Source organism: Amyelois transitella, chromosome 20 (genome assembly GCF_032362555.1).
Source record: "Amyelois transitella isolate CPQ chromosome 20, ilAmyTran1.1, whole genome shotgun sequence".
Classification (NCBI taxonomy): domain Eukaryota; kingdom Metazoa; phylum Arthropoda; class Insecta; order Lepidoptera; family Pyralidae; genus Amyelois; species Amyelois transitella.
The window spans coordinates 4,757,089-4,829,177 of record NC_083523.1 but is presented as its reverse complement, the minus strand read 5'-3'; the positions used below and the strand labels follow the sequence as shown (position 1 = coordinate 4,829,177).

Below are 72,089 nucleotides of genomic sequence, written 5' to 3'. Positions count from 1 at the left end.
TCCGTATTTGTTCTACAGATGATGAATTCTTTTGTTATGGAAATTTCAGTGTATTCCAATAAAATGCAAATGTTTCGATGTTTTGATTGCTTTACGATCGGCTGGTTTTATGAGTAACCCTAGATATCAATCTGTTTAAAAGAAGGATTATTGAAACAATATTAACTGGGATCACTTTGATTAAAAAAAACAAAGAATTTAAAAATCTTTCATAATTTATTGACTATCGGCATAGTTATAAATTACTTTTGGTTTGGTATTTTTTTATTTGAACAAGTTAATTGTATTTTTGAGAGAAAAACTTCTTAAAATAAACAAGATAACAGGTATCTTTATTGTTTTCGATAATTGGCAACTTTATTTAAGAAAATAAACCTTGTGGTAGGTATTTACCACAAAAAATTATCACCTTGTAATTTTTCTACCATTTTGATAAATAAAGATACTTTTCTAAATAAAAAGTGACTACAGATTGTGTAATCCGGTTTGTTAAATTAAGTCGTAATAAATTGATGTCAGCTGTAATTAAATTTGATATTGTGTTGACAACGAATTGGATCTGAAAATAATTTAAGTCCTGTTTTGGACAGTATTACTTACTAATTTTGTTATAATATAAATTAGGGAAGTGTACTTCAATGTGTCGTAAACATCAAGTGTATGTTAATCGGATTATTGATATCGGAATTGCAAAATTTAAATATTTGTCTTGTTTCAACACACAAAATGTATCTACTTCAAACGTTTGTATTTAAATGATACTTAAATTCACCGAAAATAAAAATGTGATGAATAAAATAAGCTGGCCCTCGTGCTGCACCCTTATTATTGTACATATACTTACCAGTTATTAAGTTGGAGTAAGCCAAACGTATCTGTAAAATCGTATTCAAATCGAAGCAATAGTTTAAAAGTAAAGATTATATATAAATATATGATCAACAGAAACCTATAATCTTTATATTCATATCGTGTTTTTGTCAATAATTTTTAATTACAGATATCAATCAGTTACAATATATTATTACGGATTTTGGTATGTGTGAGTAAAATGCAAAGTAAAGATATACTTACCTGCTACATAACTCCGTGAAGATAAATGCTTTGTTGTAACCCAAAACTAGTAAGTACTCGTATTAACTTCATCGTATCGTGCATTGATATATCTTCCTATTTTCGAAGTTGGTAAACTTATCAATGTAGGTACATTTAATTAGAACTTTGACGTTTACTGTTAGAGTTACTCTGTAATAAATTTGCTGTAGTTGTAACAATAAGCCATGATATCCAAAACAGAGAGTTGCCAAGATGAACGTAATTTGATGAAATTGGTGCGAAAGATTATATTAAGAGTACCTCAAAGGTTTCAAGAAACGCCAGATGAATATAGATACAGATAAATAGGAAGGCCAAATGCGTAACAAGTGAAATGATTCTTTCCTCCTTCATTTGGAAAGAGTAGTTATAGGAAACTAATTGAAATGTAAATAAAGTTAGAACAAATGAACCTTTCACTCTAAATGCGGTAATCCTTCGCACATTATTTCCATCTCAAAAAGACAAATCACGAAATTTTATAAAGGCAAGTATTAACGTTGACTATATACCTATGGACCTATAAGTTACCCATCATTTTATAAGAAAAGCCATTAGGTAATACAAAGCTTAAGTGCTAAGTCCAAGGTGTCCATTATGGGGAACCATTTTCCGGACAGGCCGGAAAATTTTTCGCGTAAAAAACCGTCTAATGTTGCAAAACACCAATAAAATTGTTTATTGACGGCGACTGACGAATAAAAGGGAAATTCCTATGCCATCGGAGGTCCTTCCACCTTTTCTTGAGGAAATAAGACAGTCATAAAGCAAATTTATAGTTCGCAGTAAATAAAGCGTAACATATTGCGCTTTTAGGCAGTAAAAATGTCGATATACTCGTTATTGTTAACGTTCTAAGCGAAAATATTTTTTCGTCAGTTGAAACCTTTAATACCAATTTCTGAAATGAGATTCAAAACTTTCCTACTTACAAAATATAACACAATATAAAAATATAAGTTATCTTTTAAAAATAGGAATAGTTAACTATGACGTAAATTAATATGCACAAATATTCCTTACTAGGTAAATATAACCGATAATCACATAACATTGGAACAGAGATGAAGTTGTTATATTCTAAAGTGCCGGGAACCTCACGGAATTAAATAATTCTTTCACATTTTAAAAATAGCTGCAAATGAATGCACATGATATTTAAATGTGAACAGGTTAGATGTCGGGTCATATGCGACCACAAAGTGCTCGGAAGCTCGGCAACTTTAGCGATTTAGTGGCGAACTTCAGCGCACGCGTCCCGCATTCCTTTCATTTAATTAACCGTTGCCTGTTTGATGTGGGGGTTGTGTCAGGAAAGAGCCAGTGCTGTCCGATGTTTTTATATATTTTTATAATCCCATCGTCAGTGGTCGAACCAGTAAGGTGCCCGGTTAGAATGCGTCATAAGCTGAAAGGCATAGGTTCGAATCTATTTATCTATACTATTTTAGAAGTTATGTAAATTAGAATACTAACTGATGCTCTTACGGTTAGAGAAAACATCGTGGTTTCCAAACGTTGTTAAGAAACAACAGGTTTCCACCGGCACATTTAGGAAAGGTTGCGGAGGTTAGATGTGTGTCGTTTCATGTAAAACCTGACTCACCCAATCCACGATCCATGGTCAAAGGCATACCCGGTTGCATCCTCACCACTCCGGGAGAGGACTCCCGGAGTGGTGAGGATGCAACCGGGACTAAAGCCAGGAGAAAGGAAGGTATACTAAAAAGATGAACTAATATTATGTACTTGTACCGAAGGAAAAACATAAAGTATGCCAACTTCTCTACCCGTGCAGATTGGAAAAGTCAAGGGCCAAATTTATCAGCGATTGCTCATAAATTTGGGATTACTCTTTTAGGCGATGAGCTAGTTGCCTGTCACAATTTAAAATTCATCATTAAACCATTTAACTGAATATAGATTTTCAGACTTCTCTCTACTGTTGGCAAACGTTTCTGTGATAATATGTTAAGTTTTTAACCTGCTCAAAAACATAGGAAAACATTGAAAAAATATATTAACATGGTATCAAGATAGTCTGTTCCGATTCCCACTGATGTATTTGCCTGCCGATTGATGCACCAATCGCATTTGCGATTACACGTAATTTGCAGCTCAGTGTAATTAAACAGAGAGTTTCATTGTCAATAGATTGAACAGCGGTGAATGGACAATACCATTTATTCGGTTGTTCTCATCAATACTCCATTCTTTCATTATAAAGAGAAACGAATTGTAGTAGTTAAAATGAGATTTGAGGTGCCAGTTTAAATGATCGGATTTAATAATACCGATATAAGATACATGTGTTGTGTAAAAGAAGAGTGACCAACATTGACCAAGTGTCAGTTGTGATTATTTGGACATGTCGAAAAAATTAATGAGAACAGACCGACGAAAGATATTTAATAAGGCAGAAATAAGTGAAAGCTTTGTAAAGATGTTACGAGTAATCGTTGGACGAATCTGGTTAATTTTTATATTTCAAATCAAGTAAAAAATTCGTAGTCTCTGCCTACTTTTGGCACGGAGAAAGACAAAACTGTGAGAAGTTTATATAAATTACTTTTCTCTTTAGAAATGCCCACGGAAGTAAGGTATCGGACCGTAGTCTAGTCTTTAATATTTAAGATTACAATGTAAAATCAATAATATAAATTTACAGAGTACGTGGTCATGTACATTTGATATAGCGAAAATTGCAACCGTGTGGACTGAACACCGCTCCGGCATCGCTATGCTTTGTTTGAAATGTCAATACTTCAATCGTTCAAATTACACTGAATAAAGGCATTGTACTGAATGAACGATGCATCGTCGGATGTACTTAAATTATATGTTGCCAGCTGCTACCTGCAGCTTCAACTATGAATAATGTGTAAATAAGCGAATTTTTGGAGGTAAATATTTAAAATAATTACATAGCGCCATCTATTAAAATAAAAGTTTCCAGTAACGGCGTAAGTTGGATTATTTTAGTAAGTTTTCATAAAAACAAGAAATCCTGTTCTGGTCCATTTAAACTGTAAAGTTTCACAGCAATCTGTGTAAATTTTCTCAAAACGGATCGACACCTTTTGAGATTTTTTATTATAAACATACTTACATTATATTTGTTTTTGTTACATTGGTATGAAATGTACCACCCATATTTAAATTCCAAATTACTATTCATTATTATGGGACATTTCAACATCAGTTAATAATTGTCATATCTTGTAATTTTAGAACGTTGGTTGACATGATATAAAAGCGTCAGCGGTAACAAACTGCTTTACAGCTTTTTTTTCTATAACTTCACCGTCACAAATTATCCAAACTTAGAAATGTGGACGAGGGAATACATTCTTAAGATTAATAGATTTATACGATTTTAAATAAATATAGAATATGAAGTATAAATAATCCATCGCGGGCAAAACAAAATATCCTGAGAACATAAACAGACATAAATGAGCAGACGCAATAAAGGCCACGTAAGCGCGATCAATTCAGTTCCGAAAACAGTATCTGATAGGACCAGGCGGGCTCATCTTAATGTGCCCGTTTAATTCCTATGTCTAAACAAGGCCTGAAATGTGCAGTAATAAAATACTCCCCGAGGAAATTAACCGCCTATGTTCAGGGAAAAAACGGGTCAAGTGATACCGATTCAAGTTACCAGTGGACCCGTATTTTATTGCATACGTATTTCAGACTTACGTAATTGGCCACTAATAGATATTGGCGTTAAGAGATTAGATTGGAGATATCACTATTGGCTAAACTATAATATTTTTGAATGCTTCTGTGGCCTAGTACGAGATGTAAGTTGCCTCTAAATCAGAAGGTCCCTGGTTCAATCCCTGTTTAGGTCATATTACCAATCGTCGTGATAGACGATTTTTTTTTTTGCTAATGAGTTAATGTTTTTCGGTGAGTTAAACTAACTAACGTCATCTATAATTTTGAGATAAATATATAAAGGTATATTTTTCCATGGATTTCTTTCCCATGGATGTCGGAACAGGCAACTAAGGGATAGGCTTATATATTTGGGATTCCTCTTTTAGGCGATGGGCTAGCAATCTGTCACTATTTGAATCTCAATTCTTTCATTAAGCCAAACAGCTGAACGTGGCCTTTCAGTCTTTTGATGACTGTTAGGTCTGATGCTTTGTCTGTTATTGAGAATGATACAATTATCAAGAGTCAAGGAAAAATCACTCTTGGCCTATCATAAGACTGTTATCCCTGCGCAGTAGTTTCTACTAAAATCCTCTTTTAAATATCAATAAAAAAGACATAAACTTATTCAAATAAAAGTCATCGTAAAAAGGGCCATTTTCTCAGATCAATGCCATCTGTTTAAATTTATATCCTAAGCGAAGGCCCGGCCTCTGCTTCCGACGAAAATAATTTATGCAGGCACCTAAACCTTCCTCAATAGTCTTACAGTTGAAGACCGTACTAAAATCCCTGGCACAATATAAATCAAATGCAAAATATACAACTTTACTTTTCATACAAATCGGTTCTGTGAAATGCTTCTTTTGAATATAATGACGATTTTTCGTTTCCCCTTTTTATTACTTTCTACTAATATTAGTATACTAATATATATAAATAGGAAAGTCTGTATAGATGTGTAAATGTGTGTGTGTTTGTTACTCCTTCACCCAAAAACTGCTGAACGGATTTTCATGCATATCAATATTGTGAAGACATTGGAATAGCATAAGTTAAAATTTATAGAGCTTTATGACACAGCCATTATAAGAACTGATAACGGATATAAGGACTGCCTTTTTGCTAATGCTGAGCGTTCCTGTTTCTAAATCTGGGATCACAAGAGTCAAAGCCCGGTCAGATCAAGATATTTTTTCTTTAATTAGCTTTAGTACCTGGTTTATATACCGTATAGGTACAACACAAGTTTCGAACTAACTTTAGATTGATCAAAATCTTTGTTATTTTATACATAATAACCGCCCAAGTAACAATTAGGCGCTAAAGTAAGATTTATAATAAGTCTATAAAAGCGCTAACTAGATTCTAAAGTGGTTTATGGGTGTAACAAATTAGTGTTAGAGCGCGCTCTAACCCTACTTTACCCCCGAATTGGGCACAATTATTATATTACTTAAGGTTGTATAATGACGGTATACAAGAGTTATGGTAATTGGCTAAGAGGTACAATTAGTGCTATAAGAAAGTTATTATAGCGGTAACAGGATCTCTTAGCGATACAAGAGGGGTAAATAAGCGTCAACTGACTCCTTAAGCGGTACAGTAGAGATACAAAGGCGTTAATTATATTTTCAAGCGCTAAAAGGGAGGTAAATAGGTGTTTTGTAACGGTCTGAACGCTATTCAAGATAATTAAACTAATTTTGTGATCTAATACAATAATTTTATTTTCAATGGCTATAAGTTTACGACTAATGATTTTTATATTAAACAAAAAAAAGTGATATTGTATGGTGAGAAAGGAAGCATATTTTTGCTGCGAAGGGAAGTACACTGTGAATATGTTACATATTTATTGGCAAATAATTCGAGCGCCCGATGTATGTTGTCTATTTACTGAAAACTTTTCCACGTATTTACAACAATTTTTGTTTATTTTGGTTGCGACGCCATTGTCAAAAACAAGTAGTCAATATAAGAAATACAGTAGTGACCTTAAGCGCTATTACTTTACCTTTAGTCACAAAAAAGTAACAATAGACGCTATAGGATCTGTTATAGCGAAAAATTATACTCCTATTTGACTTAAGGTAATGCAAGAGAGTTTTGTATAACTTCAAGCATTTGGTTCTATATAAGATTAAATAAACACTATTGTAAGGCTGGTAGCGCTTATTAACGCTATTGTGCAACTTTAGGTTCTTGTAAAGAGTTTATTATCACCTGCATAGCACTTTTGGAGGTAGTAGCTAATTCTTATTCTTATTTAGATCTTAGAGTTCTAAGATTCACTTAAAGCTATAACACAAAATGCTGTGCATGTACAACAGTGTTAAGATTTGCCATAATACATCCATAACCTTTAAGCTCGCCTAATTGTCGCGCTTGTAACTCTGTATTATAAGTAGAAGTGATATACGTTACTTGGTACGCCACTTTATCGCCAATAGTCATAAGTGTTGCTACTGTAATGCCTTTGTACCCCACTAAGTAACAAAATAAGCTCTAATCGTCGCCTAAATGTTTGTTGGGCGCGATAACACCTACAGTTATTTCATTCCTATATTAATGGTTTTATGTGCAAAACCTGAGTATTAACCGACCGAAAGAAAATGGCATTTCAATAACGGCAGTGATTAGTATAGCACGATGAAATTAATGTGCGCCATAGTTGCAGAGTCACCATTTCCTATCGATCTTGGCCACCGGTTTCCACGAATTCTGATTATAAATAGAAGGTATTTTTGCACAACTATGTACTTAAGAATTTTTTTTTGCATAGCTAAGTAATTATAGGAAGTTTAAGGCTTATACGAGTATATTTTAGTTACAATGATATTTATTTTAAAAACTGTTACAAATATTGAAACTCTCTTTCAGATCCGTTATGACGTCTTTATTAAGTTTATGATGGGAAAAGTGTCAGGTAGGTAACTACATAAATATCATTTAATTAATATAATGTAGATGACTAAAGAAAAGGTGACGAAATATCTCATCATCATATCTCAATCTCTTTTCTTTATGTGCACAAAATTTTAAAGATATCCATTATAACATAACTTACATTAATTCATTTACACTTTGTATCAAACTATCACGATACAAAACAAGAACGACCTATTATTTTCTATTGACTGTTAAAATGAGTAATTCAATGCGTTGATGTATACGTTAGTCGCACTATCGGAGATGTGTCACTGATTATGACAAAACGATTTGTCGAGTATATAGAATAATTCTAAACATCGACTCTCTAGCTACTATATATATGCTTCAGATACAAACGACTTTCAGTGGTAAATCAAGCAGCATGATGGTTGATATATTTTTTGTAAAACAAGTTTCTTTTTTTAATTCACATTATATTTCGAAATCTATTTAAGCGAAATACACTCACCCAATTACGCAATTGGTGTGTTTCAATACCGATTTTAATGATATTTGATGTTGTGCCAAAAAGTTCCAAGAAAGAGCGACGTAAACCATTCGCAGCTGTTACTCGACCACGAGGAAGACCCTAAAGAGTTTGATATTCTATGGCAAATACTGACCAATACTCGACACTGGCAAAAGAATGCTCCCAAACAAGTTTGAAGACACAAAGAAGAAAAAAGAAAAAGAATATACATCTAAATTTATCTCAGCCACTTTTATTTTCCGCGTTTTCGCGTGAAACTTTTGTGAACTTATTTACAATAAAAACATCGAAACGAATAAATAACAGCGTGAAAACTTTTCGACTCGTCGGAATCTGATGAAATGCTCGTACTTTCAGTCACATTAAAAAAGTTACGGAATAGTAGGTTACTCGTACTCGTACTTATTAACAATGCGTGTGTTTTTGTCGGAGAATTAAGACTTTCTAAAAAAAGTAACAAACGTGACATTTTTAAATGATTTTCTTTTAATATCTTTTGGTTATTTTTATTTAAACTATATTTTATGTTTTGTGTTGAAAATAAAATTCTTTAGTAAGTATTTATTTAAGGTGTAAAATTCAGTTTTAAACGTTTGATGTTGCAAATACGGATATTGGCAGGTTTATACTCGGCTGAATGGATCTACTATCAATAGTTTAGATTTGTGGTAATGTGATTTAGCCTTAATTTACAATGTCAACTTAATAATTTTAGTTCTTTAAAATAAAAAAATATAGGTATATCCCGATACATTTTCGCGCCAAAGAAAGAATTAAAATAAACTTCGTTGAAAATTCTATTTTCAATCGTTCCACATGAGTATGAACCACAAAAGCGCTGGATAACAAACTAAATTGAGTTAAATATCAACGAGATTTTGTCCAGCCCAGCAAAATCCGATAAAACACATTCGCATGGTCATACTATTAATTTATGATCTCATCTATAGTACAAACCGCAACAATGTTAAAAGTTTTGACATGAATGTTTGTTGGCGTAAGGAGTTTTACTGTGCTCTTGCTTCTGTTTAATATATTAATTTTATCATTTTAAGCAGGCTATTTTCGTTCGTATGAAGTTCAAAGTCAGAAAACTATCAGTTTGTCAGAGAGAAACATCAAAAGTGTTCAACAAAAAGAATTATTCCTTATAACTGATGGCTAACCTGATTTGCTGGTGAGCAAATCACAACTCACAAGTAATTTTGGGGACATGTAGTACTTTTTAGTTGATCCCCACAATTTAACATCTATGTTATTCACAGATGCCTATCGCAAATAAATCATATTCGTATTTGATAGTTTTATTGGCGAAAGTAAAAAGAGGACATAACATGAAAAACAACCGAATATTTTGCTCGAAACCCAGTTGCCAAATAAAAGGAATCCGATTGAGTTACCGCTGTAGCTCGTGCATAAATATGACAGTAACCGCACTTTACTATTTGCGGATTGCGAACAAAAGGTCACGCTACTCTACTTTTCATGTTTTCGTGTTTAGGGTTCCGAAGACAAATGACAAAAGTGACCCCATTGCTGGTGTTTTACGTCAATGTCTCACTGCCGGTGACAGGAGAAAACTTGCTTGAAATTACTTCAATATGTAAACTTCAAACAGACTCTGAATGATAATACTCGTAATATAAAAAGTATATTTACTTCAAGTCAAAAGAATTTTACCTAAAATCTCTGATTTACTCAGCGTGCTTGTTATTTACTTCACCTTTTTACTATAGCATGGGTTATCAATATGATGCAATCTACTAGTACCTCTAAATATAAAAATAGGTTGCTTGGGAAGTAATAAGACATTATATAATCCCATCCCTTCAGGTACAAAAAGAACGTAAATTTTATGTTTACTCATGCGGGATCAAAGGCAAAGGAAAGGTTGTTAGTTGCTTATATATAAAAGTGCTAAAGGCATTGACCACTACTTACCAGTAGAATCGGAAGTGATCTATCAACACGTGAACCGTGTTACAACTGAAATTGTACGTGTGAAAATCATCATCCATCATATAGGAAATATTCAGTAAGTATTGGGTGAAGCTACATTTCTGTGAACTGAATCATATCTATTAGATACCTATTTATTTGTCTTTGGTTCTCGTTTATGGTCGAACTGTAATCGAATTATCTCCCTCCTGGCTTTTTGTTCCGGTTGCATTCTCACCGCTCTGGAGAAGCCTAAGGTGCCTTTGACCATGGACCCTGAATTGGGTGGGTCAGGTTTTTACACGAAGAGACTACCATCCGACCTCTGCTACCTTTGCAGGTAACCCAACTTATTCCTCGGTCAGTGGTCGAATGGGTAAGGAACCTTACCCATTGGACCATAGACGCCCGCTGTAATCAAATTATCCGGTGTTGCAAATGGTTGGGTTATCAAACCAACCATTTGTAACATCAGATAATTCATCATCACCAGATTATTATTTGGTAAAGTTAGACTTTTTAGGTCTTACTCCACTATCTTGCCTTGCCGTGTGGTTCCCAGCACCAAAAAAGAATAGGACCACTCCATCTTTTTCCCATGGATGTCGTAAAAGGCGACTAAGGGATAGGCTTACAAACTTGGTATTCTGTTTTAGGCGATGGGTTAGCAACCTGTCACTATTTGAATCTCAATTCTATAATTAAGCCAAATAGCTGAACGTGGCCATTCAGTCTTTTCAAGACTGTTGGCTCTATCTACCCCGCAAGGGAAATAGAGGTGACCATATGTATGTATGTATGTATGCACTTTTACCCGCAGCTTCTTCCGCGCAAATTTAGCGCCACCTACAGAAGATTACAAATTTTTACAAATTCCGCGGGAACTATAGTTTTTTTCCGGTATACATTTTTTTCTGCTATATCCTTCTCTGTACTTCACACGATATGTGTTAAAAATTTCATGCATATCGGTTCAGTAGTATAACTAATAAACCCACTTTTGTATTTGTGTTTCTTGAAATGAATTATGTTTTAACTTAGAAAAATGAATATCATTATAGGCAAATTTAGGTTAACGAGCATCTGATTATTATGCACATAATAATGTCATTAAATAGTTACATGACACCAAGCCACTGTAAAATTTGAATATTATGCTGCTTTAGACGTTGTCGTCATTTTGGTTTAATTTAATCTGTGATGTATAAATTTTATGGGTCGTTGGGTTGGTACTAGAGTAACTATTGCATATAAAGAACGAAATATAACGCTGTTACAAAGTCTATGATTTTTTTCGGCATGAGCGCTTTCATACAAATTAGGTCAAGTTGCTTTTGAGTTTATTCAAAAATTAAGAAATTTTGCACATTGATGACCGTCTTTAGAAGTAACATAGGCTTCTTTCCCTTTTTGGAAACAGCGGGCAAAAGGATAGTCCCCAAATTAGTCTTTTGAAGAACTGATATAAATACGTAAAGTTGTAAATTTATTTACAGGTCTAAAGCAAGATCTTATTCTTATTTTTCGGTGTTACCATTTCCCTTAGTAACTTTAAAACCGCTGGATCGGTTCCAATTAAAATAGCTAAGAAGCATCTCCATAAACAAGGCAATTTAGAAACCGCATTAATATTGGCCCATTTGTCTTCTACAATGCTACAAAATCTCTCTCTTTTATCTGTTTCCAAAAGTGTACTCTCGCGGTCAAAAGTGAGCTAAAAATAATGATAAAAGAAATTTTTGGACGTAAGTACGAGTATATAACACTTCCAGGCAAGTCTGGTACCAAAGCAAAAATATAGTGTGTACCAGATGCTTTTTCTCCCGTGGAGAAAGTACAAGTCAATCAATGAAAAGGCTAATGAACGATTTAGGCAATGGACTAAACCATTCACTATTTGCATCTCAATCCTATCATAACAGAATGCAAGTTCCCCCGTAGCATGGAACGCGCGACGCCGTTTTTATCGCTCGCAAAACTATCGTTGTCCCATTTCACGTCATAATAAAAAACGAAACAGCAATACGGCGAACGTGGTATTTTTTTAAGACTGTTGGCTCCATCTGTAAGGGTTGAAGATGAGATTATACGAGTATGTTTGTATAATATATTATACCAAGAGAGAATACATGACATACTCGAAAGACGAAATACACGGAAGTGTATTAAATATAATGTTTTTGTATTCTTAGCTAGTTAATTATGTTCCTAGTTGTTACAAACTTATGATGGATGACAATGGCCTACATTGACCTGTCACAATTCATTTTATAAATGACTTGCTTCCGACCCTACTATCCAACTTCTTATTACACAACTTTAGATAGCTATTACTTATTCCCATTTTTTAACTATATATCTCTTTTACTGGGTATAAGTACTCGTATAAAATGAGATGAAACTACAGCACAATATTCTGTATGGTTGTTGTCTTTTATATTTTTCACTCATAAACATGTAATTTTAGCAGTTATTGAAAAAAAAAATTGGTATTTTAGGAATAAAAGATTATAAAAATTGTACCAAATACCTACGAAAAACGAATTACCTTGCTTCAATCAATTTATCAAAAACACCTAAATCCATTAAACCAACTGTCTGGAAAAATTCGCTGTAAAACCGAACATGCCATTCCAGCGTTTGTCAAATAGTGACATTTAATTAAATCAAATCTGCCCCATCCACATCAATCATAGGCTGACCATTAACTGAAAGGCGAAATGTATCAATAACAAGCTTTCGGCTGCGGTTTCACTCCGGGTTGTATATATATGCAACAAATTAAACCACGTTTAAAGCTTCGGGAAAACTGACCATCACAAAACTGACCATCACCATCAAAAGTTTATTAAATTGACTACACAAATAGCCAGAGTGCAACTGTAAAGCACCCGGCCCTCTTTCATGTGATGAACAACTGCTCGTTTGCATGCATGCATGAACGATGAACGATGAACGAAGATGAAGATGAATTTGAAATATGTAGCATCCTTTTCATTTTGAACTACGTCCATGATTCTCAGTTATTGGACACTATTTCGTTGGTTTCAACATGTGAAAATTAAGATGTATAAAAACTTCGTCACTCATTTTATTAATAAACATTTTTATTTTTTGGTAGAATTACTGGATTTGTGTGATTTGTAATTTATTTATTTGTATCATATTTACTTTAATATTAAATAAATAAATGAATTCAATTCAATCATAAATGAATTTTTATTCTACAAAATGTTTCTTTTAACACTGTTCTACGAGTATATTTGTATTCCACGGCATTTCTCCCAAAATTTACATCTTAATTACTCTCCTTTCGTGGATAATTTTTATTTCCATCAAAACCGTGATAGTCCTACTTTAGCGGTCCGCGAAGCGTGAACCTTATTTAAATTACTTTTTCGTTGACTTTAAATTATTTAAAAACTTCTTGTTTATTAGATATAAATTAGAATTTATAATAAACACAAAGCAAACTTTGGCCATGTTACAAAACAATTTTATTTCCATTTCGAAGATAGAGATAATGTAAAGTTGTAGAAATAAAATTGCTATTTAAGTGGTTGTTTAAACTTTTTTGAAACATTAAAAAATAATTTTAAGAGGAGGAGGATATCGCTGGGATAGGCGTGTAACATTTTCGTCTTTGTCGTCACTTACCATCAGGTGAGATGAAAGACAAATGCCTAATCCAATATCGAATAATAAAAAAGACACTAAATAGATTATTATGAGAACACATATAATTTGTCTATATCCTTGCGGGGTAGGCAGTGCTAACCGTCTTGAAAAGACTGAAAGGCCACGTTCAGCTGTTCGACTCAATATGGAATTGAGATTCAAATAGTTACAGGTTGCTAGCCCATGGACACAACACGAATACAAGAAGAATATAATATTTATTAGCCTTTCCCTTAGCCGTCTTTTACGACATTCATGGGAACGACATGGAGTAACCCTTTTATATATAAGTGCTGGAACCTCCCGGCACTTTGTTATTAATTTAAATGTAAATAAAACACATTGAGTCACATCTTATTGATTTACTTGTGTGTAAGGAAGAATGAACTTTTTAACTGCTAAATCAATTAAATACGTATATAGTTAAGTTCCTCGCTGTATCATAAATTGCAAACTTTCAATTTTTAAATTCTCCCACGTGATTGGTTGCCGTCGATTTCCTATCGCCAATTATATTGAAGTCGTATTTCAGACCACGTATTGCTCCCGACGTTTGCTTTATAAAAGTGCTTCAGTGACAATTTTCCGGGAAGTTATAGAACTCGTTTAACTTATGGATTTATTTATCGAGCGTCCCCAACCGACCGTTTCCTACTCCGAGAACCGATTATGTGAACCGTCAAATGTAACTGCGATTTTTCGTTAAAAATGTAAACTGGCACGACTTGTATGCCTAGTGGTATGTGCCTATTCTCTTTCGTTCACATTATAGTGAATTGTAAATTGCATTCCCAGATGTAGATTTCAATGAGCTAAAGCTAGCTAAGGACACCATGAAAATTATAAAACAATGTAAGAATTGCATTCAAGACGGCACAAATTTATTAGTTAACGAAAAATTTCACGTTTTTTAGCCACTTCTATTTTTCGGTTTGATCTTCATTACAAAGAGACAGTTTTTTTTAAACTTAGACTATTTTGATGAAAACAAAAGACACATAATGTATTTATTTATCTCACAACTATCTAGTTCATAACAAAACTAACTCGGAGTCGATTCCGCTGTCTCTTGGGTGCTGTGTGTAACTTCAGTTTGTTTGGCAGCGTGTTGTCCAAACACTGTATTGTGATTCTGGATTACTACAACTAAGATTAGATATACTGATGAAACATAAATGCCCTTTTGCTCAAGTTTACATAAAAACATCACATCAAATAGATAGATCCAATATTCTCGAGAAGACTAAATAGTAACTAAAATATTTATTCAGATGTTATCAGAAATGCTATTTATGGACCTTTGTAGGTTTTTCATTAGATGTCTTTTTATATTCAAATTCCCCGTGGGAATGGCAAAATCCTTCCTTAGCTGACGCCTACGTAATTATAATATTGAATGTCAAATTTCAGTAGGTATATTCAATTGTACTTTTGATATTTTAGGACTAACTAGCTTTTCCACGAGCTTCTACTTCCGTGGGAGGTCGCATTTTAATTTTTTTTAATACTGCCGACTACTAATTCTTCGTTACCGAATACCTTCCCCTTATATATTTCTTCCAAAAAAAAAAAGTTTTCTTCCTGCATGGAATGCTCTGTTAACGTAACTGTAACGAAGAAACACCTGTGTGCCAACTGCTTCTCTTTCCGTGTAGCAGTAAAAGTCAATCAAGAAAAATACTTATCATCATCTCTGAATCTCAATTTTTTCAATAAGTAATTAAGCATATGTGGCCTTCGAGTCTTGTTTCTGTTCACCCCAATAGGGATAAATACATGATACTACATGATAGTATGTAAGTAATAATATGTGTGTTAGAATTTTCGTAAGTAAATTACTAAAAGTAACTGGGGATTCTGTTGTTGATCTATGGTTATGTAACTCCGTTATACCACAGAAGATAAATATGCATGCGATAAATCAGCATTCCCCCCTAGCCAAACGTCCTACAGGCCATCTTTTGTCCATTCAGCTTATTGTTATCCTTTATTCCCAACGCAACAAAATGATTTGTTGTGTACGCAAAATGATAAAGGGACAGGAAAATTTGATTTTTCTCGTAACCTCGTACTATTTAGGAGTCGAGATTTCAGTACGCTAGAATGGAATAAGGAATGAATCTCCTGTTATAAGTAAAAACGTTGTATCAACTTTAACAGTTTTAAAAAAATATCTAATTATATAAATTAGATATTTTTTATGTAAATTTTAGATAAAAGTTTTTGTAAATTTTATAAGATAAAAACGGTTCTTGCCATATGGTAATGTAAATATGAAAACTCAATATAACGAGTACAATCCACATTGGATAAAAATGTTTGAATTATCATTGAATTTAAGTGCTTTTAAAAATTATTCAAAGCTATCCATTTAAGGTTTAAATGGCTATTTTAATTTTGTTGAATTACAGTCACCTTTACCAGAACATTACAAATTCGCGTAATAATCGGTAAGGTACTTTACAACTTAAGGCAGAAAAAGCTGTTAAGCTGATTCGCTGTAGACCATTTTATGGCATAACTTTTTAATGCTTGGCACTGGTAGAAATTGTAATAAGAATATGAATATTGAAATTGCATTTATGTACATACATACATAGAATCACGTCTATATCTCTTAGGGGGTAGACAGAGCAAACAGACTTGAAGTGACTGAAATATTTAATTTATTTAATTGCATTAAACAATTTTAACACTTTATTAGAAAAAACAGACTAGTTGACATTTGTAAGTGTAGTAAATTTAAACTTCCCAACAAAGAAAGTTCGGTAGTTGGTTTTAGTTTATCTATTGGTTAACTCTTTATGCATTCAAAATCGATGCCCCCTAAATTTTTAAATACAAACACATGATCCAAAAATACTGAAACGCAAGCAAAGCCGCTATCTAATAGTAGTATAATATATTATTGTAATAAAACAAAATGTTATTTGCCTAAAAATAAATATTAGCATAGAAATACAAAAAATGCAAACAAATGTCAAAACAACACAAATAGTGAGATTGTCGACTTTCTTTCAGAAAAATTGTTCTGAGAAAATCATTGTATCGAGGTTCAAGGGGAGAATCCACTTTCAGGTTATAAACAAGTCTATTACGCATCGGCACAAAGAGATAAAATATGGAAACATAGAAGTCTATTGCACCTAAATTTATTAGTTATTCACTAACTTCCGCACTAAATATAATTATGATAATATAATGATAATAAAGACCTCTCTTAAAAGTCTATTCGGGCCTACATGTCCTCGACAATACCTAAAGCTTATTTATTAAAACTAAGTCTTTAAATTTAATTAAATTAATTTGAAAAATAAAATATGTATGTTCGGCCCTTCATAGTTTCATGAAAGTTACATGAATAAGGTATTTCAGAAAAAAAAAAAAAAAAAAAAAAAAAAAAAAAAAAAAAAAAAAAAAATTCAACACACGTTATATATCAAAATTTAGTTATTATTAGTTTAATTATCTTTGGAGTGCAGATAGGCGACATTTAAATTCCAATATCGCGTCTTTATTTATAAATCATGTACTAGAAAACCATCTATTTATCAATCAGATTATGTATTTATTCAAAGAGCTGTTAAAATTAATTAACAATTTACTTTGTCATATTCTTAAAAAAATTGCTTTATGTATGAAGTGTCCTATCCGTGTCTCTTTAATTTATGTCATCGGGTCTCAAGCGGAAGGCGTCAGTAGATGTGGTAAATGGGATTTTGTACTTTGCATAATGTTTTCGCCTATATGTCGACGATATTGTAAACTTTATTGGGGTTTCGCTCTCCAGGTATGAGGCCAATTCGTTAGTCAATTACAGCACGGCTACATAGAGGCGTATCAGTGACACAATTTATAAAAGTAAATAAAAAATCTATGAAAAGTGATTATATATTTTTTGGTACTTTTTCCTGTTGCACGTCACCGTATTATTATTAAGATTCGAAAACAAAGATATGATATATTTACTAGTAAATAGTTTCCTCTGCATAGTATTCATGTTCATACAATAAAAGCTTGTTTCTTATCGACCATTCTTGGTTAGAAAAATATGATATACGATGGTCAAAACTCTTGCTGGAAGACTCAAGAGGTCGTTGTAAATCATCCTTCTGACAATACAACGAGTATTTAAAAACTTAACAAAAAAAACTGCATATGAACTCTGTTGAATAATAAATGTAACATATCTGTTGCTGGTCCAATCACAGGCATAATCTCCAAGTAACTTTACACGAAGTTTCCGATTGAATTCACATCTGATATGTTCAATTGCATGAATATTCTTAAACCTTTGAGTGCTGTAAATAAAACAAGTTTAATATTATACACGAGTAGGCTTTAGTGTTAATCTACATATATCACCCACTCTGAATAGTGGTGGTACAGTAAATGGCAGCGGTATGATTTGAACAATGGAATGTATCTCTCTCATCTTGGCGTGGTCTCAGTTGCACCCTCTGCCATTAGGGGCCTGGAGTCAGCTTTCCTACTTTTCTCTTTCCACTTCTTCCGGTCTACCGCGCAGTTCTAAGACCATTGGCACGTATATCATCTTTCGCGACTACAAGCCAGGGTCTTTATAATTATTGTAGATCCAAGGAAGAACCTATTAAATAGAAAATAACATAAAAACTTATATTCCACTCCGTTTTCCGGCATTTAAGGAATTGTTGAAAATAATTTCAATTGTGCCATGCGGTATGCAGCATTCCACATGGCGCCACGTACTCGCGTTGAATAGCAGATTATAGATGACTTTATCCGGACTGATTTTGCTTCAGTGAGAATAAAGAAAGGTATTGTTACATAAATGCTTTGTTTGTTTTTTTTTAATCTAAAATACTATAAATATTATTTTGTCAAGTAAAACTGGCCCGCCACGGCTTCGCTTTGCACGTGATTAATTCATAGCTTTATAACACTCGAAGATTACGTTTTCACACTGTGAAGGGAATTAAGATAAATTTAGTTTTAATTAGCCCTTATAAAGAAAGTATCTTTGTTAAAAACTTTACCTCTTTAGAGATTTACTTATTAGTGGGTTAATAGGTTCTACTCTATACCTATTAACCCAAATTAATAGTGTCAAATAGTGCTAAGCATTATGCTATCCCAAATGATATAGTGACCTACTTTTCTATTGATCGATCTTTTTGTCACTGAAGAAGAATAAAGTTACCTCATAATTTAGAAGAAAAAATATTAATTCACGCGTAGGAAGGTTCGGAAAAAAGGTATTAAAATTGTTTGAAGTCAGCAACCGCGTTCCATTTTCGATGGACACCCTAAATAAATCAAGCGCTCTCTTCAGGTGATTAATGGTTGGGAATTCCCCTCAGAATGAGGATGGGCTACTTACAACCTCAGCTTAGGGAACCCACCACGTGATTAATAAATGCCACCCTAATTAGATCCATGGACCCTTTAGTATGTCGATTTTTCTTGGAGTTGTCGCGAATGCTCATAGCTATATTAATACGCTATTAACCTAAAGAACATTTTTAACAGGATTTTTTTTTATATTTTCACGAAATATTTAATGAAAAGTAATGAAAATTTGAAAAATCGCTGTCTGGCTTATGATGGCTTAAATCTACAACTTGATACCATAGTATGAAGTCGTTATGTACTTACTAGGCGTACCAGTAGCTTAAAATGCAAACGAACGCGAAAACAAGAAAAAGAAAGAGCGTTATTGAGTGTTCATACTACACTGTTTTCAGTTATACAATCAGATCGTTTGTCTAAAGCCTTTTGGGTCTTGGCAAGTAGTCAACCGCTTTGTTTTGTACAAAAAAGAGATTTCTAAATCCTTTGTCCTTTGAAGTAAGAATTGACGTGAAATTACAATGCAGAGATTTAAAATTAGGCGTTTTGTTTTATTTACTCTTGCCTAAGTAACTTGTTTAACGTTTAACGAAATAAAAAAAAGTACCTAACTGCAGTTTATCATGAGTTATTAGAACCGTTTTCGTATTTCCGTCCTTATCTCTTTTCATTTACTTTTAGAGACAGTGACAAATTTGTCAGTTGGGGCTATTTGGCCAAGATTTATAAGATTCGCTCCTTGACTTGACTATAAAGTAGGCACGTCAGAAACACTATTAAATAAAAACTTGATAATGTTGTTTTTCGATTAAACCACAAATCAATTTGTTTTTCTTTTATAGGTTTTTTTTTTTATTTTGTTCTTGTCTTATAATTTCTCTATCTTTTTGATTAATTTATAAATTATTTTGTATGGTTTCTGGGTTTCATTGCGATCCTCTAGAAAAATAAATTGACTCTGTATCAATGTTGGTTACATACACTTCATATTTGCATTTCATTTAATTCTAATTACATAAAACAGAAACTAGAAAAAATAGAATATCTGCGATATCACAGTTGCTATCAATAGGATTTTGACCCCAACATTTCAAACAACCTTTTCCCTGGTTTCACAAGACAAATTAGTCACCGTATAGCTGAATGACGTCATCATTGAACCTCTATTGTGACGTTAACTCCACCCACAAGTTTCTAGGAAACATTCACAATTATTTATGTACATTAACTGTATCGATTTAAATCGTTTTCCGCTTTATTAGATACTTCGCTTGCTTGATTAGTTGGCCTATTATTACATCGTATCCACTTTTCCAGGATAAGCTAGTTGCCCATAAGTTCTCTATAATTTGAAAACTTATTTTATTAAATTAAATTAATTGAAAAATAATTTTATGTTACCTTCATAAACTTTTTCATTTTGTGGGCCTGGGTTCTGCTCCATTCACGTTGATTCGATTATATTATGACTGAAAATATCATGTATTGTAAAAAACCTCACACATTATATTTTCAGAATCTGTGTCTTTATTTTTGCAGTTATTTAAACAGCCACTTACACATGTATTAGTAAATCTATTGAAAAACGAGAGAAAGCTATCGACGTGAGCTGTGAGAATCCATCTGCTTGATTGATAGCGACCACCGGTGGCTTCATGAGAAAATTGTTTTTGTGCAAGTGCAGGCAGCTGCCGCTTCCCAGAAATGTCGGGCTAAAGTGAATTTTGATGTCAGAGGTGCTTTAGGAAAACAACTTGGAATTCTCGCCGCAAAAAAAAAATTATATTTCCACTTTGAACCTTAGACAAATTTGAATAATGGCATATTTTAAGGTTCGATTTAATTTTGTACTTACAGGCGGTGATTTAGAATATAAAATTTTATGGCGATCAGGATCCGATCCACGGGAGCATATAATCCTTATTTTCAGTTACGTTTTGAGAATTTCACTCTTCAATTTGTAATTAAAAAGAAATTATGTACTCACAACTAACTTAACAATACATTGTTTTACACTTTTAATACTTTACTGTATCATCTTAACTTTTATTGGTATGAGAAACCCGCTTATTAAAGTGTCGTTTGAATAGCTTCTTTCTTTTAAACAAGTCTTTAGAGCGTCAGAGGCCGAATTTGTGTAGAAACGGCCAGGAATATTGAGTTGGGTATAACGACGCCGCGAAGCATTATAACTCGCAAATTGTCAATTACAAGTTTCGACATTCGCCTTATTTTTCCTCGAGTGCGGACAGCGATCAACTTATTTAATCAAGTTTGCGTTGACGACGTTGCTCCCGGTCTATTCCCTAATCACTTTTGCGATGCGGAGGAAAAATTGGGTTTCCGAATTATCCGTCTGCTTTTACTTTATACTAAGTAGTAGTAGTTCTAAGTGCTGCAAATATTAAGTACTTCGGCGTTACCTTATTTACGGTCTTGTATATATGTGATCTCACTATCTTAAAAATGTTTTGATAAAGTTTTATGGAAAACTATGTATTTAAAGTCATAATTTTAATACATACTGTTTTAAGCTTATTCATTCATAACAGTTTATATACATAATCACGACCTTATCCGTTATGGGGTAGACAGACTCAACTAACTAAGCTTATTTAACTGGTAAAAACATTTATTTTAGTACTTCGCTCGCATATAATTCTAGCTCAAGAATAACAATCATATCTCCATCAGGAGGCTTCCAATGAATACCTGGAAAACTAGAGCACGAATAAATCGTACTGAAACATAATTAAGCACCCGATTACGCGCCATTCCGGGGGAAACACGTCAGCAATCAATCCATCCATGTCAGTCTGTTTATTTCTACTCAATCTTGCCAAACGTGTACCCTTTACGCAACCACCTGTTATTTATATATTGGAACTGAAGCTACGATCAACATTGTAAAGTTTGGATGTGCAGGTTGAGTGATGGAAGGGCGGATCGGTTCGGATGTAAATTAAAGTAGGCAAGAGAGGATTTTCTCGCCTGAGATTTTTGGTTATGTTGGTTTCATGTCTTTATCTCTGTAAATCATTTACGATTTTGTTTTCTTAGCTTCGCTTCTCTTAGGTTGGCAAAAGATTTTCACTTAGAATTATCAAACCCGACTAATGAATGTCTGGCTTATCAAAATTTTTGTGTAAACGTGGATTTTGTGTTTTCTGTCGTAAGGCCTTGAGATGTGAATCTCGTGCGTGTACTGCGTGTTAAATTTGTAACACACAGATACGCGGTCACCATTGCAGTAACTTCTAAAAGTTATAATAATACGAACCCTTTGCTACGATTCTCGTTAGTATTTCGAGTATTCTTAAAAGATATACATTTCTACACTCTCAGCAATTTAGCGCTCAGGTTCAGGCGCTGTCATGTGGACGGGCTGCTCACGGCCCATGGAGCACAATTCGTTTGATCTCGCCGCCGCTCGCTCAGCTATTTATGTGCCGACAAGGACGCCCGTGACGACCGTGCGGTGGGCCCGTGGCATTGACACATAGGCAAGATCACTAATCTATAAATGACTAGCAGCCAGCTACAACTTTTCCCGTGGTACATAAGTCGTACATAGTCCTGCTGTTGAATTTATAATTTGAAATTGTTGTTTGTGTCTATGTTTTTGTCTAGCTTGTCAATTCCTAAAAATAAATCTGCTGGTGTCATTTTTGTTACAATAAAACTCCTGGTTATTTATTCAAATCTCGTTTATTTCTAACAGGTTATGGTTCCCAGCACCTTAATCTGATTTTATTTATAATTATTCAGTAAAATAAATAAAGTGAAATTCGGTCGCCGGTCTCTAAAGAGATACGACATATTACAGCCGCCGTTGTCAAATTTTTTTTGTGGATGTTGATTCACAAAATGGCTTCAAATGCTATGACTCTTATTGAAAAATTAGTTGGACGAGACAACTATAATACATGGAGATTTGCCGTGCAAACATATTTGCAACATGAAGATCTTTGGTGTTGTATCGAGAATGAAAATGTAGATCCGAAGCTCGACCTGAAAGCAAAAGCAAAAATTATATTATTAGTTGACTCGGTAAATTACATACACATTCAAGAGGCAAAAACGGCAAAAGAGGTGTGGACAAACTTACAAAAAGCGTTTGACGATAATGGGTTGACACGGCGTGTAGGGCTGCTGAAAGATTTGATAACCACGAGTTTGGATAATTGTCAGAATATAGAAGACTATATTAACAAAATAATGACGACGGCACATAAACTACGAAATATTTCGTTTGAGGTCAATGATGAGTGGTTGGGCACATTACTTCTAGCTGGTTTGCCCGAGCAATATAAACCCATGATCATGGCTCTCGAAAGTTCCGGTGTGCCCATTACAGCAGATTCCGTAAAGACTAAGCTCTTGCAGGAGATAAAGAGCTCCGAGTCTATAGCATTATATGCTGGCAAGAATAATAAAAACAAGCCAAAAATATCGGGAAATACATGGAAAGTTGGCAAAGGTCCACGTTGTTTTAAATGCAATAAATATGGACATATAAGTAAGAATTGCAGAACTAAAACGAAGGATTTTGGTAAGGAGACAGAAAAAGAAACTGGATATGTCGCAGTATTCTCAGCTACAACAAAGAAAAACGACGGTAATAGTTGGTTTGTCGATTCCGGAGCATCCATGCATCTTACCATGAGGCAGGACTGGCTGTATGCTGAATCGTCACCCCCGATTACAAGCATCCGTATCGCTAATGATAAATTGCTCACCGTGAAAAGTTGTGGAAATATTAATCTGTCTGTTACAAATAGCAAAGGGAAGAGGCAAACTATACAAGTAACAAATGTGTTATACGTACCAGAGTTAGCAAGTAATCTTCTCTCCGTAAGCCAACTTATAAAGAAGGGGTGTTCCGTACAGTTTGATAACAATGGCTGTAAAATACTCAATAATTGCAAAGAAGAAGTAGTAACTTGTGAGTTAATTAATAACATGTATCAGTTTAATGTGAATAGCCCATCAGCTTATAAATGTATTGGTCATGATGACAGTTACTTATGGCATCAAAGGATGGCACATCTTAATTTTTCTGATTTGAATAAACTCACCGAGTGTGCAGAAGGCATCACAATGAGTAAGAATAATTTGAATAAGGTGTGTGAATACTGTCAAGAAGGAAAACAGTCCAGGCTGCCGTTTCCTAAAGTAGGCTCCCGAGCAACAAAGCCGCTGGAGCTAATACATTCCGATCTATGTGGGCCTATAGAAGTGAAGTCAGTTGGCGGAGCTCAATACTTTGTTACCTTCGTGGACGACTTTACCAGGAAAGTATTTGTTTATTTTCTTAATAGCAAGTCTGAAGTCTTTAGTAAGTTCAAGAATTACAAAGTATTGGTAGAAAATCAGCTTGATCTTAAAATAAAAAGAATGAGAACAGATAATGGGAGAGAGTATCTAAGTAATGAATTCCAAGATTACATTCAAAATTCAGGCATAATACATGAAACTTCTAATCCATATACCCCTCAGCAAAATGGGTTAGCGGAACGTATGAACCGTACTTTAATAGAGAGAGCTCGTTGCATGTTACTTAATGCCAATTTACAGAAATACTATTGGGCAGAAGCAGTAGCAGCAGCAGCATACATTACCAATCGATGTCCAACAAGATCTATTTCATACGTTACCCCTGAAGAAAAATGGTCCGGGAAGAAGCCTAATTTGAAACACATGAGAATTTTTGGATGTGAAGTAATGGTACATGTACCTGACTCTAAACGTAAGAAACTGGATAGCAAGGCAAGTAAAATGATTTTTGTTGGTTATTCAGATACTACTAAAGGATATAGATTATTAGATACTAAAGCAAGAAAGATACTTATAAGTAGAGATGTTGTATTTATGGAAAACTCGATACAAAGAAAATTCATTACGGTTCCGCTGTCTGAAAGTGAAAATAGTACTACAGTTAAAGAAAATAATGATAGTATACCGACAGAAACTTTAGAAAGTAATGAAATAAGTAAGTTATCAGAAACTTCATCTGATGATAATGATGAGTCGTTCTTTTCAAATGATGATTCCATGTATGTACCTGAAAGAGAAATAAATACAACTGAGATTAGTAATATAACAACTAGATCTAAAAGTAAAAACATTAAACAACATGAATCTAATACTTACATTTGTCAAGGTGATGACCAACAAGATGATACACCAAGAACATACCGAGAAGCAGTGTCATCTTCAGAAAAAGAAAAATGGGAAAATTCTATTAAAGAAGAACTGAAAGCACACGAAGTAAATGAAACATGGGAGTTGGTGAAGAAACCTGATGGTGCAAAAATTATTGGATGTAAGTGGGTTTTTAGAATAAAAGATAATACTTCTCCACCAATCTACAAATCAAGATTATGCGCTATGGGATGTTCACAAAGATATGACATAGATTACAAGGAAACGTTTTCACCAACTGTCAGATATGATTCCGTTAGAGTGTTGCTTTCTAAAGTATGTCAAGATAATCTAAAAATGATACAGTTTGACATCAAAACAGCTTTTCTCTATGGTGATATAACTGAAAATATATATATGTCCCCACCTGAAGGTTTAGACGTACCTGAAGGAGTTGTATGTAAACTTAAAAGGTCCTTATATGGCCTAAAACAAGCACCTAGGTGCTGGAATCATAAATTTGATTCAGTATTAAAGAAGTTCGGTTTCACTAATAGTCATTCTGATAAATGTGTTTACACTGGCAACTTTGATGGGACTGAAGTATATTTATTATTATATGTAGATGACGGATTAATAATTTGTAAAGAGGAAATAATATTAGAAAAAGTTATCCATGATTTAAAGGAGAACTTTATAGTAAAAGTATGTGAAGTTAAGAATTTTGTTGGACTTCAGATAGACAGAGGAGAAGACTACATATTCTTACATCAATCCAAATATGTTGAAAAATTACTTAGCAAGTTTAATATGAGTGAAGCCAATGGAAACAGTATACCAGTAGACCCAAACACGAAGTTAGAAAAAAATACATCAGATGTAGATAAGAAAATACCATATAGAGAAGCAGTTGGGTCTTTGATGCATTTGGCTATAGTTAGTCGACCTGATATCATGTTTGGTGTGAGTTTATTAAGTCGATTTCTTGATTGTTATGACCATAGTCACTGGAATGCTGTGAAAAAGATATTTAAATATTTAAAAGAGACTAAGACATATGGTCTATGTTTTAAACCAAGTAAACAAAATGTAGTAGAATGTTACAGCGATGCTGATTTTGCAAATGATACAGAAACAAGAAGGTCTATGACGGGATATGTTTTCATCAAAAATGGTGCTGCTGTAACATGGGCGAGTCAGCGTCAACAAAGCGTAGCACTGTCAACGACAGAAGCGGAATTTATGGCTGCGTGTTGTGCAACGAAAGAAATTATTTGGTTAAAGAGGCTTTTGTTAGATATAAATGAGTATAGGCAGGATTGTTTTGTTCTTAACATAGATAATCAAAGTGCAATTTCTGTCATTAAAAATGAGAATTATCATAAACGTTGCAAACACATAGATATAAAATATAAATTTGTTAAAGAAAAATATGAAGCAAAAATTATTGATTTGAATTATATATGTAGTTCTGAACAAAGTGCTGATATATTTACGAAAGCGTTAACAAAAGTTAGATATCAGTATCTTAGAAATAAATTAGGAATTGGTCAGATGTTGTAAAAATTGTTTTAAGTCTATTGTTTTAACATATGTGTGTACTATTATTGTATTACATATTTATGAAGGTTAAGGACCGCAACAATTTGGAGAGAGTGTTGAATTTATAATTTGAAATTGTTGTTTGTGTCTATGTTTTTGTCTAGCTTGTCAATTCCTAAAAATAAATCTGCTGGTGTCATTTTTGTTACAATAAAACTCCTGGTTATTTATTCAAATCTCGTTTATTTCTAACACCTGCAGATAAAGTACCTATCTTTTAAACGGTGGAGGATTTTCATGATTAGCTCAGTATTTCCGAAAATTTTGCCCTTACAAACCTCTTTATAACGTTATAGTATAGATGATTTTCAACTTACTCAAACTTGGGGAGGTATTTATTTAAAATGTAGTTTTAAGGTAAAATAAATGAACTTTATGCTATTGGCATTTGCTATCAGTCAACCGTTGGTAAATAGCAAACCTATCTATTACCGAATTATTTGTCAAACTGACCACTAAGGAGGTGGTGAACTTGATATACAAATTTTAAGAAGAATTCTTTTTATGGTCTTTAATAATTGCTGTGGCTGCTTCTGGGGGGTTTTTTGCAAGCTTTTATAATATTTAACAGGTAGTAAATTGATCTTGCATGCCTTGGCCTGCCCTTATGGCCTCAAATATGGTTTATAAAATGTGAAGACCACGGAAAGTACGACATAAGAGTTAGAGTTTTCTCAGAAACAAAAAAAAAAATCTTTCGCCATTTGCAATCTTAATCAAGCATACAATTACACGACTTTCTTGTTATTGTTTCAGAATGTGGTGGGACGCGTCTGCCGTCGAGTGAAATATGCCGAGGAGACATGAGCCAGAAATTGGAATACCAGTACACAATGCCTGCCAAGAACGTAATCTCAAAATGGCTGCGGGCGAAACAGGGGAAACATAAACACTCACCATGGCGCTAGTGAATAAATAACCAAAGGAAAAATATGAATGCGACGGCTCCTGATATATTGGTGGCAAAGGGCCAACTGGACATATCGTACCGAGGACCACAGTATGCTTTGGATCCCCCTAGCGCCGCCTACAATACCGTACTGGAATTTAACATCACATTCGATAACACCTCCGCATATAACGTGACGAACGAGTCCCTCAACCTCTGGAACGAGTACATCAAACTTCTGCAAGACCGCGCTTTGCTGGTTACTTTTTTACTCCTTTTCTCCCTAACGACAGTATTCGGAAACATGCTCGTCATACTAGCTGTAGTTCGCGAGCGATATTTGCATACATCAACTAATTATTTTGTTACATCTCTCGCTGTGGCTGATTGTCTCGTCGGATTAGTGGTGATGCCTTTCTCGGCTTTATATGAAGTGTTAGAACATACTTGGTTCTTCGGAGTAGACTGGTGCGATGTGTGGAGATCACTAGATGTTCTATTCAGTACCGCCTCAATACTAAATCTGTGTGTGATTTCACTGGACCGGTACTGGGCCATTACGGACCCTATTACATATCCGATGCGAATGAGCGGACGGAAAGCAGCCTTCCTTATTGCGGCGGTATGGGTGTGTTCCGGTGCTATATCCTTTCCCGCGATCGCGTGGTGGCGCGCCGTACGATTAGAAGAAGTGCCAGATTTTAAGTGTCCATTTACGGAAAACTTAGAGTACATAATATTCTCATCGACAATATCTTTTTATTTACCGTTATTTGTGATGGTGTTCACTTATTATCGTATCTATCGTGCAGCGACAATACAGACGCGATCTTTAAAGATTGGTACTAAACAAGTGATGAGGCCGAGTGGTGAATTAGAGTTAACTTTGCGTATTCATAGAGGTGGAACAGTACGGCAACGCAGTGATGCGTGTCACGGTGTGTGTACGCCAGAAGAGGCGGATCAGGAGCCGCTGACAGCCCTCCAGAACAATGGACTGTCGCGGTCGTCAACACGGTTGACGAATGTAACTCATGGCAAACATTTGCCTAAAAACTTTTCATTGTCAAGGAAATTAGCGAAGTTTGCGAAAGAGAAGAAAGCAGCAAAAACGTTGGGCATAGTGATGGGTGTGTTTATAGTATGTTGGTTGCCGTTTTTTGTGGTGAATTTGCTCTCAGGCATATGTTCAGCCTGTATTGCGCACGAGGAGATTGTTAACGTGGTGGTGACCTGGCTGGGCTGGGTCAACTCTTCTATGAATCCTGTCATCTACGCTTGCTGGAGTAGAGATTTTAGAAGGTAATTCATATGTAATCACAGAAATGTTTCTTTAAAACCAAATGCATTACCAATAAGTAGTTGGATTGACGCGCGCAAAATTTATTAACGTAATGTGCCGTGACGTCAAAAATTAACCAACAAAAAAAAACTCTTTTTATAAAAACAAAATGCCATACACGTATACATAATTTTATCTTCATAGAATTGCCTACATTCATCAGATTGACACAATTACCCACGGGTAAAAGCTTCCGTTGCAGTCAATTTACACAGGAATCGAGTTTCATAATTCCAATATGAGTTCGCAATGCCAATGTTTGGCATACAGTAATGTAGATACAGCGATAACGGTTGATACAAAGGCTCTTAAACATAAAAAGACATAAGTTTTATTTTAATGACAGAGGACAGGTTTAATACTACATGAGTGTTAAAAATTATCCTCTTGAAGTTCCGATTGTGTCCACAGTCCTGTAGAGAGGATCGCGAGTCCTGCATGTGTGTCTCTAACTGCCTATTACACTTAAAAACAACATATTTTTTTTATCTCTGGCAGCTTTAACCACCCATCTAAAATCTATCCGTGTATGCATCTGCGCACTCACGAGCGCTCTGACAAGAGCGTCCGTTAAAAAATCAGAAGTATTTATACTACTTAGTTGTGCACCGCAAACTTAGAACTCGCGAACTATTTTATATTTTAGAAAATTGTAAATATCTCAAAACGCTTTCCACAAGAACTTGAATATTCTATTAACAGATACTACATACATTTTAAATTTTATTAAAATCAGACATAAGGTGCGAAAGTTATCGCGTTACAGACACACAAAGATATGTTTTTTCGCCTCAAGTTGATTGGCAGGCCTCTCTCGCTTCCCATATAAAGGTCAATATATCAAGTTAGATTATATCAACATCTGTAAACGCGATGTTTGTTGGTGCGGTGTCCACAATCAGAGCCGATGGCAACGAAACGTGAATTAAACTGCTCTGCTCGTAACTTTGTTATAGAATTCGTCAAATAAGTGCTTAATTATAGCCGCTGAAATAACACTTTCTACATACATACGTACAATAACATCTATATGCCTTGCGGTGTGGACAGACCCAAAGGTTTGAAAGACTGATAGAATTTAATGATAGAATTGAGTTTGAGTTATTTAAGAGATTCAAATATCGACAAAACTGAGCTGAACTAACTTTTCTTAAGTAAATAGGCATAACCTACTGAGAGAATGAGGATTAGAACTGACTCTAAGACCCCTGTATCATAATCATATAGCAAACCGTAGACCATTTAATCACAGAGGCAATGATCTATTCATTTTCTCTAAATATGTTTAAGATACCAACACAAAAAGAATAGGACCGCTCAATCTCTTTTTCATAGATGTCGTAAAAGACGACTAAGAGGCTTATTAACTTGGGATTTTTGACGATGGGCTAGCAACCTTTCACTATTTGAATCTCAATTCTTTCATTAACCCAAACAGCCGAACATAGCCTATCAGACTTTCAAAACTGTTGGCTCTGTCTACCCCGTAAGGGATATGGACGTGACTATATTTGTATATATATGTATGTATATTTAAGGTTAGCTACTGGAACAAAAAGAGGTACTTAGCTTAAAGTTTTGTTGTGAAATTCGATTCCAAAAGTTCAAAATTACTTTCGTCCTCATGTTGCGCAAACGAGATGCTGAACTTAATTATTTAAACATTCCTAATTTAAAATCCCTTGTGGTCAACACAGGGATGGGATTAAAAACTTTGTATGGAAGTTGAATTGCCTAAATTGGCTTTTTTCTTGTTGTTGTACTCAATATTGTCCTAAATAGAACTTTTTAAGGGGATCCCCTTCTTTTTTAATTATAACTCCTTCCTTTTTCCTCCTACCTTCCTAATTTTTGACATTATTTATATAATTCATATAGTCATGTCTATATTCTTTACAGGAAAAACTGAGAAAACTGTCCTTGGAAAGACTGTTAGGAAACACATTCAGCTGTACGGCTTAATGATGAAATTAAGATTCAAATAGTAACATATCTTAAATGATCCATTTAAATGTCTTGGCTTAAAAGTAACATGAGATTGCATGTGCCGTTTATTTCGGAAATTAAAATAATCAAAGAAAATTAGTATTAAGGCAGGGTGTTATATCTTTTTGTTCCTTACTGACTTGTTTAACACCAAAGTAGTTCACCTAAGTGACCACCCTTTTTTACTTCATCAAACCAAATCAAATAAAGAAGAATATTTACATAAAGCTTATCCTTATTATATCTTAAAAAGTGTCTCGTATGTTTATAATTATATTTATTATGTTTTATTTTCGAATATTTCTGTGACCCCAGTGTCTGTATTTTCCAATAATAAACCTCATGCTTCCAGAATTTCCAATAAACTAATTCCATAAACTAAATTCTCAGAACAATATTCGGCAATCCCGTTACAATATATACGAAGTGTACCTGTGCGCTTGATTAAGCCTTTTCTGGACCTATAGATCTACACTTTGGGTCAAAGTCTTGTGAAAGGTATGCCTAAATTGGATGTTGTCTATATGTTAGACGTGTAGGTAGTGGAGTTGTAGCGGGAGCGATGATTCGGCTCGACCGCCACCAAAGGGAAGATCTTCCGCCAGGCTAGGTGTTATGCCTGGGGAACCGCGGCTCCGACGATGTTGTGTCGGAGGTTGTATATATAGCTCCAATCCGTGAAATCTCTGAAATCGCGTTCTAGATACTTCGCTGCTATTGGTTGAGCGCGTCAATTTCTTCGAGATGATTGACAGTAGTTGTTTGATTTGATGTTGCGGCGAGTGGCGTAGAGATGTCGCCACAGTACTCCCCCCCAAGACCGGAGGTCTGAAGTCTTGATCTTGCTGTGCAATCTGTGCTTTAGTTGTAGATTGCAAGTGCCAGTTGTCTTCCAGTGAGTCGGAAGTTGTTCGAAGTCCTAGTGACTCAGGAGTGAGCCGTTGCGTTGCTCGTAGTCTGCGGTGAGTCGAGACAGTAGAGAGCGAAGTCGAGTTGTTGGCGCCGGTAGGAGTCGTGCAGAGCTGCCACGCTGGAGAGAAGAGCGGCCGTCGAAGAGATCCAAGGGTGGGCTGCGGTAGATGCGTCGGTCGCTGAAGTCGATGAGTGTGAGTGCGGGTGGAGACAGGACCAGGAAGCTCGTTGAGTTGGCTGCGATGGACCTGCTGCGATACCCAGTTGCTGGCTTGCTGTGAGACTGCTTGCAGAGTGAGGAGTGATGCTGAGGATTGGAGTTGATTGATGATGGAGAAGGTTGCTTCCAATCACGTCGGGGTCACCAATGTAGCGGGAGCGATGATTCGGCTCGACCGCCACCAAAGGGAAGATCTTCCGCCAGGCTAGGTGTTATGCCTGGGGAACCGCGGCTCCGACGATGTTGTGTCGGAGGTTGTATATATAGCTCCAATCCGTGAAATCTCTGAAATCGCGTTCTAGATACTTCGCTGCTATTGGTTGAGCGCGTCAATTTCTTCGAGATGATTGACAGTAGTTGTTTGATTTGATGTTGCGGCGAGTGGCGTAGAGATGTCGCCACAGAGTCTTCTTTATTTCATATCACTCAATATTATTTCCAATTTTAGCCTGTTCATAATAAAAATTGATAGAGAATTTTGTGCCTAATCTCCAATCTCAATTTCTCCTTCTTTTGTTTCAAAGTTCATTTTATGCCAATTTTGTGTTACTTAAATAAGTAGGCTATGAAGCTTGTATTTATTGGCTGAATGTTAATGCAAAGAAACTATGCGCAAAGATCATGGCAACTGGAAAGATTTAGTCTCTGTCTACTCAAGATATTATGTACTACTTAAGATGATATGTATGAATAAAGCTTTTATTGATTTATATAAGCAAAAACAATGTTCTTTCATTCAGCTGTATGGCTTAATAATCCTGAATCCATTACGTATAAAATTCGAATAACATTTCATTTAATGCGCTTTTATAGGCACTAATTACTTTAATAGTGAAGCAAGGCGATAATTATCTGTATTTACAATTCTGCTAATGGAAGTAATTAACTGATTTACAATCAATATTGAATTTATTATTCTCAGATGTGAAAACATTAAGTTCGAAAAATATTATTATTCTTAAGCAGTAAAGTTTAAATTATAGTGCTTTTAAAAGCTTTTTGAACATTTTTCATCCAACAACACGCGATATTAAAATCAACAGGACGAAAGTCCTTTTAATTAATAGTGCAACTGCCTGTTTTAAGCACTAACATAAAGTATAGCAGGTCGTTAGCGCAATTTTTATTAATAATAGATATAAATTACGTTATGTAAAATTTGAACGACCACGAGTTTTATACCCGGGCCATCATGGCGTAGGAATTTTTGAAAATCCCCCGGATATCTACGTCTGTATAACCTTACTACATTCATTTTATAGTATATCTTTTGAGCGGGTAATTCGGTGATTGCATTCTCTTTAATAATCATTTCAGTGGGTGGTATATACAAATATATCGGTATATATTTGTATATACCTATTAATTTTTTAGCTACAAGACCAGAGTGCGCCCGCGGCTCCGCCCGCATGATATAAATAAACCCGTAAACTTTCGTTCCTAGACCAAGAAGTAGGCACCTTCATGCCAAATTTAAAGTTTCTAGTCCTAGCGGTTGTTGTGCTGTATAGCTGAAATCCAGTTGGGCTGTGCGTTGTCTGACAGTCAGTCAGTAAATGAAGTCTTATATGTATAAAGATAAAAAATAGACTAATATCGAACAAAAAATGTCCTTACGTTTTTAGCGAGATTGTGAGTATATATAGATACTTTGCAAGCCACAAAAGCTACAAATCCTATATCGCGGAAACTTAGTTCCAACGGATTCTTAAATCGTCAGGGTCGGGCTTTTCCAGAAAAAACACCCACCCTGTAAGACCTTCCATAATCACGTCTTTATTTCTAAAGGAGTAGATAGAGCCAACAGACTTGAAAAGACTGAAAAAACAAGTTGTAAAATACACTACATTCGCTTGAATAAAAACAAAATTTATAATGTTAATTTTACTAGGAAAATAATCATACACTAACTTTAAACAGTTCGTTTTAAAAATCAATGTGGTATTATTTTCCGCGAAAAATAAAAACATTATATGATTAAGTTTATCCCTTGCGTGCCACACAAGGTAGCTATTTTTGATGGCACGCCATTTCAACACGACAATAGACTACACGAATTGAACTCGAATAGAATCACTAAAAGATATTGTTTTGAGTATTGAAATTCAATCGAAGAAACACTACGAAAAATTACTTTTATCTGTAGTTGCTTCGTCAATTTCCGTACTATTTTAGTAAAGAATGCATATTATTTGTATATAATAGAAATAGACGAGACCAGACGAGACCTGATTAAGTCAAGCATACTTTTTATATAAAAATAAAACCCCCTATTACTATATTTCCACGGTATTTTTTGTTAAGCTATTTTGAATTTGGTGAAGATAATTTCAAGCTTGATTCACGTAATTGTAAAATTAAAGTTGAATCCGTACTTGGTTAACATGTTACGCTGGTCCCAATTGAGGTCCTAACATTAATTTGAGATAAAACTCAGAGTCTGGTCAAACGGCCTATACACCCGGTTTTTCTACATTTTAACAAAAGTTATGATAATTGTGTTAACTGATGGCGTCGAGCTACATGATATATACCTATAACCATGAAACAAGTTCCTATTTTTACTTCCAAAGGGTTGATCAATTCCTAAGGTTCTTGACTCCGTAACACCGTTAACCATCAAATGCTGCGGGCTGAATATTTAACTGAAATCGTTTAAGAAAATCCAATAAGTTGGTAATATAGAGTTCGTATAACAATGTCCCCTTGAATAGCGCACAATCGAATTTGAATTAATATTTATTAATAAAAAAAATAAAAAAATTGTTTATGTTTGCTTGTGAATTCAAAAATTTACAAACAAAAAGTTTTTATAGCTTATTTATAAGGCAACCATCTTTAAATAAAAAATCTCTTTAATTTCCGCTTTTTCGTGGGAATGAGTATTCCGGGTAATCTTCTCTAAGTACACTGCTAGATACCAACTTGGCAAATTTCAAATCTCTGAAATAAAGCGTAGATAATGTCAGTCAGTTTCTTTTTATACATAATATTTCATCAATACAATTTCATCATTGAGCCCTATAGCTGAACGTTACCTCTTTTTTTTGGCTGACCTTGAAAACTTTCATACTTTCTTGCGCTAACAGGGTAATGACGTCCCACAGCATTGAGGAATGCGACGCAAGGAGTAGGACCTGTGCACTCTATGAAGATTAGTAACACTATGGCTGCAATCGGGATGAGTCGTTGGACGAACTTAAAGTAGATTACCGAGGCGTTGGGAATCGCTAGGGGCTGTCGCTTTCTCCGGGATTATGATTAATACAATTTGCGTATAAATTAATCAAGAAAATTGTGTTGCCGTCATCATTGTCCCATTTCGGATAAACTTACCCTATACTATTAAGTATAAAGTCCATTTAAATATGCAAGTGTAAATAAAGTAAAATAAATAAATAATACAAATAAATACCCAATATACGAAACCAATTATACAGATTGAGCCTCGAAGTAAGTAAAAAACTTGTGTTACGAGATTTTTACTCAACGATACTTTATTTTATAATAAATTCTTATATAGATAAATACAGTGTTATATACGAGTATATACAAATAGGGTAGAATTAAAAAGATTTTGACTTACCCAAACCAGAATCATGGTCCTTTCTTATGCCTTGCGGGGTAGACAGAACCACCAGTCTTGAAAAGACTAAAAGAGCTTTCCCACGTTACTTTACACAAAATGAAATAATATAGTCTTCTATGGGCTTTAAATGTCAAAAGAACATTTGCTTTGTTTCATCACGTAAGGGGATAGAAATAGCATTACCTACATGACTTCCTCATTTTGTCTTGTTACAGTTCGTGCGTGACTTCCTTCCAGCATGCGATTCAGTAATCTTTGTCAACAGGTTAATGTTATATGTCATATTGGATATTTCTACTACATTTTAATTGATTCACTGATTAGATCAGTTTGTTGTCTATGTAGGGGTGCACATAAAAAGGATTTTCGTTGGAACAGAAATTAACAAGATTTTTCAAGATACGGACGGAGACGCGAGTGTAAAAATTTGATAAATTAGTCCCTTATTGAAAAGCTTTTTCTTAACTCAAATCTTAAAACAACTTTCCTAAAACAACTCAATTCAAGGCAAAAACCAAGGAGTAATTCTAATAATTGATTATTATTAAAACAGCTGAATCCCCGTCCTGTATTTAAAAATAAACAAGATAATTTAACGAATTTATAATGGTTCCAACCAAATGTTGTGGGCTGCGAGTAAACCTTTTGTAAAGGTTAAAAGTTATATTAACGGAAAATAATTATTTCAACTGCCACTGAATGAATATCCAATTATTAATGTTTTTGTTTAACTGAAATCCTCGAAACGGGAACAAACTCGATAACATCGGGAAAGCAAACTTCGTTAATTCTTCGACGACAGCAGTAATCAACTGTGCAATATTTCTAAGGCTTGGAGTTTTCTGGGATGCGAATCAGTTAGCAGTGTGAATAATAATTATGACGTCACGGCCAATAATTGAAATTATGCATATGAAAAATGCAAATTAAGTCTTTACAGGCTTGCTACAACCTGGCTACAAATATCATCATACTAAACATTGCCCTGCCATCGCCTATTTTATGAGACATAACAAACCCCTATGACTCTTCATCACTTGATTGACCAAATGAAAATCCCTAATGTTCCCTTTTAACATTTTCACAAGGAATGAAAATAATTTAATGACTCAGGCCAAATTTAAAATAAAATGGATATACGAAAAACATAACAAATTTAAAAAACACCACCAATTTTCGTTGATCAAAGCAGTAAATCATATCGCTCATTATAGCATGGCTATTGGCTACCCTACTTTATCATTTTATGCTGACATGTATTTTTCTGTCAATTCTAATATGGCGACAAAATTTATGGCATAGACGTATGGCGGCTTTATCACCTTACACAAATATTGAGGACAAAACGTTAGTAGAATATTGATAAATCTAGTTTCAAGTGTAGGGACGCGTGAACTTAATTTAACATAAGAAGATGTGAAAATAAACTGGCCATGTTTTTTGATGTTTTTCTATTATCTGACATATAACATTTTTTTCAAGTTTTATTTTTAAACATACAGACATGTTACGTCTTTATCCTTTACGGTGAAGACAGGTCTCGAAACTAGTGTAAGGTCACTGTCATAAGTACGCCTATTGTTCATTATTTTAGGTACAATAAAGTTTATATAAAATAAATACTACTAATACTTTTCAATATTTACAATAATAACATATCAGTTTCGAGTACTTTTGACCTGATCTTTCTCCAGAACGTCTCGGATTGGATAGTTAACAGATAAAGCAAAATATTTTCACATCTCAAAACGATTGCCTGCTTCAGCTCTATCTGACCTACTACGCCATCGGCTGACCTTAAATGATTTAACAAATCATTAGAAATAACGACTGTTCTCCAAACAACTTAATAAGTATCATAAAGCTTTCCATTGCTTTCCGGAAAACTCGGGCTGTTATTTTGACACGATTATCTCAATACATTTTGTGGAAATAATTTTGAATAAATTAACTTAATTGATTAGACGGTGAAAGGAAAACATTAGCGGGCTGATAACGTTTCGTGACCCGGTTTTTGTAAGTGGAATTTAACCTGCATGTTATTTTGTTAGAGAAAAATATTAAATGTTAATATGTGTCGAGTTTTAAAAAATAATATGTGTCGAGTTTTAAAAGATTTTTTATTTTAACAAACAGTTAAAATAAAAAAATCTTATTTTTATAAACTGCGTATTTTTTACTTATTGTGAAAACCTACTTTTACTGTGATACTAGACTCTTGCGACTCCGCCCGCCTAAGGCAATAAATGTCTGTCAATTTCTAAATCATCTCTTAGTGCACCCACTTAATAAGCTTTAATGTCAAATTTTAAGTTTCTAGAGCCTTTAGGCTGTGCATTGATTATGTCAATCAAACAGACAGCCAGTATTCTTTATTATATTCTTGTGATATGTACACAATTAACTTAATTATTGCTTTGGTTTGAAATAAAATTTGTTTGATAAAAAAATATTGAACGAGAAACAAAGATTTATTTAATTATTTAAAGTTATTAAAACGAAAAATCCCATTCTCATCTCCGTTCCCTTCTTCCTTTCTTAGCGGTTTTCATCATAATAACTACTTGCGTGCCAAATTTCAACCTAACAGTCCAGTAGTTTGGGCTATGCGTTGATAAATCAGTTAATCAACTTTGTGTTTAGATATACGAATGTTTATATTATCTATTATTTGTTACAACATAAAAGAGTTCGATGTCCATAATTTAATTTTTGTTCTACTTATAAAGAGCTTATAAATCTTATATTCAGCCAAGTCGTGACTAATTTAGAAGTATATTTCGAGTCCCGATCTCATCATTTCATATTCTTAAACATTTGACCTTTGTGCAAGCCCAGACCGTCGTTTGCTGTTGCCATATTTGGAATATTGATTTAGTTATAATTTGGGCAGTCTCGTGTGTCTCATTGTAACATTTTTATCTTCTTCATTTATATCTTCATTCAATAATTTGCAATTGAATGAGAAATTAAGTTTTAGTATTTACCATTAGTTAACTAAACCGTTAACTAATATATTTTTTTTGTTAAAGATTATTTCAAACTCGCATCAAATTTTTCAGTGATCTAGAAAGTTTTTCATTCGTAAATAAATGTTTCTCCGTTTGCGTGACGTCATAACCCAGTAGATTCTTGTAACTTTTTTGCCCACGACATTGCTGCTGAATAATTTAAGTAATAAGAAGAAACCCTAAATAGAAAACTGTTAATTAAAAAACAACATGTTAATTAATAGTTTATAAGTTGATGAGAAACACACAACGCGACCTGCCAAGTAAATGTCGTCACGCTACGAAAACCAAAAGATATTTTGATGAATAAAAATCTTCCAAAAAGATGTAAAGCCATGTTGAGTACTTTCAAAGAAATCTTAATAATAATTATCATTAATTCATAAAGTTAAAAAAAGTTTATTTCTTCTTCTGAACTACGTACTTTTTTATTTTCTCCACATTGGTGCTTTGCTCCAAAATAGATACAAATACATTTTTGTTTCTAGTAATTTTGCGTATTATACTCGTATTAACTTAAAATAAGGCTTTAATGTCTCTCTTACATTGTGCTTTGTTCACAAACCACTGAATTATTCTGTTTATGTATTTTTAATTGAATGAACTAAACAAATATAGAACCGGAAAGTTAAGTAGTGGTGGGAAATTAGGTCATTTCATACACGCCAGTATTTCTCAGGATTTTATCGCTTAATTTGTCGGTTCGGAATTTGTCGGTTAAGTTTTATGAATTTTTATTTCTATTTTATACTACACAATTTCTGAATAGTAAACTTAACGAGGAGAAAAATAAAATAAATATATTTTTCTCAAAAAATGAATATTTTCCTTTTTTAACCAATCACTGATGTATGTAAGTGACACCTGCATGAAATTAAAAACGGATCATTTTAGGGTACAGTTGTATATAATTGTCACTGTTATTTTTGCTTAATATATACGAACACATTCATTCATTATCTATCTATACTAAAGGGCTGACTTCTGTTCTGCATAGCCCTAAGCTGTAAAACACAGGCCAAATTTAGCTCTTTGTGAGACGGCAAAATAATAATAAAATAGTGACATATAATAAAATAGTCACATACTGGCTAACTTATGTTTATATACATTAACTTGCAGATTGTAAAAACCAATCAAGGGAAAAAGCCTTGATAAACTGCGAGTATAATTTGAGGCGATGGCAAGTGATAGGTTTATCACTATTTAAATCTCCTCATAAAAAAAGTTAACAGAATGTAAAATCAGCCAGGACGTAGAATCTTGTTCATACTTGGGAAGCATCGGTACTCGAGTGGTTAAGATGTGAGACTTAAAAGCGTATATGTTTCAGAGTGTAATATCCATCTGCGAATATGTCATTAATAACTTGGATACTTAACTTTTCTGAGTAAATAATATTTTGTGCACATTTACTAACTTACATTTATTTATGACTAATGATATCGTACTAAGGAAAACAGCCCGGTAACTAGATGTGTAACCATGATCTTATATGACTAAGGTTCTCTTGCTAAGTTTGTGAAGATCAGTCGCGAGTCTTTTACGTAAAAACCTCCATAATTGTGGTTAGACATACCCCACACCTTTTAAAAGCGTTTCACTTTTCATAAACATCAGCAAATAAGCCTCATTACATTACGAAAGTAACATAGTTACGCAGGCACATTCATAAAATTTGAGCCAGCTTAAACCAAAATTAATTTATACCTGTCCAGTTACCGACCTGGGTCATAAAATATAGCCCGGATTCACGTTGTTAGCTCACAAAATGCAATTTTTAAGTAAACTGTAGAAATATATTCTTTGAGACTCCCATAGGAAGAAACTATACTAGGGTACGCTCATGGCTCTGCTTGCGTAAAACATAATCATGATAATCATCCCTTAGTGCAACCCTAGACCACATAAGGTACCTGGTACCACAATAACCTACATGGACAACTTCAAACAATGCTGTGTATTGTTCTGTCAGTCAGTTCCTCTTTTTAACATACAGATTTTTTTGTTAAGTTTCTTTTGTATAATATACGGAAATAGCACACAAAGTGCCCACTTATTTTCTAATATGATCTAATGAATTTAGCTGTTACGTAAATAATCCCTATCATGTCGTCACTGCGATGCTATGAAAGTCATGCTACGACGTCGCTACGATGCTACGAAAATAATACTACGATCCCTACGATGCTACGAAAAATAATACAACGACATCCCTACGAAGCTACGAAAAACATCCCTTTAAATTAGTATTTTTTTTTCTATGAAGTCTAGATACAAATATGGGTGACAATACAATAATATATGTTGTGAAAATATGTTTTACTATCATAAATATTTTACATTTTTTGGCCCACAAATGCCCACATTTGACATTTTAATTTTATACTAACGTATGGTTAATTATTTTGGTACCAATAAAATGTATAATTTATGCATTGTTTACGTAGGTTTAATTTATGTAAATTGATGAACTCAAGCTATTGTTGTTTGTGTTATAATAATTTATGTACAAATTCTGTAGCCTCATTAAATGTTAGACGCCGGGGTGTTGATAGAATATTGATTTGGAGTCGTTTATTAATAATCTTATTTACTTAATTGCTTTGAGTTGGACAGACGTCGTTCATTTCCTATTATTGGCAATTAAGCCTAAAGTATTGTATGAATTTCAAATTAACTCGGGACTTTGAAGGCAGTTTGAAATTACTTCTATAATTTAAAACGGAAATGGATCCTAAAGGATTGTTTGGGAAAATCTGTAGAAATATTATAGCTTTTGGTAAATAAAATGTTAAATTTATAAAGTTAGTAAACACAGGTCCTGAGTTCGATTCCCGGTCAGGTCAAAAAAGAGATATAATGTTCATATAAGTATTCCTTACAAAAACAAGTACCGTCGAGGCAGTATAACTAAAATCTTGATCTCATTTTGTAGCAAGCGCACCCTGTGATATTTTATCCATATCTCACCTCACATATTGATCAAAACTAAAAAACCGCATAGCTTCGATATCATCAAAAAACAAGTTCACTCAATAATCACTGAATCCACTTAAACAAAATAGTTGAAATTCCGAGTTGCACTGTATTTTGCATCACAAAATGTAAGCTCCGTGCAGACGCCACGTTTCGCTTTTGTTCTGTCTTTTCTATTTTGCATTGAGATTAAAAATCTTGGTTGTCTATCTTGTATCTTATGTTGGCCGTATGATACCCGGCACTTCAGCAACTCTTTCCGGAATTGGTGTAGAAGGCAACTAAACAAAATAAAACTCGTGATATTATTAGTAAGGTTTGCTATTCGTTTGTCAATCCCACAGATAACATTTACTCGTATTTTATAGAGACAAGTAGACAATGCTTACCCTTTAATCTCTTGTATTACATATAATATAGTCCTGCAACTAGTGTTGCCCAAATTCAGTCTTGGTCTTGCAGTCTTGGTCTTGTTCTTGCGTTTTTGCAAGACCAAGACCAAGAACAAGACCAGGTGTATTGGCGCAAGACCAAGACCAAGACTGACCGTGCAAGACTTGAGCAAGAACAAGACATAGCCTGCAAGACTCTTGCGTCTTGCAGCTTGGACTTAGCGCTATTTCACTGAGTAGTTAGGTGTAACAGTTCGGTGTATAGGTAGGTACGCTTAGGAATTCTATGAGACGCAAAAAACTGTATCAAAGAATATGAAAAACTGGACTGGAGAGCTGACTCGCGTACATCTGTAACAAAGTTACGCAGTATTTCCAGTAAAATAAAAAGAAGTGAGATAGTGAAGAAGAAGTTTCAGTCTGCTTGTGAAGCAGCTGGCGTGCCATCAAATCTAAATGCCATTCTTGACTGTCCAACGAGATGGAATTCCACACATGATATGATTGGATTTGGTTTAAAAGTGAGAGCGGGCATTGACATATTGTGCAGTTCTGTCACTGAATTAAATAATTTTCAAATCACAGCTAATGAATGGCAGGTACTCGAAAAATTATATATATAATCATAAATTTCTAATAAACTTTAAACTTTTAAGTACAAAACTTGGTGGAGACAAATATGTTACATTACCGCTAGTCATTGTATCATTCAATCTCTTGCTAGATAAAATTGAATCCATGGTAAAACAGTTAGATGAGAAATCTATAATCGATCTGAAGTGGATGAAAGGCTCATTCTAGCTTTCCAAGCAGCTCGAGACAAAATGCTTAAACATTACAAGAAGAGCAACTGGATTTATTGTACTTCTTTAATTTTAGACCCAAGGCATAAGGCTCAGACTTTTGACCAATGTGGGGGAAGCAACTTAAAACAGAAAGTCTGCGCAAGTTCAATGAACTTTATGAAGAATATAAAAGTCTACACTCACTGAACAAATCTCTGCAATTACCAGAAAAAGAAAATAAAGTATTTGATGAAGATGAAGACGTAATAGACTTTGATAAACTTTATGAATGTCCCTCGACGTCATCTGGATCTTGTCTTCAAGGCTTAGTGATAGACGAGTTGGAAGAGTACCTGAGAAAACCAAGAACTGCCAGCTCGGGAGACATTTTAGATTGGTGGAGGACGCATGAGACAGAGTATCCGATTTTATCGAAAATGGCCCGTGATTTTCTCTCAATACCTGCAACTTCAGTACCTGCTGAGAGGTTATTTTCTAAAGCATCATTAGTAATTAGAAAACATAGAAATAGGTTAAGTGATGAGTCAGCCAGATGATTACTTTGTATTAATTCTTGGTCAAAAAATTGATATAAAGTATCATAACCTAATGATTAAGCTGTTGATTTGTGTTGTATTTTATTTTTTATTCAAATAAATGATAAAACCTTAAACTCTTTTATTAAATTTCTTATAAGTTGAGGGTTCAATCTCTTTCTAGACAGATAAGTATTGTTCTTTAAAATACAGTCAAGTTATTGTAATTAATTTGTTTTTTTACATGTTTTAGCAAATGTAAGCTTATAAATCATAAATGTTTATTAAGAAACAGTTACTTCCATGGAAAACGACATATATCGTAGGTCAGTTGATTTTTCGAATTTCTTATCAAATCTTCAGTTATTTATTAATCTGCTTGATCTTTACCTATGGCTATGTTAATTCAAGCTCACAATGTTCCAATTCTAATACGTTTTTCTAAGATTTAAAGTAAATTTTAATAAATAGTAATAGACTAATAGGTAATTGCAAGACTTGCAAGACTCTTGCTGCAAGACCAAGACCAAGACCAAGACTGGGAGCGCAAGACCAAGACCAAGACCAAGACCAGGTGTATTGGCGCAAGACCAAGACCAAGACTGGCTAAGTCTCGTCTTGTTCTTGCATTTGGGCAACACTACCTGCAACTTCGTTTGAAAGGAATTTCGCGATAAAAGGTCGCCTTTATTCATTCATAAGATTTAATAGTCATTTATACCCACCCCACAACATTTTTTTGAGAATATGTAACAAAGAGGCAAAGAAAGAGTTACTTTAGCATTCGTAATATTTTAAGTACTTTTAAGTACGGCAGAACTTTACTTAAGAGCTAGTAATCAAACTGGAATAAAATTTGCTTATCCTACATAGTGTTAATTTTACACATACACGTTGCCTCACATCTGTTAAAACACTCTCTTTTAAAAGAAATGAGAAATTCATTTCTTACTGCGCTAAGCGAATAAAATATTTTTTAATTTCCGTTAACACCGTCGGGGCATATAGATAATTTACTGTCTCACTTGACATAATAATTATGGCTCTTCATTGTAATAATAAGATTGGTTGATTTTAGAATTACTAAAGCGTAAAATGGACGACTGAGGGCACAATAAGGTTCTTGTATGGCAACTACCTACATGCGCCGAATAGGAATGTGTTAACACTTGTATACTGAACGGTATTAATGAATGAGAAAGTTTGTCATTGTTATCCTTTCACTGCTTAGCAGCTGGGCCTATTTTTTAGAAATAGGTAGTGGAAAGTCTAAGACCGAGAGTCAAAAATAGAGACAACATTTATGAAGTCACGGGCGACAGTAGAAGAAAATTAAGGTGAAAAATTGAAATAAAAATTATTACATTTGTACTAGAAAATTTACTATCAATATTATTCAAATTGATGTCAACACTCACTTTATTTTTAAATTGAGTTTATCGATTTTCAATTAAAATATACCAAGACAACATACATATTTCGTGATTATTAAACCATTTCTTAATTAATTTTTTGAATAACATTCTGGTAAGATTCTTATTTCTAAAATTGTATGCTCATTAAGTCACTTGTTCTCAAATATCATTGTTATCAATTTTACTAGAACACGCCGACGGCTCCGCCCATTTGTTCCCGTGAAAATTTCGGAAAATCTTTTCTTAGTTCCACCATATGCTCGCCAAGAAAAACCACGACATATATTGACATACTTTAATATATTAAATCACCATCATAATCTTTTAAACTGATTTCCATAGTCCACCTCTAGCCGGCGGCCAAAAGGCCACTGAGATGGATCTTTTGTCCGTCAAGCGGTGTTGGGTGCTCCACAAACTATTGTCTCCGAAAGTATACGTTGGTCTCTTTAGAGCCGCGTCTAGTCAGAGTCTTCTCTTTGTTGTTCTCGCTTTGTTAAATGGAGATCTCACTGCAACTTATTACATTGTCAGAATTTTAGAAATGAATATCGTTTAACTCTATTATACGTGAAATAATTGGCTTTGTAGTCTGGAGACAGAAATAGGAATAAATATTTTTTATTTATTTTTTGGAACTTTATTGCACAAAAATAAAATGAACAAAGGCGGACTTAACACCGTTTGGCATTCTCTACCAGGTGACCAAACAGAATTTTGTATTCAATAATTACTTGTTTTACTTCAAACTGCCTCAATGAGTCGTTTATATGTATGATTATATTAGGGTTATTACCCTAAGATCTCAGTTTCAAAGATTTTAAGAAGCAACCCAGCTTTTAAGGTTCTCAATCAAGTTCTCGGTTAGCTTGAATTAATATCAAAATTATTGAACTTAATCCTCCTACAAAAGGCATCGCCTAGTAAAAGATGAATTCTTAAAAAAAACAATTTGCAAAATTTCAGTAAAACTCGTAAAGGTATATGAGCTTGTATCATCAAAGCCGACACCGCGATAGCACAAGCCCGCCGCATCTTATACCTTAATGAAAAATCGATATCACCCTGTATTGTGCCATCGCCTTAAATATTAAAACTGATTCTCAATATATTTCATGTTTTTCATGGCACGAACCAATTATTTGTAATGTCCTTTGGAGTTATTATGGAATTATAGTTTACATTTGTAACGACCTTTATAAATTAAAGCAAGCCGATAACCTTATTTTGTATAGTGTGTCATTGACATTTACTATAAGAGAATTATCTAATTATCGACCTATGTAAGATTCAGCTCTTCAAGAACCTTTATATATTTTATTGTAGTTATTGAAATTTAATATATTTTTCTATTTAACTATATATAATATATTGATATTTAATACATTTTTTTAATTTTTATTTAACTTGCTTTCATCATATATTAACTGTTTGTATCACTTCTATGCTGACGACTTGCAGCTTTATGTACAGACCAATATTGATAACATGGAACAGGCCATTGATTTGCTGAATCAAAACTTAAATGGAGTTCTAGACTGGTCTTATCGATTTGGCATTTCTGTTAATGTTAAAAAGTGTCAGGCTATAGTAGTTGGCAGTTTCTATCAGATTAATAATATTGACATTAACACTTTGCGACCGCTGATCTTTGACGGAACTATAATTGAATTTAGTACGACTGTTAAAAACCTTGGCTTACATATTGATACCAACTTACATTGGGATTCACACGTTGTTGCAACCAGTCGGAAAGTTTACAGTGTTCTGCATTATCTGCAACGCTTAAAACATTTTCTTCCAACAAAGACGAAGATTTTGCTTGCCCATGCACTTCTTCTGCCTATAATTGATTATGCTGATGTGTGTTATCTGGATTTAACTGAAGAGCATCTCAACAAATTAGAACGTCTTCTAAACAATTGTATCAGGTTTGTATTCTGCCTTCGGAAGTACGATCATATTTCTGAATACCGTTCTCGGCTAAAATGGCTCTCTATCCGTAACCGTAGAAATCTTCACATTTTTTGTCAGCTCTATACCATTCTCAATAATCAGCTTGCCCCAGACTATCTTAAAAAAGACTTCCAACTATTAAGTTCTACTCACGAAAAAGTCCTACGTTCTTCAAATAAGTTAACTCTTGCTATCCCTTTTCACCGTACAGGTATTGCCTCCAATTCTTTCGCCGTTATGGCTGTTAGGCTCTGGAATTCACTTCCTGAGTCCATCAGGACATCGCCAAGTCGTTTTAGTTTCAAATCGCGGGTATACAGGTTTTTCTTGAGTCGCGAGGGTATTTAATATCGCCTTTTCACTCATTTCGGTAATCGCTGCACCTATTTATTTATGTATATTGTTTATCTATTGTAGTTTTTATGTATGTATATTATAATTATTTTATTTTATATTTTGTGTAGGTATAAATATATTTATTTAGTTTAACCCCACATTAAGTTCTCTGTAAGACCCAATGGTTGACTGGTAGATAATGCTTCTAGCATTAAGTCCGCCAATTGTGCTATACATTTGTATTTTGTGCAGTGATGTTTAAATAAATAAATAAATATTTTTAATTGTAAAATTAAACTTCAATTTCTTTACGAAATCCCCAGTAATTTAAGAAAAGCGTATCAATTAATACTGGCAGCTAACTGTTTTTCTTTAACACGATTTGAACATAACCTACTGTCTCTGCCAGACAATAATAAGACTTAATGGAATCAACAATGTTATTGTGGTTAATATCCCGAGTCTTCTTTTGAGGTTTCCAAAGTTAACTTAATTATATTCCATTATCTCGTAAACTCCAGTCCCCCTGAAGTGACTCTTAAAATATACTTAAATTTCCACAGCCTACATAAATGAATTGTACCTACTTTGAATACAAAATTTTTCATTCTTAATAAATGAATTCTTGTTTAGAACAAAACCACTCCAAAATAATTCTATTCTACTTATCATAAAGTAAAGTTTGTACTGAACAATGATGAAACTATTTAAGGATTAACGACTTGTGGTGTGAAAGAAAAATAGAACTATTTTTTATTATTCAAACCGCTCTAATTAACAGCGTGATTCGTCGTGTCGACTAGATAAATCCAGGTAGCCCTAAATTGCTATTGTTGATTGCGGCTGTCGTGTTCTCCCGCCTAGCCTCGCGTTTGATGCTTTGTAACTAGGGTAAAAACATACGGACTGTTTTTCCAGCCGTACTCGGCAGTTGGGCAAAACTCCATTATTGACCAAGCGAGCGAAGTGAGCGAGGATTAAAAATAAACTTGGGGCAAAAATAAGTAAATTTTATATGTATGTCATATATACAACTAGTAAAGACTAAAAAAGAGAGCAAGGGCATTTCCATTCGTGCACCGTTCGCAAAAATGATATGGAAATTATTAAATCTCTTTAATTTTACTTTTATGATCAATAAATCTATTAGAACTTTAAATCTTAATATCTTACAACATAAAATCCGCTTTTCGAATCATCTTGTGCAATAGTTAAATAACTAAAACACCGTAGCGTTTGGGTAAGAATAATTTCCCGTGAGTATTGCATCTAATAGTGATGACAACTGTGGCTGTCATTACGGGATGCGCGCCCGCCCTCACCCCGTTTTATTATTTCAGTCCACCTCTACTCCGAGGTGTAATTAATAACAGAAGACACTTTCATTTATGTGAGAACAATACTTCATTACGTAACGTTGCATACATACATACATACATAAAATCACGCCTCTTTCCCGGAGGGGTAGGCAGAGACTACCTCTTTCCACTTGCCACGATCTCTGCATACTTCTTTCGCTTCGTCCACATTCATAACTCTCTTCATGCAAGCTCGGCGGTTTCGGGCACTTTTGACCTGACCCTTCACCAGGACGTCCTTAATTTGATCAAGATATGTTCGTCTAGGTCTTCCCACCCCGACCTTTCCCTCCACACTCTCCTTGTATATCTGCTTAGTCAACCTGTTTTCATTCATCCTCTCCACATGACCGAACCATCTCAACATACCCTTTTCTATTCCTGTAACTACATCTTCTTTCACATCACAACATTCCCTTATCACGCTGTTCCTTATCCGGTCACTCAATTTCACACCCAACATACTCCTTAACGCTCTCATTTCCACTGCATTTATTCTGCTTTCGTGCTTCTTTTGCCATACCCAACTTTCACTCCCATACATTAATGTCGGGACCAACACGCCCCTGTGCACAGCCAGTCGAGCCTTTTTGGATAGTTTCTGACTGCTCATAAAGGCATGCAAAGCTCCATTCACCATGTTCCCCGCGTTCACTCTCCTTTCAATATCACTATCGTACTTGCCATCTGATGTAAACTTTGATCCTAGATATACAAACTCTTTCACTTGCTCCACTTTTTCTCCTCCAATCAAAATATTACATGCTGTCATTTCTTTCTCCATTTCAAAAACCAGTGTTTTAGTTTTACTTACGTTCACTTTCATTCCTTTCTCTTTTAAAGCTTCATGCATACAGTTTACCATCTCCTGTAACTCCTCCGCTGATGACGCCAGTATAACCTGATCGTCGGCATAGAGCAGACATTTGACGAGTAACTCATTCATCCTTAATCCACTTTTAGACTCTTTCAAATCTGTCAAACAGCTATCCATAAATAGGTTGAACAGCCACGGTGACGCAACACATCCTTGCCTAACGCCTTTCTCAATCTTAAACCACTCAGTGTGCGCTCCGTTTATCCTGACACAAGCACTCGAATCCTCATATAAGGATTTCAGTGCTCGTATTAAGAGACTGCTCACCCCATGCATAGAAAGTGCTGACCACAATTCATTCCTCTCAACTCTGTCATAGGCCTTTTCCAGATCTACGAATGTGCAATAGACTTTTTGACTCTTGGCCAAAAACTTTTCGGCTATGCACCGCAAGGAAAAGACCTGATCAGTACATCCCATTCCCTTTCGAAATCCCGCTTGAGCATCCCATATTTTGTCATCAGTTTCATTCCTGACTCTATTAATCAATACCTTAGCATACAATTTGCCGACGACGCTAAGCAGGCTTATACCACGATAATTTTTGCAGTCCAGCTGTGACCCTTTTCCTTTGTAAAGTGGCACGATAACAGCCTTACACCAATCTTTTGGTACTCGGCCGCTTCTCCAACACAAATTGAAAAGGCAGTACAACTGACTAGCTACTACGCCTTTTCCTGCTTTAAGCATCTCGACCGACACTCTATCACACCCAGCAGCCTTTCCCGCTTTCATACTCTTAAGTGCTTCCACAATTTCGAACATTTCAATTTCGCCTTCCATCTCATTCTCTTTTTCTTCGCTATAGCAGAAATCTTTCTTATTTCCTTCCTTTTTTTCAAATAAACTTTCAAAATAGTCCTTCCATATCTTTAGTACACATTCTTCTCCTTTCACAACGCTACCATCCTGGCATCTGATCCTAGTCAGCTCTCTGGTTATAGTATTTCCTCGGGCTGACCTTACGGATTTCCAGAATACTTTCAGATTTGACTGAAAGTCTTCTGATAGCCTTTTATCAAAATCCTCTTTATACTCTTCTTTCTTTCTAATCACAGCTTTCTTAACCAAATCTTTCATTTTCTTATATTCCTTACGTGCTTCATTCACATCTTCATCTATAATTGCCTCTTGCATTCTTAAGTTAGCTTTTGCTGCTGTAACGTTGCAAAAATGTGGAAATGTATAATTATTATTTCTTTCACTGCTTTTTAAAAAAAACATTCAAACGGTTTTGCTTTATATGTGTTACAACATTTTAACATTTTAACACTATCTTTACTATTGAATTCAAAACATTAGAAATATACATATTAGTATAAATAGTATCTAACCGAGAAGTCAATAGGTATGAATATTATTATTAGTTGTATTCGTAAATCGGAAATTTCCACCAAATTCATACGTAATAAAAATGAACTATGAACAACATTTCTCAAGAAAGGTTGATATGAGGTTGGCAACCGGTTATAAAATCTTTGCCAAACTTTTGAAATTTGCAAAGTATTACTAATGCATGCTGTCTTGAGCATGTAACTTAACTTCATGGAAAATGTTGGATTTGCAGCTAACAACTGCATTTGCCGGTTATACGCGTATTTGTAATATGAGTCACAATTTGGTTTCTATATTTATAAAGAGGCTACTGCTTAACTAACTGACTTATCAACGTACGGTCCAAACCCATTGGTTTCGAATTTTAAAATATCTCGAGCCTAGAGAGGATTCCAGAAATTGGAAATCACCGGGAAATAGAAATGTTGCGAAATAACGAAATTTTATAATAATTAAACATGATTTCTTTATTTTGCATATGGGATATAGCTTGGTGTTCTTTATGAAATGTTTCTAAGTAACGCTAAATCTCGACCAACATGCGATGCATTCATTATAGGAACAGTTTTTATGACGCACTCTATTATGCATGCAGTCGTTCATGTGAAATGACTATGCACTGTAAGATGATTATCGACTTATAAAACAGAATATGCGAGTTTTTAATAGACTTCACAAAAAAGATTCTTATGTTGGCTTTATTCATGTTAAACACAATATCGGCCAATGACTCCTTTTGTTTAAAAATAGCACTACTAGGGTTCATGGAGAAAGCAAGGGTTCTCTTCAAATCTTATAAGCATGGTTGATTTTGACAGAATTTTAAAGCTGTCTCACATTTGTTTTAAGTACTCTACCCATTAAAATGAATTTACTAGTCTGTAGTTTCGACCGTTATCTTTTTTTTTTTCAATTTAACGGAAGATTGACAATTTGTCAGATCAAATCCCTGTAACCTTCACTATAGATAATGTTGAATATCAGTCAGCAAAGTACAAAGTTCCAAATTCGAAACCGGACATTTACAAATCGAATACTATAATCATACATCCAAAATTTCCTTGTAATTTTTTTAATATAGTCATTTTGCATTTATTTATAAAGGAGCTTGAAACTTTGCAAGCTCACAGCGAGTGTCTCCATCCGCCCACTACTGTTTGCTCCCGTCTGTAAGGCGACGTCGTGGGCGGAAACAAGAACTGAATTATAACTAACCTACATATAGTTTTAATTTACTAATTTATGTTAATATCTTTCTGCTGATAATTTCATATTATGACTATCCATTTGAAAATTTAATTTTATGCGACTGTATGAGGTAAAATATGCAAGGATCGTAGCAAGTGGAAATATGTAGTCGTGATGTTCTCTAGCTTTGCGGACAAGATGTCAATTTATCTCGTACCTACAAGTATGTAGGTTATAAGTGGTAAGTACCTAGTCGTTTACACACATGGCGTCATTTCCAACAATAGCTTAGTCTCCGATTACCCGATGTCGAGCCACGGACGTCGACTAAAAAATAATTACTATGACTGCTATTGTTCTGAAACTATTTTCTATTACGTACTTTATTCATTTTAAGGGGAAACTGTTGAACCGTCGTCTTCCTGTTAGTACTTTCGAGCGGAACCGGGGAGGTTGTATAGAGCCAGTGTTGCCGACATTCAGCAGTTACGAGTAGTCGAAGGTTTAACAGGCTTATTGTTCAGAAAGAATACATGATTGTAGTGTGTGTTTTGGTGTAAATTTTTGAAATTAATATTGCTTCATCTGCCAATGTTCTCGAACTATTTTCTATTAATTTAGAGAGGTTACGGTACGTTACCACCTACGGGTTTTTTTTATTAGTGCCGTGTGGTTCCCGGCACCAATAAAAAAAAAGAAGAATGGGACCATTCCTTCTCTTTCCCATGGATGTCGTAAAAGGCGACTAAGGGGTATGCTTATAAACTTGGTATTCTTTGTTTAGGCGATAGGCTATCTGCCTGTCACTAATTGAATCTATCAATAAGCCAAAAAGCTGAACGTGGACTATCAGCTTTTCAAGACTGTTGGCTCTGTCTACCCCGTCAAGGATATAGACGTGACTATATGTATGTATGTATTTAGAAAGGAAAAAGTGGAATTGGCGCGTGGTTTCCTTGATCAATCGAGTCGAGTAAGTAAACGCTTAAGACGTAAATGCGATGTCAATAATACTAATACATAAAAAATTGGTGTTTACTGGCTCGACTCATTTGATGAAGTAAAATTCACACTAACCCCGCCAAGAAAATGTCACCTTCCCGGCAAAGTAAGTTCCTTGAGATTTCAACCGTCTTAAAGTTTAGTAAGTCTACCTATTGTACGTTAGTTTAGGTGCAATAAAGTTTATTATGGGTAAATAAATAATATTCAAATCAGAATTATCTTCTCAGGGCTCTAAAGATTTGCTTCAAGGCGAGAATTTATGAAAATTTGCGCAAACAACGTAAACAAGACTATGTGGACCTTTTCGCGGCCTTGATTTTTTTGCTCAGATGACGAACGCCAAATGCCAAGCCGCTTGTGGGGTTTGATTTTTGTTTTAGTATGTCCTCATTATCTGGTGGTATATTTATCGGACTGAAATAACCAACTGAAAAAAACTAGAAGACCCCGCAAACATATTAAGAAAGGGAACAAATAAAAACATATATATTTATAAAGATTATTTAAAAAATATAAAAAAATACGATTTATTTTATACTTATTGGCGTATACCCTGAGTCTCCAGTTCTATCTCTGATTTTGTAGAAAATTATCAAAAATTCAAAAATTTTCAAAATTCAAAATTTTTTATTCATTATTATAGGATATTATTATATCGCTTAATAATTGTCGTATGGTTTAACAACTTGGTTGACGTCAAATATATTACTTAAAAACTAAGTTTACTGCCGCTTCCAAGGCGTCAGTGCAGAAGAAGCGGTAACAAACTGCACTGCAGCATTTTCTTCAACAACGATTATCAAATTCTATATAGTAAAAGATTATTTACCCACATAGGTACCTAAAAAAATAAATAAAAGAAACACATGCTTAAGTTGAACTTTATTACCAGAAATAATGGAACGCGGTTAACGACGTGAAAAATAATCCGGCCATTTATGTTAGTATGTGTAATAAAATGCACATTATGAATTTACATACATTTACATACTACATTTTTATACTTTTTTAATAAATAATTCGTATACATTAGCAGGAATTTTTATTCCAGTGTATGAAAAGATATAAAATGAGACAAAGTAACAAGTGAGGTAGGTTTATTTGGAAAGAATTTGATTCTCAAGATTACCCCTCAGGGCCGTGGTCTTTTTGCCTTTTTAACTAACGTGGTTAAAACGTATTCAGCCATAATAATTTTATTAATTTTTTTGTTGTATTTTATATCATTATTTTTCTTTCTTTATTGCAACAATTACAATTTGTAAAAAACAATAGGCGGCTTATATCATTATCTTACAGTCTACCATTGGGTAAAGCAGAGAACCTAAGTTTGGGTGATAATGGTTTTGGGTAAATAATGTATAATAAACATATTACATTTATTTGCTACCGATGACTATATACACTATATTTATATGTTATCGAAATCATGTCCAACTTTCAACATTTGTCAAACCTATAATCGCGCTGCGTTCTGTTCATTACGAGTACAGACTTTATGTTAGTGAAAATTGTAAAAAACTTTTAAATGACTATGTTAGTTAAACTGCAACGTCTGAATGAAAGGTATTTTTAGAAATGTCGAATGTGATCTAAGTTTTTACTGAAATGATGAGGATAATGAAATGAGCTGAAATGCTATGACCTTAAAATCTGTCCTGGTCCCAAAACAAAATTGCACATGCAAATACAAGAGACAAATTATATTTACTTAAGGAGCATAACTGACGCTTTAATTAACATAATTCGTCACAATAAATTTTCATTATACTCTCCGAGGAAGTGTAAATAAAGCTATAAATCAAGGAATAGTTTCCAAGTTTGGTTGCAGAGACGTATCATACTCGTAAAAGCCGGGATGTCCCGCGCATGCAAACTGCCAATTTGTTTCGCCATTAATTAAATCGCCTGCTAAATTGAAGCCAGCACGAATGAGTAACTGCTACTGGTGATTAATGACCGCTTTTTCAATGTTTGTTTTATTTTCTCGCTGTTTTTTGCGAATTTAGAAGAAATTTAAAAAATTTCGTCCAGTTTTTAGAAATCTAAAACCAGTGATTGAAAACAAAAGGAATTTGTAAACATGTTGAGTCTGCGTTGACGATCGGCGCCCTTTGCCTAAAAGTCGTTAAACGAAGGCACAGTACAATCTTTGAAATTATAATTGTAAATCGTATATACTCGTAAAAGTATTGACATAGTACAATCACACCTCATTCCCGGGAGAAAAAAAAGCCTAGGCAACTTTTCACTTACCAGGAACCCTACTGTCTTCTCTCGCGTCACCCATATTCTTAATCAATAAATTCTCTCTACTCATTTCATCGGTTTAAGGTACTTTTTATCTAACTATTCTCCAGGACGACCCTGATATGACCATGTATTAACGTTTTCACAAAATTCGCTTCTGTATAATTAGATCAATTACTTTATTTTTATATTAAGCTGATATGAATATTATATTTACTATAATTCAACGGTAACAAACTGCACTGCAGCATTTTCTTCAACAACGATTATCAAATTCTATATAGTAAAAGATTATTTACCCACATAGGTACCTAAAAAAATAAATAAAAGAAACACATGCTTAAGTTGAACTTTATTACCAGAAATAATGGAACGCGGTTAACGACGTGAAAAATAATCCGGCCATTTATGTTAGTATGTGTAATAAAATGCACATTATGAATTTACATACATTTACATACTACATTTTTATACTTTTTTAATAAATAATTCGTATACATTAGCAGGAATTTTTATTCCAGTGTATGAAAAGATATAAAATGAGACAAAGTAACAAGTGAGGTAGGTTTATTTGGAAAGAATTTGATTCTCAAGATTACCCCTCAGGGCCGTGGTCTTTTTGCCTTTTTAACTAACGTGGTTAAAACGTATTCAGCCATAATAATTTTATTAATTTTTTTGTTGTATTTTATATCATTATTTTTCTTTCTTTATTGCAACAATTACAATTTGTAAAAAACAATAGGCGGCTTATATCATTATCTTACAGTCTACCATTGGGTAAAGCAGAGAACCTAAGTTTGGGTGATAATGGTTTTGGGTAAATAATGTATAATAAACATATTACATTTATTTGCTACCGATGACTATATACACTATATTTATATGTTATCGAAATCATGTCCAACTTTCAACATTTGTCAAACCTATAATCGCGCTGCGTTCTGTTCATTACGAGTACAGACTTTATGTTAGTGAAAATTGTAAAAAACTTTTAAATGACTATGTTAGTTAAACTGCAACGTCTGAATGAAAGGTATTTTTAGAAATGTCGAATGTGATCTAAGTTTTTACTGAAATGATGAGGATAATGAAATGAGCTGAAATGCTATGACCTTAAAATCTGTCCTGGTCCCAAAACAAAATTGCACATGCAAATACAAGAGACAAATTATATTTACTTAAGGAGCATAACTGACGCTTTAATTAACATAATTCGTCACAATAAATTTTCATTATACTCTCCGAGGAAGTGTAAATAAAGCTATAAATCAAGGAATAGTTTCCAAGTTTGGTTGCAGAGACGTATCATACTCGTAAAAGCCGGGATGTCCCGCGCATGCAAACTGCCAATTTGTTTCGCCATTAATTAAATCGCCTGCTAAATTGAAGCCAGCACGAATGAGTAACTGCTACTGGTGATTAATGACCGCTTTTTCAATGTTTGTTTTATTTTCTCGCTGTTTTTTGCGAATTTAGAAGAAATTTAAAAAATTTCGTCCAGTTTTTAGAAATCTAAAACCAGTGATTGAAAACAAAAGGAATTTGTAAACATGTTGAGTCTGCGTTGACGATCGGCGCCCTTTGCCTAAAAGTCGTTAAACGAAGGCACAGTACAATCTTTGAAATTATAATTGTAAATCGTATATACTCGTAAAAGTATTGACATAGTACAATCACACCTCATTCCCGGGAGAAAAAAAAGCCTAGGCAACTTTTCACTTACCAGGAACCCTACTGTCTTCTCTCGCGTCACCCATATTCTTAATCAATAAATTCTCTCTACTCATTTCATCGGTTTAAGGTACTTTTTATCTAACTATTCTCCAGGACGACCCTGATATGACCATGTATTAACGTTTTCACAAAATTCGCTTCTGTATAATTAGATCAATTACTTTATTTTTATATTAAGCTGATATGAATATTATATTTACTATAATTCAATGAATCATAGTATAAATGCGTTGATTAATGGATCAACTAAGTTCGTTGTTTGCTGTATTAATTAAATTGCAATGCTAATATGAGTTTAGCACGAATACAAAATTACTACGACCGAGATTGATGTTAATTTATTCGTTATGTATTTTAATGTACATTATTATTTATTTATTTTGACAAAACAAGTTAATCCTAGGTATTCGCAAGATTTCGTGCTAAAGTAGCTTACTTCTGTTATAAATAACTGTACTTTACATAGTTAAATAAATACATCTAACCAATTTGAAATCAAATCAAATCAAATAAAAATTTAAATATCCAAAAAAAAGTGATCAGTGTCACAATTCAGCGCACTATTGGCACTCTCCCCAAACAGATTGCGTTATAACATTATTACTAGAGAGTACGCCTATCAGCCCCCAACGTCACCGGCCACCATTACCCTTGAACCATTGGACGCGTTCCAGCGTAGCTCCAAAGTTTTCGCGTTCTCGGATAAGCCAATATCTGCGCAATAACTGTTAGTTTTGAAACTTGTTCGCTGTTTGCGGTGATATTACTCAGACGATATCTACGAACTAATAATGCTTTGACAAAGATATATGAAGAAAAATTAGAGAGCTCTGTCAGTAAACGAGTTGTCCCATAAATATGTTTGTTTGGCGTCTTACGCTGTTTGTCAAAAATATTGTAAACATTTGGTATTGAAATAAGTATATATCTACGGCTAGACTTGTTCCCCATTAGAGCAGGCAGTCACTAGATATGCTTAGATTCCTGCATGCTTTTTCTCATACAAAAAAAAATATTCTATCCATGTCCTAAACTACAAGTTTAGTTGCACTAAGTATCATCAAAATATGTAATAAAATTAAATAAACTGCGAAGAGCCAAAATCAAACTTATTTTCGTATTTTTTATATTAGTTGGGATTTACCCAATTTTCCTTCTTGTGAATATTTAATGCAATAGATGATTTACATACATACATATGGTCACGTCTATATCCCTTATGGGGTAGACAGAGCTAACAGTCTTGAAAAGGCTGATAGCCTATCGCCTAAAAAAGAACCCCAAGTTTGTAAGCCTATCCCTTAGTCGCCTTTTACGACATCCATGGGAAAGAGATGGAGTGGTCCTATTCTTTTTTGTACTGATGCCGGGAACCACTCGGCACCTACAATATTCACAAAAACACATGGTTAAGCTAAATTCATGTCTGCCTTACACTATTTATTACTACATAAACTAATATAGTACTTACTAAAATGTAAACAAAGTACATGATAATATAATCAGAACTTGGATGATGTTATCCTTCAAGATGGAAATTTTCCAATTTAAAAGGATCAAGTAATCTATGATTTTCCCGACTAAAACAGTAACGACAAAACATTTTTCTTTTCATTTTTGTGCTCTCCTTAAATGAGATTAGGGGAAAAAATATTTACAAAATTTAAATACAAAATTTTGCTGAGCGCCTTATGCTTCGCGCCAAAATTTTCCCTTATTCTCTGTAAACATTTGCTCGTTAAAAGTAAACCCTAATGAATTCATGAAAACACAGCAAATAATCAACTAATTTTTTTTTAAATTTGTATGTTCATAAAATAGAAATTAAAAAATATAAACATAAGAGTTTTTGTAAAGTAATAGTTTATTCAAGTTTATTTTTAAATATTCAAGTATAAAAAAAAAACAAATAGAGTGAATCATTTTTATAAAATTTTCTGCATATTATACTTATATGACTAGATGTAATTTTTTACATACATACATACAATCAGTTTTATATCCCTTGCAGAGTAGGCAGAGCCAACAGTCTTGAAAATACTGATATGCCACGTTCAGCTTTTTGGCTTAACGATAGAATTAAGATTAAAAAAAGTGACTGGTTAGCCCATCGCCTTAAAGAATTCCTTGTTTATAAGCCTATCCCTTAGTCCCCTTTTGCGACGTCCATGGGAACGAGATGGAGTGGTCTTATTCTCTTTTTTATTGGTGCCGGGAGCCACACGGCGCGTCTTACAGGTTAACCAGTGAAAATAAAATGAAAACAACCTGTAATTATGCCGAATTTCAATTCCAACATCCTGCTAAAATTTGATTCTTCGAGCCTTGTTACTTCTGCCCATCCCGTAAAGGGTAAAGATGTTAATATGCGTGGATTCAAATAATGTTTAAATATATAAAGCGCACTTTCAAAGCAGAAAGATTAAATATTGCTCATTAGGTTTCATTCTGTAGTGACTGGACTGGCAAATCTCAACTCTAAATAATAAAAGTTGTAAGGAGCTTTAAAGCGGCACCCACAAAAGGGAAACCTCAACAATTGAAATTTCATTACACGTTGCTCAGGTTTCCCTTTGTGCTATCAAATTAAGGGCCAGATCTGGCCTCGTGCTCTCATTTAAAAATATAACCCTCAAAAGAAACCCGCGTGTATCGTACGTAACAAAAGGAGATTAAAACTATTTATTTTATGTAAATAGAAATCTAATAAAAATGTTGAGGTATCTTATTTGATATTGATCAAATTAGAAACATCTGTTCACTAGCAAAAGGCTTAAGTTATGAAGACCTCCGTTTAAATAATAAAAAAAATACAAAGAGAATTAATCATAAAATTCTCCAACACTTCTAAAAGACAAAAGCCCTTGCTCCCATAATGTAAAGTAATTCTCAGCTCATGTTTACGTAAGGAAGTAACCACCTTTTATAGGCGGGGATAAAAAGAAGAATTATAGTGGTTTATACTTTTAAACGTGGTGTTTTTCTACAGGTAGGTAATTGTTATATTACTTGTTCATTGCTTATTTTTCTAAGAGGTTTTAGAGTTGCGTACATTTATTACCTAGCTTCCGGCTCCACCCGTAGAAATGGTGTCTTATGAGCTTCTCCGTACAACACGTTATATATAAAAAAAAATATATAAAATTTCATGAAGAAGGTTCAGTGATTTGAAATATGAACAAACAAACACATTTATAATACTTATTTTACGCCGCGAATTTAGACCTCGCGAAATGCTTGCAAAACATGACGAAACCGTGACGGTTTCGCAAGCATTACGATGAAGAACTTATGTTAAACTACTTATTTAGAAGAAACATAATAATATTTCTGTTAACAGGTTGTTTTATTTTTTATGTAAATATCTTAACGTTATTGCAAATGAAATACCTTATCCTCATTTGGAGGTATTAGAGTATATTTATTATAACTAATAAAACATAAAATAAATCATAAAAAAAGGCGCAAACCACACATTATTCATTCAGAAAACGTGTCTGTGACTTTAATCTGTTTTGCACACTTTTCCCCTATGTTTCTCCCCTGCATCCGAATAGTTCGAAAGATTTATTACCACATGCTCTTAGAACTATGCAGATAAATAAAACCAAATAAAAGCCCATTATTTTTACAGGCGGCATATGGTTTTCATCCTAGTGGAGGCAACTAAAGGACAAATTAGAATTTCCATTAAGCTTTTTAAAAGGAATCTGTCCACTGTTTAACGATTTTCATGAATGTATTGCACATTAGTTATGTTACATTGATGATTTTGCATAAAAAATTCCAATATGTACAGTTTAATCCGTATAATTTTATACGAACGTGTGTGACCTTTTCAGGCAAGTGCGTTTACCGTACTTTTAATTTAATACCAACTTGCTCCATTCAAGTCTATCATTGGCTTTCTTTAGTCTGTTTTATGGGTTTCGTCCATTATGGTGTCTGACTGTCATTCGTAAAAGTTCTTTCCTGTTTTCTGTTGGCCGAAGCGGATACTTTCCACGTTACCCAAGAAAACCACATGTGCCTTATTTTTTTATTTTGCGAAATATCCCCTCCAGTAGCTTATTATTACCTTACCTTATTACTAAATAGCGTAAAAAATTCTACAAAATTAGTAAATAAAATAAAAATAATAAAAATTTCGTAAAAACTAACAGGCCAAGTATAGCATTGAAATCACACGACTTAATAATTAATTTATTATTTAATTATAATTGTTATAATATGGTTTGGTAATATACGTACCTACTTATTTACTTAGATACGTATAATATTGCTCGTATTGTTACATAAGTATTAGATTATAGCTCTGTCACAGAAATATGCAAATAAGATTTATCTCTCATCTACCTTACATAAACAAACATAATTAAAATCTCCCGAGAATAAGAATTTATCGAGGATATCCGGGACCTTCTTTAAGATCGTCATCTTTGTTTTCATTTAATTATGCCAATTAGAAACGTCCCGAACAACAGCCTTTTAATTCAATGAGCTTGTATTGTTCTTGCTGGAAGTATATAATTACTTATCACTTAGAACATTTGTTACAGTAATTTAAGCCTCAATAGAATCTCTTAACCTAATGAAAATACAGATCATGTAAAAATATGCTGCTCTTTCATTTTCTTTTATTTTGAACAAGAAGTTTCATAAATAAATATATAATAGGGTATATACATACAAACCTAGACAGGAGAGTCAAGTTTATCTGCAGATTACCTTTAAGCTATATATAAACTTTAGCTATTTTAAGTGCAAGTTTTCACAAGAGTATGAAGAAAAAATTAAGAACTTTCTCTCTAATTCATAAAGTTATATACATAAAACCACTCCTCTTTCCCAGATGGGTACTCAGGCAGAGACTACAGCTACCACTTGCCACGATCCCTGCATACTTCTTTCCAGTACAGACTATTCCTTTTCAATAATTTCAAACCGTACTTATAATAGCCGATCATAGACAAATCCACTTCAGGTAGCTATTAATTCTGATTTTTGTTTAGCCAAATATCTCCGATCATACTTACTTGATTCAGAAAATAGGGTTCCTATTGGATTCGACTACAGTCAAGGAATTACAGTTACAATGAAGCAATGTGTATGCATGATCAGAAACGCTGTTGCTGAACAACAACTTTGTTCAATTTTAGAACTTACTACATCGACATAAGGACCTTACATGTTCGTTATCTTTTGTAATAGAAGTAAATAGATTTTCAAGTCACTCAACATCCAATTCGCCAAGAGCTGTATCTCGAATCGCTTTAATTACATCGAAACAGAGCTCATGAAATCCTTCACTTAATCTGCGAGATATAATTATTTTAGAGTATTGAGGGTCGTTCATAAATAAAGATTAACTTTATTAATGCGTGACCTTTTACTGACCGTGTGAACGTCTGATATTCAACTAATGTACGTAAATGTGATATAACACTGTGACATAAGTCGTAAAGAAACCTTCTTTGAAAGCATTATGTACATCCCTAAATAACATATTTTCTGAAAAAAATTGTACAAAAGAAAAGACCCCATGTATCAATTAAGATGTCTTCATTGCATACATTTTCTTGAGCCCATCTAGTGAAAAGATGTAGTCTCTGCTTACCCTGACGCGTTATTTAATATATATATTTTCTATTTACACTGACATCAAAATAAGTTAATAAAAATTATACTTGGATTCGAAAATAGTTACATTATTGCTATTGTTCTGTTCCAGAGCGTTTTTGCGAATCCTCTGCGCGTGCTGTCCCAGAAAACTTCGACGGAAATACCAACCGCAGCTTCGCTTCAAACAATCTCAGGTACAATAATAATTATTGCCGCAGTTAAATCAATACAGCATCACCGACAGAGTTCTGATTTGAGTTGAAAATTCTGTTCGCTTTTTACTTAGACTCTCATGAATTCTTTTACAGTTCCGCTCGACCCGACGTTATTACTCATCCAGTGAGCTGATGGGCATACAACAAATCAGACAAAATTCCTGCGAACAAACTTACATATAGCGAATCAACATCAGTTCGATAAACCATTTCGGTTCTCTTTCCATACTTCCAAGTGCCTTCTGCAACACAACTTATCTTCCAAGAGTTTAGTTTGCGTGGATTGATGAGCTCTCTAGTATACGTTTATTGGAAAACATTACCTCAAATTCGTGTGTTTGGGTTAACCGAGATAAAAATTGAGGTACGTGAGGAATTGTATACGTCACATGTTGCACTATCACGGAGTGTAACCCTTATCCTCATCATTTTCTGTGTCCAATATCTGTATCTGTTTGGTGTTTGAATTTCAAAAAGCATTCTCGGTGTACTCGTATATCCTATAAAAGTGATTCACTTCAGAATTCCTTACCATCAAACTATTCACCCTATCCACTTCACACCAGGCATGGACCCTTCACAATGACGACCTCACTGACATCTACACTTCAAATTTAATGTGTTTTCACCAATTATTGTTTGTGTTTTATTTTATTTCGGTATTTTGCTGTTTACATTTTTTGTAATGTTATTACATTTTGTGCATGTAGTTATGATGAAAATTAATTCTTAACGAGAAAAAAGATTTAATGAAAATGCACGTAAATATATACCTTCAGGATATATATGAATTAGCAACTATAACTATTCTTCTCTCGAAATTGTGTGCTCTGTAAATGAACATTCCTTTGTGTAATCGTTTTAATGTACATAATAATTGTGCTTAACAATTAATCTTCCAATGTATGTGCCTGTGTTCAGTGTTTGTCTAAATGAAATACCTTTCTTAATATTTGATGGCACGGCAATAATTGACATGTCGTGAAACACTGGTGTATATGGTACTTCGTTTGTTTGAAAAGTAGGTAAACGAAGTACCTACCTACAAAAATATTTTCATGCAGCGAACTAACGAACTTTAATCCTAGAAATAATTGATATTTAGGTAAATTGTGTATTATGGCTAACTATTGAACTCAAAGCAATTTAAAAAAATCGAAAAGTTCGTGTTCGCAAATCTACCCTAAACTAATTTTTTATGTGACCTTCGGTGAAAAAAATAATTCTATAAAAATTTGTTTCAAAATTTGTATCCAATGTTTCAGTACCCTGTTTCCACCATGATGTACTCCTCAGTGTCACAACATGAGATGTGTCGTTTGTGACATCAGGCGCGCGCGGGCCCATGTCGAGCACCGCGCGCGCGCTGCTCCTGATGCAGGGAACGTCGCTCGATGCGCAGGCGCAACGGCGACAACTACCGCATGAGGAACCTCGAGCATACATCCTTCGAAGAACCCATACAATGTGTAGACAGACATCTTTGCCCCGACAACGTTCCGTGTTGCCAAGACTCGGAATCTGTGAGTGAAGTGAGCCTCGAAAGTGAAAGCAGAAACCCGTCTATAAAACGGAATTTGAGCAAGAAAAAAGTTACTTACCAAACTAAAGCTGAAGTGATCTCAAATTAGATAAGACTTTAGTAAATTTGTAGTCATCAGGCCAGTCGTACGGACCCCGGGCTCCGAAACACTTCTGTAGAGGGTGCAACCGGGAACACGCAGAGATGAGGAAGAGAGAGGCCAGTCCTACGTGCTGTGATCAAAGTTTTATATCAAGTAACGTAAACAACTGTTTCATTTAATAATAAAATTACCTACCTAGTCCAAAATTTTTATTCAAATAGTTACAAATTGAGATTAAAAATACAACTTTGATCTAGGAATGCAGGACTGGATTTAATCTTAAAAATGTGAATATAATTTTATAAATGAGCTGTGATTTGCTGATTAATTAAACAGTCAAATTTATCACGTAATGAGCATCTCAATCAGAACTTTTCTACTTGATCTCATTATAAAATATGTACTTGTATTTATAGTTATGTAAATAACAGAACAATAAATCAAATGCCGACAGAAATAGCATATGTACTCGTATAGAGGGCGTTAAATACACTTCTTTCGTAAATACTACTACGTATGTATGTAGTATATATAGTGCATACATACGTATGTACGTAAACTTATGTTTCGTTTATTTTAGTAATTTCACAATACTTTTTTTAATACAATTTTAATAATATACATATATCCATCTACAGGCCAAATTCAGCTGTTAGGCTGAATAATAGAATTGAGATTCAAATAGTGACAGGTTGCTAGCCCTCGCCTCGCCTATAAGAAGAATCCCAAGTTTATAAGCCTTAACCTAAGTCGCGTTTTACGAAATCCATGGAAAAAAGATGGAACGATAATAAATATAAATAATTAATGTTTTTTCTTTTTTTTTTTAATATTTTAGTATAAAATCTTGTTTACCTACAATACATCACACATAGAACTTTTGCTGTATATATTTACGAGTATAAAAAGAGGGAAGTAAAGCGCTTTATGTTGTAAATATAATGTAAATACTGCTGAGATTTTATCTAATACCTTCAAATATTTATATCCAATGTTAAGTGCAACAATGCGGTATTATCTTGTTTAACGTGTAGCACAACCTGAACAAGACTCTTTTTCCTCCAATATTGGATTATGGTACAAGTTGGCTATAAAAATGTGCCTCTTTCCCTTAGAGGCCTGTTACGACATCCATGGGAAGACGATCAAATGAGGTGGTTCTTTTCTATCAAAGTGCTGGAAATCACATGGATTTTAGTAAAATAATATAATACATGCATCAAAAATTGAAATGTTACAATCATGTTAAACTTACAAGAAATAAAAACAAAATACCAAAAAGAGCTCTAGGCAGCATTTCATAAAATCAGCCATCATTTGATTGGTAGGTACATGTTATTTGTGATCGGATTTCATTTTTATTTCATTTGATTTACGGCTATCGGATTCACGGTCTGGAGTAATATTTACATCGTAACCTTGACAGAGGTTGGCAACAAGGAAAAGTCGCTATTTTATAACATATTTTTATGACTCGTGGAAATAACATCATCATGGCAGGATAGTATTTCACTTCTACTTTGATTTTTATTTCGAAAAAAGCCTAATAATTACACAAGTCGAGCTTCGTTTTACTTCTTTCGTTTTCAAGTTTCGACGCTTCATCGCAATAATATGTATCGCATATCAAATGGCTATTTTCAATATGTCAATATTTTCATAGGAAAATAAATAGGTATCTATATATATATATATTAATCAAAATATTGGCATTTGCATATTTTAAACATATTCTAACATTGTTGCACTTAAAATAATTGTTGTTATGAGTATGTATCTCATTGAAATGTCGTATATATATACATATATTGTTGTAGTCTTAGCAATACTTCCATCAGTATTTATTTTTCTATAAAAATGTAAAAATAATGGTGCTCTCATTGATTTGAAATCATTTAATTGTACTTGTTTAAATGAATGAATCTATAAAAATATTTTAATTAATACATAAACGAGTAGCTTCATAATCTTTGTACTCGGAACCTGTAATTGTTCCTAGTCGATTGATTTTATTATGCACAATGCATAAAATATTTTTGCTCAATTATTTTATGTCCAGGTTTTCTATTTATTTTATTAAGAGTGTATTTAGTATTAATTTTATTTGTGGATATCAACATATTATTTTTTGTAATATAAATTGCATTGAAATATTGAAAAAAAGATACTATTTTAGTATACATAAATTATATTTCCGTGTGAAGAAATCCAATTTTAAAATATGTTAAAGATAACGACAATTTCAATTCTTCACTTAGCACATTAATTATCGTAATAAACCTTTTCACTGAATGAAACTCTTCTGATATGAAGTTTGTTTTGACCTTTTTGAAGACTGTTTGGCGCAGTGGTTGTGTATCTGAACATTCGTTGTGATTCTTTGTCAGGTCGAGATGAGTTTTTTCCTAACCAGTTTGAATTTTGGACGTTTATTATATTAGTCTTGTTTCTCATGGTTATAGTCGGTTACATCCTTACCACTTTATAGAGGAGTTCCTTTATTTAAATACTTTATTAAACGATTTGCAATTCATAAAAACTGAATTGAAAGCAGCGAATCGTCACATTTTTTTTTTTGCTTTAAATACTATTTATTGATCTCAATGATACTCGTAATTTTTACATCATCGTATCGAATAGTACGTAGGTTTTCAAATAATTAAGAAAAAAAAAATGTTAAACAATGTAATTTTTAATGAAATAGGAAATAGATTATAATTTATTCCATAGACTCATGTTCCATTTTATAAAACTCAAATGTACATAAATGTTAGCGAACTATGATGTTTCAAATAATTGTTACTGGCCTTGATATATTTTGATATTTATCCCATAGAGCAACATCATCAGAACCGGTGTGCCTGTCTATGACCTACTGTATAAATATCATAACATGTAAAAAATTTATAATACGTTATTAATATTTTATCAAAATGTATAATTCGTATAAATGTATACTTCTTGCAATATAGTAAAGTAGACTACTTAAAACAATATTGTGAATAAAAAATGTAAATCGGTTTCAAATGGGTTGTCGTATGAATTTATATAAATATTTTTTCTAAAAATGTGTTTAATTTTCACAGCAATTTCCCAAATAAATGAAGTGCTACAATAGCAACTTTACAACTTCTTAATAGTTTGTCTGTAATTCTAAAAAGAAATATATAATTAATAATTAATAAATACTTATCTATCTATGTAAGTATATACATAAAACTAACATCAAGTTATGCACTCCAAGTCTACATATGTTACTCTTTAAGTAACAAATTAATATAGGTAAGTAAATACATTCAGCCTTGTACATATACTCGCCAATACATGACGATACAAAGCAATTGTGCATGTTACGACAATTGATCCTGAGCAATATTAATGCGTCAAATATATAACAATGGCAAGTGTAATCAACCCGCGTCAATACTAATGGTCGATCACATTATTGCCTAGTATTTAGAAGTGTGTAAAATCAATATATATTATTTTATTACTTAATTTTGCAGGAGTTTCTTTTCTACGGTAATTGTCACAAAAGAAAGAAGCCTGTGCTACTCAGAAAGGTTTTACATGTCTGTGAAAAATAACAGCATAATCAATATTTATTTTATCGATAATTGTTCAATTTGCACGCTAATAACGACCAATTTGCGATTGATTGAATAAAATTATGGTGCTGTTTGTTATTTTTTTGTTTACAAACAAAAACAAAAACCCTTTTCTATAGTCTGAGATCGTGTTCCACCTGTTTAGTTCACCTGGGCAGACTACGGGACATTTTTCAATATTCAATATGGAATTATGGTATGTTCCGCTTTGCTAGCCTTATCACCATCTTTCTGGCATGAGTTCCCATGGCGTTCGCTTAAGGAAGAAGCCTATAACCACGATTTTGTAGGGGGTAAGAAGGACACGAAGTGGCTTCTGCGACACGCAAGGAAACCGTACCCAGCTGAACTTAAGATACTACTATCTAACCTACCTATTATAAAACAGTGCGGAAGAATTTTAATTTCGTATTGCAGGAACTTGTAAAATATTCAAGAAACTATATTTCTGAAGCAACAAGAATGTTATACTAATAACATACTTAGTCGCTCTTTGAATACAGGGAAGTATATACGTAACAGTTATTTAATTTAATAAACACTGTTACAAAGGATGTACGAAAGAACAGCAGAATATTTTAATTATTAAATATTTACCTAGTTTTTAATATGTATTGAATCAATGAATATTTAATTTGTACAGAAAACGCTAGCGGCTCCACACGCTTACTAATACTGTTAATTTCCCTTCCCGCGGGAATTCCGGATGTTCGAATCAGAGTCTTATTTTAACTTAACACGGCATATATGTATATAAAGTTGATCTAACCCAGATCAACGAAGAAACGTTATGTCGACTTTCTCATGTTGTTTTATCATTTGTCGTTAAAGTCAATAGCAGACAAGATGCTGACCCAAGGAAACAGATAAATTGTATGACAGGAAACAGTAACAGCCACAAATGTGATAGCAAAAAAAAAATATGAAAGGAGGTATCTGGGTAGTGTGCCAGCTAATTTATATGATACTTTCTCGTATTTCTTTTATTAAGTTGGTGTTCTTTATTAAATGTACTAAAATATTAGCTGGTTTAATAAGAATAGGAATCCAGCCGACGTTAGGTCTATAATCTTCTTGAGCTGGTGCAATAATTTGGGCCCGACCACCACATAGGGAAGATCTTCCTCCAGGCTAGGTGTTATGCCTAGGGAACCTCGTCTCCGACGATGTTGAGTCTGAGTGAAATAAGAAGTCCAAATATGGGAGATGAACTATCTACTAGTGACCGCCACTTAAATAGTGAAAAAATAACTAACTAAGAAAAGTAATCAAGAAACTTCAATTTAATTACTGGTTGACAATATTAAAACCTAGACTTCCTAATAAGAGTAAAAAATTACGAGAGCACGGAATATAAACACTCCAGCATTCAAACAGCGTACATTGTATAGTCTTAAGCACAATTCCTAATAGGATAACAGCGCCCTTTTGCACATTATCAAACAATTTTTAAAGTCGCAAAAGAGATTTCATACCTATTGCAAAAGTTTATATATTCTCTATAAATGCTTTTTTTAAAGTTAAATAAATCATAAACCATGGGCAACAATGGAACCGTAAATAAAAGTAAATAAATAATAAATAAATATATACGGGACAAATTACACAAATTGAGTTAGCCTCGAAGTAAGTTTCGAGACTTGTGTTACGAGATACTTACTCAACGATACTATATTTTATAATAAATACTTACATAGATAAACATCCAAGACCCAGGCCAATCAGAAAAAGTTCTTTTCTCATCATGCCCTGGCCATGATTCGAACCCGGGACCTCCGTTGTCACAGACAAGCGTACTACCGCTGCGCCACAGAGGCCGTCTTAACGAAAAAGCGCACGGGAAGTGTTTCCTATAGAGAAACTTTTTATCGCAGTTGTCATACTTTTTGCAAGGAGTTTACTTGTTATCCGTTAAGTCTTATAATGATATGCATAACTTGATGAACTCAGTGTTTTATAAGGTCAGATAAGCTATAAAAGGTTTTTCAAAGGAAAAGCTTTCAAAGAAGGCTTGAAAAGGAGAAGTTGTTTGGATGCCAATTTTGGCTTTGTTGGAAGATTTCAGGAAGGCTTCTCATAAATGCTAAGCTGACAGAAAAATTAAAATGCTTACAAAAGCATACATAAAAGTAGATACTTTCTAAGTATCTCATATTGTTAACTCCACACATTAGGTGGATATAATTTAAATAAGGTACTTGCCTTCGTGCCACAAAAACGTTTGAATCTCTGAATTCACAAAAATACTAGTTTTACAAAACTTCATACAAGTTTAACAAACTAGCTCTTTATTTTCTTCAAAAACTAGTGTTGAAATGTGACCTTTCTCGAATAAAATGCTCATCTCAGTGGGCACAAAGGGCCGCTTACCGGATGATCTTCTGCTTACCTCAGATTTATTCCCTCTAGGTATTTGTGTGTGTGCGATAGTTGCGGAATGGATTTGTTTCTTTATGCGCTTCTATGCTTTTTATGGTGCTTCCTTACTGGTCTGGTAGCAATGAAAAACATAATTTATTTAGCAAGCTGCTTCTCTTTCCGTGCAGTTTAAAGTCAATCACGGGAAATTCTAATAAACTGCGGATTCAATTTATATATCTGTATACATCGCGGGAACTATATTACGTCCGGGTGTGTGTTACCTACTTAGGCGTTCACCGGTTAAATATATACATACATACATATCGTCACGTCTATATCCCTTGCGGGGTAGACAGAGCCAACAGTCTTGAAAAGACTGAATGGCCACTTTCAGCTATTTGGCTTAATGATAGAATTGAGATTCAAATAGTGACAGGTTGCTAGCCTGTCGCCTAAAAGAAGAATCTCAAGTTTATAAGCCTATCCCTTAGTCGCCTTTTACGACATCCATGGGAAAGAGGTGGAGCGGTCCTATTCTTTTTAGTATTGGTGCCGGGAACCACACGGCAAATATATGTATATATACGGTTAAATATATGTATATATTAATTATTATATAATCATATATATTATACATGATTATATTTAAGAGGCCTTTAGAGCTTTAGAGGAATAAATTAGAAAAATAAAACTCCATCATAATTAAAACTTATACATTTTTTTTATAGTTATGGTCAAATTTTTTTTTCTTAGAATTATCATTTCTTCCTACCCTAACCCTAACCGAGATTATGCATTCTAATATTATAAATGTGAAAGTGTGTGTGTTTGCCGGTCTTTAACGACAAGAGCACTGGACCAATCTCCATGGAATTTATAAATAAAGTGTGGAATACAGAGAAGGAAATATAGTACTTTTACGGGGACGAAGCCGCAGGTGATAGCTAATCGGTTTATATTTGGAACCTGATCCGATCCAATCCGAGCCGAGATCTTCGAAACGCATGTGTTTGCAGTATACGTAATTCAATCATTACAAAAATTGTCTACAGTAAGTCATATGTGTCATTGAAATCCTAATCCCATAATGGTGATATTTGCGCACAATTTATCTCGTCTGTGGCCACCCGCGAAGGGATAATCCTACGAGATCAGACTCGTGACGTCCACACCCCTAAATCTTAAATCTTTTCTCAAGTTTCCAAGTCACTTTTTAGGGTATCTTACCAATATAATTCATATCTTTATATCTAAAAGTATGAAAGCCAATAGCTAATCCATCTATTAAGTTTGCATATACATAAGAAGTTATTACAGAACTAGTTTCTATCTTTGTAACTCATTATCACCATCACGGTATACTTATTATGACTTTTATGACTACCCGAAACCACCGAGCTTGCATGAAGAGAATTATGAATGTGGATGAGGCGAAGGAAGTATGCAGAGATCGTGGAAAGAGGCAGTCTGTGCCTACCCCTCCGGGAAAGAGGCGGGAGTTTATGTATGTAGTTATGAATGTAAGAACAAATGAAGTATCACTCTTCGCTTTATCAATATGTTAGCAAAAGAGCTGAATATGCTGTACAAGACCGACAAAAGTCATTTGCACAGGTAAGATATTCACGTAAATTATTATAATAAAATACATGCATATGACATGAATAAGTAACCGTGCA

The 72,089-nt window shown here is 33.9% G+C and overlaps 1 protein-coding gene across 1 annotated transcript; it reads left to right on the top strand.

Annotated features, from left to right (window-relative positions):
* The first annotated feature begins 27,813 nt into the window (after positions 1-27,813).
* LOC106131534 (dopamine receptor 2-like) lies at positions 27,814-64,141 on the top strand. The gene is made up of 3 exons (XM_013330651.2): positions 27,814-29,072; positions 62,711-62,795; positions 64,082-64,141. Exons 1-3 carry the CDS (start codon positions 27,814-27,816, stop codon positions 64,139-64,141), a joined length of 1,404 nt encoding a protein of 467 aa, XP_013186105.1.
* The last annotated feature ends 7,948 nt before the right edge of the window (positions 64,142-72,089 follow it).

Coding starts and splice junctions, on each gene's coding strand:
- LOC106131534 (XM_013330651.2), top strand. CDS start 27,814: ATGAATGCGACGGCTCCTGATATATTGGTGGCAAAGGGCCAACTGGAC. Junction 29,073..62,710: donor TGGAGTAGAGATTTTAGAAG/GTAATTCATATG, acceptor GTTCTGTTCCAG/AGCGTTTTTGCGAATCCTCT. Junction 62,796..64,081: donor TTCGCTTCAAACAATCTCAG/GTACAATAATAA, acceptor CCAATGTTTCAG/TACCCTGTTTCCACCATGAT.